This window comes from Gossypium arboreum, chromosome 1, assembly GCF_025698485.1.
Source record: "Gossypium arboreum isolate Shixiya-1 chromosome 1, ASM2569848v2, whole genome shotgun sequence".
NCBI classification, from domain to species: Eukaryota; Viridiplantae; Streptophyta; class Magnoliopsida; order Malvales; family Malvaceae; genus Gossypium; species Gossypium arboreum.
Genome location: NC_069070.1, coordinates 9237943 through 9310031, shown reverse-complemented (window position 1 = coordinate 9310031; position 72089 = coordinate 9237943). Strand labels below are relative to the sequence as shown.

Genomic DNA, 72089 nt, shown 5'->3' with positions numbered 1-72089 from the left:
TTTATTCATCCTCTAATTTGATTTCCATAATTTTTGGTGATTTTTCAAAGTTAGACTACTGCTACTGTCCAAAACTGTTTTAGTGCAAAATGTTAATTACCAAGTTTGTAACACCTTTATTTCCTTTCTCTACAATATTTCTCATCACTTTCTCTTATTTTCCTTCACTAACATATCAAGAATATAAAATCTTATATAGAAAACTCTAGATTAACATCATTTCCATGCTTTTTCAACAATATCAAACTTAAAAATATATTGAAATCTTGATATTCTTACCTTATCCTATTGATTTCAATATTTAAGTTGATTTTCTCTCCTCCAACTTCTATTTCTTAAATCTAACTTGATATTATAAGTCTCCATAGTTTCCTTAATATTTTTCTCTCTTGGTAGCTATGGAAATTCTTTTGATTTCTAAGTGAAAATGGTGGATTTTTGGGAAAGGACCAAATTGTAAAAGAAAGTTTCTTTCTTTCTTTTCTCTTCATATGTTGGAAAGCATGAGAAGATGATGATGATTCTTCATCTTTCATTCCTTATATATACTAAATAAAATAATAATAAAATAATAAAATATCATTTAAAAATCAAATCAAAATATTTATAAACTAATTTTTATTTAATTAATCTAAAATACTTTCAACATTATCATTACCTTCTAGATTTCTCTCTCTTTCTAATTGGCCATTTTTCCCTTCATGATCTTTTAAAATTCCATCTTTGAGTCATCACTTAATTTGGTAAAATTACAATTTAGTCCCTCATAATTCTTCACCTATTCAATTTGGTCCTAATTTATCTGTTTCCCTTAGTTTCTAGATCATTCCACCCTTAAAATATTTGTACTATTGGTCCTTCAACTTTTTTATATTTACACTTTAACCCCTCAAATGAATTTATGTCTCGAATATTCTTGAAATACATGAAAATGATGATACATGATATATAGAAGTATGAAATAATGTTATATGAACATGGAATTTGTTTGATGAATATGTTCATCTATGATTATAGATTTGTACACCTTGAGTGTACTACCAGTGTAATCATCGATACTTTAATTGATTTAATGGGTAAAATTCTAATATGAAACAATATGAGTATAAAATGAATTATTACCCGTATATGCCCGAAATATATATAATGATTTGTAAATGTTATATGGACACATGGTGTGGAAAGTATATGTACATGGAATTTGATTAATGTTAAGTTCGATATGAACTATTCTGGAATAAATATACATGAAATACATGGAAATTATGGTACATGGAATATTGATATAATGAAATGAATGATATATGTTTATGAAGAAACGGTAAGAGAATGATATGTATCATGACATGTACATATATGATTATCTTTAATATTTTGATACAAGGAAATTATGTAAGTTAAGATGAATATTAAACTCAAGTGTGACATGTCGAGAAAATAAGTATATCAATGTTGAATTTATATGAAATATGTGTAAGTACAATAACAAATGTTGTTGTTTGATGCTTAGGCAAGTGCCAAGCTATTGATTGAATGGTAATATGTTTATTTATACGATGCATTGAACCGATTATCGGAAGCTCGAATGAGTTGGAAGCTTGTCGAAGCTATATCACACAATCCCTTGGTTCTATTGGTAATTTTGGATAATCTGATTCTGGTTATAATGGCATGTATAGGTTATTTTGATTAAATATTCGCCTATATGTGTTTTGGTATTTTGGTATGCATAATTTGCTTTATAATGTTGATGTTCTAAAATGTTTGCTTAATTTGATGACAAGTTGGGAAAGAAATGAGGCTAGGGAAAATGACCTATTTCATCCACACGGGCAGAGACACGGGTGTATGTCTCAGCCATGTGTGACACACGGCCAGATGACACGTCCGTGTGATCTCTGCAGTGTTGAAAACTTTTAAATATTTTTGAAAATTTTTTCTGAGTTTCTGGTTTAGTCCTGATAAATATTTAGGGTCTTGATCGCTCACATAAGGGGCATTATGATTAAATTTGATTGATTTCAGGTGTCAATATTATATGAAGTGAAATTTTTGTTAAATGATCTGTAAATCCTAGTAATACTCTGAAACCCTGTTTTGGCGACGGATACGGGTTAGGGGTGTTAATAATATAAGTAAATAGTGGAATTATGTATATTAAGGATGTGGAATAGAGAGGAGGAGGAGGAAAATAAATATATGAATATTTAGCTAGCAAGGGTTTATATTAAAAATGGATAATTTGCATGTTTTAGGCTCAGAGACTAAATTGAATAAAAGTAAAACTTTAGGGGTAATTTTGTAAAAATATCAAAATGACCAAATTGAAGGAAATAAATTGTTTTATTGTCTAAATTAATAAATTGAATGAAATTATTAAATCAAATCAAGATTGAATGAAAATTGGGAAAAAAATGAAAAATTTCCAAAATACCCCTAAATCTTGGTATTTTTTGCAATTTAGTCAGGTAAGTTTGTGCAACTTAATTGAGTATGAAAATATGTTAAATTGTATGTTGTATTGGGTTGAATGTGAAATATTAGTACATTCATATAATATGAATGATATGAATGCAAGAAGTGAACACATTGTCGGAAATAATTGAAAAGGATTAAATTTCGTATGAATATTGGATTTCGATAGATAAAGGTGATTTCCCTGGTGGAATTGCATGTGTTGCATAATGGATTTAGCCCGGATGGGTAATCCATATATAAGTCTCTTGAGCATATGATTCAATTAGAATTTAGTCTGGATTGGTAATTCTAATTGAGCTTTCATGAGCAAATGTTTCAATTAGGATTTAACCTGAACTGATAATCCTAATTGACTAGATTTAGCCTGGGTTGGTAATCTAGATTTAAGCTTGTATTTGCCACTGAAAGGATTTAGCCTGGACTAGTAATCTTGACAAAGCTCTTAGAGCATATGTTACAGACAGGATTTAGCCTGGACTGGTAATCCTGCTGTATGATATGTGGCTCGGAATAAGTGCCCTAATGGATACCTCTGAAAAGGAATTGACGGGTTAATGATTTGTACACTTTGTGTGTACTACTGGAGTATCCATCGAAATTTCAATAATTCAACGGATATAAACTCTCGAAATGAGAAATATGAGTTTAAATGAACTTATATCTCGAATATTCTTGAAATACATGAAAATGATGATACATGATATATAGAAGTATGAAATAATGCTATATGAATATGGAATTTGTTTGATGAATATGTTTATCTATGATTATAGATTTGTACACCTTGAGTGTACTACCCGTGTAATCATCGATATTTTAATTGATTTAATGGGTAAATGTAACAGCTCGATTTTGGGCTTAGTCGGAACGGTGATTTTGAGACCACCAACCCGAAGTCGAAAAAATTATTTTATTATTATTTTAGAGTTATAGCATGTTTATATTAGTGCATGAAAAATTTGGTGAAGTAATTTTAGTGTTTGTGGGCTTAATTGTGAAAAATGACTAAATCGCATAAAGTGAAAAGTCTTAATTTGATAGCTAAGGGGGTTAAATTGCCATGTATCATAGATTGGGGGTCTTTAAAGGGCAAATAGACCCTTATATTATAGCTTGGCCGGCCATGAGACAAAGAATTAAGGTAGTCAAATGTTAGGTAAAAAAATGGTGGCTTATTTGACCAAAAAGAAATAAAATAAAAGAAAGATGATATCATCCATTTTCACCATTTCTTCTCCATTGAAAATTCAGCCATTGTAGGTGTTTTAAAGCTTGAAATTTTGAGCGACTTGTAACCCTCTCAAGTAAGTGATTTTGATGGTCTTTCTTGATGATTTTTGTATTTTTAGAACCCTTATAGCATGAGCTTTCAAATGAGGGGACTATTTTGCAAAATGGTTGAAAGTATAGGGTTTCACCATAAGAGTGTTCATATTTTTTTCTGAAATTTTATGGAAGAAAATGAATCATGGTTGTGAAATAAACAATTTTTGTGCTAGAATCTCTCATAAAAACCCTAATAGGACCATTTTGTAAAGTTTGTAAAATAGATAGTAATGTTGTGAAATATTAGAAATTTGGGGTTTTAATAAGAGAGATAAATGGTCGATTAGGCTTGACTAATAAGGAAACTTGATAAAAATCGATTTCTGGGCCTAGGGGTAAAACGGTCATTTTGTGAAAGTCTAGGAACAAAATAGTCAATTTGCCAAAAATGTGAATTGTTGCTTGAGTAAATTATTTAGTGATTAAATGGATGAATTTTTATTATTTTAGATCAAGAAATACAACATCCGAACCTAGACCGGGGGAAAGCCAAGTAAGTAGACTAAAACCGACTAGTCGCCTACATTTTGTGATCCGAGGTAAGTTGTATGTTAATAATGCAACTATATATTTATGATGTGTAATTGAGTTAATATACATAAATTTTCTTGATTTTGAATATGAGAATACATGCCGAGAAATTTATGTAGTAAAGACTTTAGTTGAACATTTGGAATAGACTTGGATATTTGTACCGTGATAAAGGGTGATATGTGTGATAGTGTAAGAAATATCTGGGACATGCATCAATCACAGTATAAGAGCCAGTGTAAGACATGTCTGGGACATGCATTAGCCTCGAGATATTTAAGCCAGTGTGAGACATGTCTGGGACATGCATCGGCATTGAGACGAAAGCTAGTGTAAGACATGTCTGGGACATGCATCGGCCTCGCGATATACAAGCTAGTGTAAGGCCTATCTGGGACATGGCGTTAGCTTGTTTTATGTTAATATAAGACCTGTCTGGGACATGACATCGACACCGATAGATGAGAGCCAGCGTAAGACCATGTTTGAGACATGGCGTCGGCATTTTAACCTATGTTAGGGCTATTGAGTATCCGGTAGAATTCTAAATGGTTCAACGAAAGATTTATGATTTATATCGATATGAGAAAAGTTATGATCATGTGATGAGTGGTACAGGTACCTATTTGAAATGTATGAGATGTGGGCTCAATATATGAAATATGAAATGTAATGGTTGACAATGAGTAAGTTGTACCTTCGTCTATTTATGGTATTCATGAATAAGCTATGAAAAGTTATGAGTATATTTTTTTATAATGATTAGTTGATGTTTATTTTCATGCAACTTACTAAGCTTTATGCTTACCCTATTTTCCTTTCCATTTTCTTATAGTGTCGCCAAAGTAGCTCGAGGATCCTTACCTACGTCGGAGAAGCCAGTCACACTATCATCTGAAGCACTTGGCATAGTTAGATCTTTTATTTTTTATTATGGCATGTATAGGACCCTTTGATTTTGTTTTAGTGTCATATTGTTTTGGGTCAAATGTGTTGGCTTGCTTTAATATTTGACTCATTTTGTACAAGGCCATGAAAAATTGCTAATATTGAAAGTTATTATATGAATGGAAAGTAGTCTTTCATGAATGCGAAATTTTTGGTATGGTTGAATACATGAATTGTATATAGACTTTAGCTATGATTGTTATTATGTTGTGTTTCAGGGTGGTAAACGACTTGGTAGATAGCCCTATATTGTCCACACGGGTAGACACACGGGCGTATGCCTAGGCCATGTGTGACACACAGTTAGCCCTATGTGTGTGTTGTCTAGCCGTGTGTCCCCTGCACGTAAAAATTTTAAGTCAGTATGCATGGTAGTAACACACGGGCAGAGACACGACTGTGTGTCTCAGCCGTATGGAGGACACGGCCTCTGGCCACAGGCGTGTGCCTCGACTGTATGCCTTAAATTGGATGCTGGCGTCAGAAACAGAATGCCAAGATTTTTAGACACGAGCTAGGACATAGGCGTGTCGTGGCCGTGTGAGGGACACGAGCCATAGACACGGGCGTGTGTCAGGCAGTGTGAAAAACCCCTATAGGTTCGAATTTAGAATTTAATTCACACGGGCATGGGACACGAGTGTGTCCCTAGATGCTTAGGCTGTGTGTGTCATACGGGCCATCAACACAACCATGTTATAATGACCACACGGGCGTGTTGCCCTTCCACACGAGCGTGTGCCCTGTTACAAGAGTTATTTTTATTTAGTCAGTTTAAGGACCCGAGTTGGTTCCAGATGGTTTCCAATGAAGGTTTGAGGTTTCGTAGGCCCACATTAAGGAGTTTAAACAAAGTTCGAAAGAGCTTTAAATTTGATTAAGTCTTGGTGACTTGGAAATGATTGTATGCATGTAATTAAGTATGATAATGCCTCGTGCCCAGCCCCGGCCTCGGACTTGGGTAAGGGGTGTTACAGTAAAATTCTGATATGAAATAATATGAATACGAAATGAATTATTATCGTATATGCCCGAAATATATATAATGATTTGTACATGGTATATGGACACATGCTGTGGAAAGTATATGTACATGGAATTTGATTTATGTTAAGTTCGATATGAACCATTACCGGAATAAATATATGTGAAATACATGGAAATTATGGTACATGAAATATTGATATAATGAAATGAATGATATATATTATTACAAAAAAACGGTAGGAGAATGATATGTATTATGACATGGTGAGAGAATGATATGTATCATGACATGTACATATATGATTATTTTTGATATGTTGATATAAGGAAATTATGTAAGTTGAGAGGAATATTAAATTCAAGTGTGACATGTTGAGAAAATAAGTATATCAATGTTGAATTTATATGAAATATGTGTAAGTACACTAACAAGTGTTGTTGTTTGATGCTTAGGCAAGTGCCAAGCTATTGATTGAATGGTAATATGTTTATTTATATGATGCATTGAATCGATTATCGGAAGCTCGAATGGGTTGGAAGCTTGTCGGAGTTATATCACACTATCCATCTGTTCTATTGGTAATTTTGGATAATTTGATTCTGGTTATAATGGCATGTATAAGTTATTTTGATTAAATATTAGCCTATATGAGTTTTGATATTTTGGTATATGCCCAATTTGCCTTATGATGTTGATATTCTAAAATGTTTGGTTAGTTTGATGACAAGTTGGGTAAGGAATAAGGCTAGGAAAAATGGTCTATTTCGTCCACACAGGCAGAGACATAAGCGTATGTCTTAGCCGTGTGTGACACACGTCCAAATGACATGGCTGTGGATCCACTACAACTTCTAATTTATGCAAAACAGAATGCCCACACGGCCTAAGACACGGGCATTTCTCTCACACGACCTGGCCATACAGCAGAATAATCCCTGCAGTGTTAAAATTTTTTTAAAAAAATTAATATTTCCAAAAAAATTTCTGAGTTTTTGGTTTAGTCCCGATAAATATTTCGGGCCCTGATGGCTCATATAAGGGATATTATGATTAAATTTGATTATTTTCAGGTATGAATATTAAATGAAGTGAAATTTTTGTTAAATGATCTGTAAATTCTAGTAATGCTCCGATGTAACACCCCTCACCCATATTCGACTCCGAAATCGGGTACAGGGTATTACCTGACTTAAACATAATCAAACATGCAAAATCAGGCCATAAAATTTCACTCCAATTTAAGCTCATTCACACATAGGCTTACAAGGCCCAAAACATATATCGGGAAAGATTCGGGGTTAAACTACAAACTTCCGGAACATTTATAACACTTAAAAAATTTTTCACTTTTTAGAGGGCCACACGCTCATGTGATTAGGCCGTGTTCTCACACATACCCGTGTGGCTTGGGACACGCCCGTTTCCCTTGCCCGTGGAGCTCTCTGTTTGTGACGTCATGCACAAAATGTAGTCACACCCGTGTGGGCAATTAAAATTCATAAATTTCCATAAAATAGGTGCAGACTTCACACGGTCTGGGCACACGCCCATGTCCTATGGCCGTGTCTCTCACATGGCCGAGACAAACGGTCGTGTCTCAGCCTGTGTGTTTACTACTAGGCATTCTATTTGCATGAACTAGGGTGCAGGGGACACACAGCCTGAGCACATGCCCAAGGGGGTAGACCGTGTGTCATACACGGCCTAGACACACGCCCGTGTGCCTAACCGTGTGGACAAATTTTAGGCTATTTTTCAAGCCATTTGTCACCTTTATGCACTCACATACTTAAACCCACTTTATGGCGTGCAACATGGCACTTTTGGATACTCAAGCATTTACATTCATGGTTAAATTATGTCTATAATGGCATTTAACACATACTCAAATTGATATATTTCTTTAAAGCTTTTCACATCAATTTCATATTCAATCAACATTATTAATCCATTTTCAAATTATTCATGAATTTTATCGATATGGTCACCCTATTGGTTACAACTATCCATCAGGCACTTATGCTATTCATCACACTTATCATCCACAACCACATCAAAGCATAAACACACTTGTATGCATGCATACTTAATTAGGGATACAACCCAATAGTCAATATGGGCCATCTCTCATGGCCATATACAAAATAATTGCAACACCATCATAAGCCAACACATTTGGCTAACCAATATGACACATAACAAAATAACCAAGTTTTTTATACATGCCATACTCAAAATAATGAGACTAACTATACCCAAAAGATCCAATTGATAGTGTGAGCGAACCTCCGACGTCCTTTGATCCCCGAACTAGCCTGGCAATACTATAAGAAAATGGAAAAAGAGAGGGAGTAAGCATAAAGCTTAGTAAGCCTGCATGTAATTAATAAACAATAAAAATATGCATTTTCATACACATACATAACATAATTTAAATCATCTCATCCTCAATAATCATTGTAGTCATATTCTATCTCATTCGATTTACATAATGTTCAATAGAACTCAAGATCATAATCCCTTCATTTCCACCTTACCAAAGTTTTATCATTTCGTAATCTCAATAACTACAAGCTTGGTGTACATACTTGTACCCTTTCAACAGAATCACACCTTAACTTGCCTTTAACGAGTCCTTGGACTATTCGTTGAACCACTTTGAATACTAAGGGATACTCAAGAAATCATGTACACATGGTAAGGTGCCAATGCCATATCCGAGATATGGTCTTACATGGGATCACATATATCGAAGCCGATAGCCCAGCTATGGTCTTACACGATGTCTCATATCGATGCCAATGCCATGTCCTAGACATGGTCTTACATGGGATCACATAACGATGCCAAAGCCATGTCCCAGACATGGTCTTACATGGGATCTCACATCGATGCCGATGCCATATCCTAGATAAGGTCTTATACGGGATCTCATCAAACCAATGTCATGATATTTATACCCTAAGTATTTCTGAGGTTCAACCAGCTTTCATCACCTCAAATCTTTCAGACAACATCAATTATACTCACAAAGACAAACATACAATTCATGCAACATTAAGTGTTAAATACATAATAAAATGTTGTATCAATTACAAACAAACTTACCTCGGTACAAAAATGTAGCTACTTATTTGATTTAGTCCACAACCTTGTTCTTCCTTCGGTTTAGGTGTGGACTTTGTTTTTCTTAATCTATTATAGAAAATTTCACTTATTTAATTATCACATTATTCAAATCAATCCGTAAATCATATTTTGGTAAAATTACAATTTTGCCCCTAAACTTTCACATATTTACACTTTTGTCCCTAAGCTCGTAAAATGAAACGTGTCTAATTTCTTTATCACCTAAGCCTAGATGATTCATATTCCCTTTATAATAGCCCACATTTTTCATAAAACCACATTTTTAACACCTATTTTTACAAGTTTTACAAACAAGTCCTTTTTGGTGTTTTCATGAAAAAATCACTTAGAAAAAGATGTTCATCTAGCACCAATCCTTCATATTCTTCCATTAATCATCAAAATACATGCATGAAACACATGGTAAAATTTTTAACATAAACCCTAGTTCAAATAAAGGGTAGAAATGGTTAAATAATGCTTCAAAGATCTCAAAAATGCAAAGAACATTAAAAACGGGGCTAGGATTGACCTACTTTCAAGCTTGAAAACTTGAAAAACCCTAGCTATGGAGAGATTGAGAATTTCGGCTATGGCCTGGAGAAGATGAACAAATTTTTCTTGATTTTTCCCTTTTTATTCTTTTATTAACCAAATGACCAAAATGCCTTTTTCACTAAACTTTCAAATTTTATCCATGCATGCACATTTTTGTCCATAAAAATAGAAATTGGAAAAATTGCTATTTAGGGACCTCTAATTAATAATCCAAAGCTATTTCATACTAAAAGCTTCTAGAAACATATATTTTACAACTTATTCAATTTAGTCCCTAAAGTCAAATTGGACTCTTTACACATAAAATTTCTTTATGAAATTTTCACACAAGCATAAATTCATATCATAGACCTCATAATGATCACAAATTAATTATTTATACTTTGGATTTGTGGTCTCAAAACTACTATTCTGACTAGACCCTAATTCGGGATGTTACATCCAAAATCCTGTTCCAGCAACGGATACGGGTTAGAGGTTTTACATTTGCCTTCCTAACTTCTTATTTCTATTTCTAGTTCTTCTCAACCTATACCACTAACCCTACTTAATACTTACTCTATAATCGCTCGTAATAAAAGTGATGTCTTCAAACCTAAGGTCTATCTTGCCAAGGCAACTTGTTTATTAGATTCTGCTCCTCATATTCATTAGGCAATGGCTTATTCTCATTGGCAAGGTGTTGTATATAATGAATTGTAGGCTCTTCCCATTAACAACACTTGGGGTCTTTGTCTTCTTCTTTCAACATGACGATCTATAAGCTGCAAGTGGTTCTTAAAGGTGGAAAGAAACCCGATGGAACTGTGGAACAATATAAAGCACAATTGGCTTCTAAAAGGTTTTCTTAGCATGTTGGGTCTGATTTTACGGATATATTCAATCTAGTGGTTCGAGCAAATATGTAGCACCCCAAACCCGGCCCAGAAGTTATGGCCGGATCCGGCATGCCACATCAAAAACGTTAAAAAAAATTTTCCATTCTAGTCTAGAAAATCGTACTTGATGTTCAAAAGATTAATTCATTAAGGGTTAAAGTGAATGGAAGCATGCACCGGTAAGAAACCGGAAAAGAGGTGGTGAGTCCATCGGATTGCTTAATACCAAGCTCCTTCGGATCCAATCCTGACATGCATACCGCCATTGCCACACCTTAACGTCATGGATATTTCTAGAAACCGATTTGATTAAGTCATTTTAGGAAAAGTGATTAATTTTGGAAAATACTTTCATTCGGAAGCTTTGCTTATTGTCGTGTTATTTTGAAATCAACTGTTGTTTTTGAAAACGCATACTAAAGCTATCCAAATTCAACAGTTAAAATAAGTATTACCTACCTTAGTAATACATATTAAAACCATCAAAAATAAATAAGCGGCCTTATTACATTTAAAACCCAAAACCTCAAACGTAATTAAAAGGATGTCCAGTTCACGAAGAAAATCAAACTTTGAGCGGGTGGCCACTCCGAATTCCCTCACGACTCCAAGCCCACTATGGTTGGGGATTTCTGCGTGGATGAAAATAAAAGGGTGAGTTTGGGAAACTCGGTGTGTAAGGAAACCCCATTCAAAGTCCAAGTCAGCTCAAGCCCATTGGGCCTAAGCCCATTCAGTAATGATGGTCTTGGGCGAGCCCTTTTCAGATTATAATAACCGGGCCTTAGCCCTTTATTCAGATAATGATATGGCCCATAGGCCCATTTCAAAATTACATGCAACATCAATAAACATATGCAAGCCCATTTGGGAGACTACTCAACCCACCAACCACTACACTCCACCCGTACCAGCCATACACTCCATGTGGGGAATAGCTCAACCCACCCATTAACACTCCACATTCTTGACGGCCACTTTGCTCGGTTATCGATAAATTGAGGCAAAGCCTCCAAGATCGTGGACAAGCCACTTTCATACTTCCTCCGTCAATATCCCAGTCCATGCATCGATAATAACAACATGGCATGCAGTAAATAACAACGATCAAACATGCATTTAGGTCAATTTAACCCAGGGGTATTTGGTAATTTATCTACTAGGGGTAAAGCGTAAATTTTTCACTTTTAAAGGTATTTCAGTAATTTATCTATTTTAGGGTTTTTCATGCATATTCTTACTTTTCACGTACTAACAGAATCACGCATCGAGGGTTCTTACCGAATTGGGCAGATTGGCCCATCATTCCAATTTTGGCCCATTAAGCCCAAAAATATTGAGGCACGAAATCATGCACTTTGCGGTCAAACATTGTAACTTACCAAAACATTAATCGATTTACCTCACGAGCATTACTTTTCGCAAATCTACAAAATACCGATTTTCGGCATTTCGACTTTTCGACTTTTGCCGATCTAGACTAAGAAAGAGGTGTTAGTTACACACATTTGCGACGATATATTTGACGAGATCCACACACGAACCGCCTACAATTGGATTACTAACACGTTAATCTAACTATTCAAATCTGAACTACGTATTAATCCCTTACAATATTCGCCAACCACACCTACAGATCATAGTAAGCTTATAAGAAATCAATAAGCAACTCATTAACAAATTTTTGTCAATGTTTACCACATAATCATAATTTCACTGCAAGCTGTCTTCCTGAGCAACAGTCACTAAATCATTTATAACTGGAGCTACGAAACTCCAAATCAAGTGCCGTTAATTTTCCTGAAAATAGACTCATATATCTTTTATCCATAAAATTTTCAGAATTTTTGGTATGGCCAATCAATACCAGATTTTTCTTAAAATTTCCCATGTTTCACTGTTTAACTAATCTGACCACTCTTCAATACGAATCAAATTTCTCATTGTACAGAATTCAAAATATGTTCTTGTTTATTTCATTAGAAACTAGACTCAATAATCTTTAATTGCATAATTTATTCAGCTTCTAATTCATCTCCCACAATTTATGGTGATTTTCCAAAGTCACGTTACTGCTGCTGTCCCAAGCAGATTTATTACCAAATCACTCTTTCACACATACCTTGCATGCATGTTATTTAAACATGTATATCACCAATCAATCATCACATATCTATGATTTTACTTAAGTATAATCTCCATTTCATCATTTTAAAGCACAACATGTTAGCTGATTTTTCCCTTTAACATCTAAGGCACATGCATGCTCATTTGTTTGGCTCAACTTCACCTATCTTCCATTTTTCATCAAAAGAACATGAAACAACAACCATTTCCTTCATTTTAATTCATGACTAAATGCTCACAACACAACTAAAAATCAAAATATACTTCAAGAGTTAAGGTAGAATCAAGAAGAACTCATGAACCTCAAAATAGAAGCAAGGTACCAAGAACTTACCTTCAATTTTCCTCCTCCTAATGACCAAATACTCAAGAGCTTTCTCCTCTCCTTTCTCTTCTCTAACTTTCAGCTATGATGAACAAAGATGAACAAAGATGGACAAAACTTTGTTCTTTTCACCCCTTTTTCTTTTAATAAAACTTCATATTTCATCCATTTAATTCTTTAATACAAAAGACATGAATTTCTTATCATGAAACATTTACCTAAACCATTATCATGAAACATTTACCTAACCCATTATCATGAAATATTTACCTAATCCATTATCATGGAACATTTACCTAACCCATTATCAATTTGTATCAATTTGTACCATAAATTATGGATATCAAGTACTCATATTGTCTACAACAACATGATGGCTAGCCACTTCATGTAAAATGGGAGGTTTGTCATGCAAATCCTCCTATTTTGCACTCCTATTTATTTGGCCACCTCAATTTAGCCTATAGCATTTTCAAACATTTTCACATAAGTCCTATTTCATAATTTCACTCCCTTTTTCTTATGGAACAAAAATTACTAAAATTATCGGGTTCTATCTTAAGCTTGGGCCTTCTAGAGGCCCACAAACATAATTAAACCTATGCCAACATTCACAGAATTCCCAAAAATTGGGGCGTTACAAAATATCATTCAAACCATTATTATTGTTGTTATAATAACTGGATGGTCATTGAGGCAGATAGATGTCGATAATGCATTCCTTAATAGTGCATTGTCTAAGGAAATATACATGGATCAACCATTTGGATTTGAAGTTCAAGGTGTCAATGGGGAACGTCTTGTTTGCAAGTTGAATAAGGTGTTGTATGGGCTTCGACAGGCACCTCGAGTCTAGCTTCACACTCTAAGAAAGTTTCTTGTTAACCAGATTAGTTTCCAACCTTCAAAAGTTGATCCCTCGTTATTTATTTGATATGTATTATGTACTTTGCTTCTTGTCATAGCTTATGTTGATGACATAGCCCTTACCAGTAGTTCGAATATAGAAATCAATAAGGTAATAAAGCAACTCAACAACAAATTCTCGCTCAAAGATCTTGGTGATCTTCATTTCTTTCTTAGTATTGAGGTTCATCAAACATCTCACGGGATGTTTCTTACTCAGAAGAAGCACATTACTGAGTTACTTCACGAAATAGGTATGATTGGAGCCATTCCTACTCCTATGCCCATGGTAGGCACTCCTAAGTTGACTTCCTTGGATTCCAGCCCTTTCGAAGATAATAACTTATATCGCAACATTATTGGGACACTTCAATATGTATGTATTAGACGAGTTGATCTAGCTTATTGTGTCAATAAACTTAGTTAGTATAGAAAGTTGTCAAATGAGTGTAACGGTATCCTAGTGGCACCATATATCATGGTTGGTATTTTACAAAAAGCTAGTTTGATTTGGTCTGCTATTTTGATGCTGACTGGGCCTCCACCACTGATGATCGTTATTCAACAACAGGATACTATGTGTATCTCGGACCTAATCCTATTGCATGGTGTTCTAAGAAGTAAGCAATTGTGTCTATATCATTGTTAGAAGTTGAGTACCGCAGCTTAACTGTGTTTCTGAGGTGCTATGGGTAAAACAGTTATTGTCTAAAATTGGTTTGTCAGTAAATCAATTGCTAGTTGTGTGGTGTGATAATACCTTCACAGTTTCGATGGTTGCTAATCCTACACACCATGCTAAGGTCAAGCACATGAAGATCGATCTTTATTTTGTCCGTGAAAAAATTCTTGATGGTGTTTTGCAAGTCAATTTTGTTCCCTCATCAAATCAAGTGTTTGATGTTCTTACAAAGCCAATCACACCAAAGCAATTTGTTAATGCGTCTGCAAATCAACAAAGGGCAGAAAACCAGGAGAATATTAGAGTATTGAGCTGCTCAGCTTAGTTGTTAACCAACAAACTAGTTAAGTCTGTTAGAGTTGTTACTTTTCAGTTATATTGCTGGCAGCCTCTACTAATGCATGTATATAAGCTGTACAAGTTTCTGATCAATGCAGGTTTTTAGATCATTATTCTTCAGCATATCACTTCGTATTTTGTTAGTTTTTCTACCTGTTAATCAACTTTAATAGTTCATAGCTATAGTTTCACTTTCACAAACACCAACATTTTTATAATGTTGGGAAAAAAAAAAAAAATACAGATTCATGGTTGTGAAAAGTTTACTAAAAAGAAGGATATTTGTAAGAAAGGTTCAAATTTGGAAAGGGAACTGCTATGTTTTATGTTAAATTCCTCAAATATCAGTGAACAAAATGGAAGAAGACTTAAAAATAATTTCCATACCATACATAAAATATGGGATCATTTCTAATTCGTTAATGATTAGGAGATGAATGGCTTAAGGAATTGACAACTCGTAGTTTTATTTTTTTATTTTTTATTTTGCTCTTTGAAGGTGTCGACAAGTTTGTTTGGAAGCATAATTTCACAGGTGAAACAAGATTTGGCATCTCCTTTTGAAAACAAGGCTTATTTCATTGCAAACATTTCACCCACAACGTGCAGCTCCATCTCACAGTTAGCTGGTAGCTATTAGGAAAATTGTTCTCACAGGACTCCATTAATCATCTGATGCAATTTAGGATTGGATAATCCATCAATTCTCTGTCCTAATTTCGGAGTGAAACAAGAAACCTCGAGGAGAATAAAAGGGGGAGAGAGAGGTGAAAATGGAGAGGGGAGATTGGAGAGAGAGTGGGGATAAAAATGGAGGAATTTGAAAGTAACTAGAAATGGGGAAGAGAGAGGGGAGGGTGAAAGAGAGATTATTAAAATATTAATTCATTTAATATTTAATTGAGTTGTAGCCTAATATAATTGGTTAGGAATTCTTTTTAAAGGTATTGAACTAAAAATGATAGAATCAAAATCTAATTACCACTCACTTTTCACCAAAATGAATTTAAATACATAATAAAAAAATTATAATTTACAAAATTATAAAAACATTTTATTTTTCAATTTTACCATTTACATCACTCTCTGATTCTCTTTTCATCGTTCAAAAGGGCTTAACATATAATTAGTTAAAATATATTTCCTTTTAGTATTTTTTACGTTTGGTTTGTGATTGCTCAGAACTTGAACTAGAAATATGGTGCAAGATATTAAAATTAAAAGAAATAAAATGTAAACTTCAAAAGTTGTTCATTATTTTTTATTAAATCTTAAAATAATAAAATAAAATAAATTCCATGTAATAACATAATAGTGTTTATCACTTTAATTGTAATTTGAGTTAAAATCGTTCTATTTATTTTTATTATATAAAATTTTATTTTATTATTATAATTCATATAAAAATAAATAAATTATCCGTCTTTAAAATTCAAATAAAATAAAATTTTAATTTTAATTTTAATTTTGTTTTATTTAAAATTTTTAATCTCATTGTTTACGAAAAATATTATCAATTAGATTAACACATTTAAATAAAAATAAAAATATATATATTGTTAACAGTTCAAGTAAAAAAACCTTAAAATCTAAAACCGACACATATTTTGACCAATAAAATTAAACCACGATCTCTTACATTTTCAGAGAAGTGTTGAGGGAGAAAAAATCTTTTGAAACTTCAAATGTCTACGTGGCTCTCTTTAGATCCACCACGACTACGCTTACATTATCGGTACTATGCCTCGCCAACGCCAGCTTCGTCAGCAATAACGACGCGTCACTGCATGCCTTGTCCGAGATCTCTCCCCCTTCCCCTCCTTTCGTTGAACCTACTACCACCTCCCCTTCCATCCCTTTCACCAAACATGGCGGCGCGTGTACGTCGACCTTTCCCCTCAAACACATACGCGCCACCCTGCATGCAGTATCATTCGACACTACATCCCATAAACCGTCACTCGCTATTATCAAACATTCGTCGTCTACCGTCCGATCAGTTACTGTAACCTCCGGTTCACAGCTCACGTAAGGTTTCAAGTAGGTATCACCTATGGATCTGGACATTGCGAGGACTCCGAGGACTCGAGGGCCATCCCAGTAAATGACCCGACCGCCGGCTTCTTGAATCCGGTCTAGCTCATCCGGTCGATCCGGCTGTTGCATGTTTGACAAGAAATAAATAAATTGTATCGATATGTATAATTTCAAATTTTAGGTCTCAAGCGAATCCCAACCGTCGGATTCGGATATCTCATCGTTTTCACATGATATGCATGAATATAATACGCGATTAATAATAAAAGATGATTGGGAGAAAATCATGATAAAATAAAATGAACATTTTCTCGGAAGCCAAACAGACTATAACCGATCATAGTATTTCTTCCTCTGAACGAAAGAAAATTAGCTACGAAGTGTTAAATTACCTTGTGGTCAGACGATAACGGAACTGGCTTGCCTTTACGACATAAAACGGCTCTAGAATCACCGCAGTTTGCAACGACGATTTTATCGGACGTAACGATAGAGACGACTGCGGTGGAGCCAACAGCGTCGCACTCCGGAGACTGTAACTCGCATCGGCAATTAGCTCCGACGACGCTCTCGTTCCACTTGATGACTTCGCTATCCATGCGCTTGAAGCTACGCTCCATCGCACTTTTCCATTGTTGCTCGCATTCCAGCTCTTCTTTGACCAGCTCATGTAACCGCTCTCTGCACCTCGTCGCCACCTAACAAATAATAACCACCAAAACCGTCAAAAACAAGGTTCAGTTTCTTCATAAAAGGAATAGAAATAACCGATAATTATTCTATTTTCAAAATTTTAGGACTCCTACATGAGAGCAACCGTGGCCATCGTAGACGCCAAAATAGTGGAAGCCAAAGTCGGCAGAATCCTGTCCTTGGCGGTGAAACGAAGGGCGAATAGCGACGGCGTCTTCCATGTCTCTCCGCCTTCCACAAACCGAAGCGGCGCCAAATTTAGGATACATCTCTGAATCGATGACAGGCATCAAAAGCGAGGGAGTTCCCCTCGTTTTCGATTTGAATTTTTTATGTATTACTGTCTGTTTTTCCCCTTCGTCGGATATAGAATTACCTTCTCTGTTTTCACGGTCTAGAGAAAATGAGGCCGCGTATACCTGAAACTTGTGGCGTTTTCGGCCGTTCTCAGCCTCCGACGGAGTCACGTCCACGAATTTGATCCGTCTGATCTTCATCCTACGTCTCGAGGTTGTTGCACGTGAACTCGGTTTACAACCTGTTGATGATGCTTCACCTTCGTTCATCACTCCGCGATAGATCTCCGCCATCAACGACTAAAACCACTCGATTATTACCATAAAAAATTTCCGGTAATAAGTGAAGCTCTTGAACTTGTGATTAAAGCTACAATATTTTCTTTTAGTAACGCTTTCTTTTAAAGGAAAAAAAATTCAATGCGAAATCGAATTCGAAAGTGAAATGAAAAAGAATGTTCGCGCGCTCTAGAGATGGAAGGCTTTTAAATATGAAGGCTCTTTAGTCTTTTCTGGATGACTACGGGCAGATTGCCCGTCACTGATACGGGCAGACCAAACAGCAGGTAGCAGCACTCTATTTGTAACAAGTGGTTAGTAAATGCGTTGTATAATTTCCCTTTTTGGATTAATATGCAATGTAAGGTTTTATTTTTTTTTAGATATAATGTATTTTTATATTTTATATTTTCTATTTCCATTTTATAATTTATGTATTTTTATATAATATATAATGCACTTTTCTATTAATTCTTGTTGAATCTTGTACATACAAACAAATATACATCACATATAATTTTATATTTATACTTATTTTTTTAAAAATATTTTTTGAATTTTAATAATATTCTCAAGAGAAATTAACGTGATTAATTTAATTGAAATAATTAATAATATTAACTATTTAAATTTACTAATGATGTTATAAAATAGATGAATCAATTGATATCGAAAATTTAAAGTAAATAGATTAAATCTCAAGTTCTAGTATAGTTTAAGGACTAAAATTGAAATTTTACAATCGTCTTATAACATAAAAAAAAAAAAAAAAGAAAAAGAAAAAGAAAAGATCACAAATTTAAAAGAAATGAGAAGCCATTAGCCACTCTACGAGACTCAAGTCGTTTAAATTATATATAATCATGTAATATTTTAAACAAAAAATTAATCATATTATCTATTTTTTGTTCAATAATCATATTAACTATTTGGAAATTTAATAACATTATAAAAATATAAAGACTAAATTATGTTAGAAATTTAAGTACAAAGATTAGATATTAAAGGTTGGTATCACAGGGGACCAAAACTAGAATTTAATCATTTTTAAAAAATGTAAAGAAAAATTACGTGGACGCAGACTCACGTGTCAACAATGGCTTTTATATACAGGTATATAGATTTAAATTTAATTATAAATTTTCAATAATTTTAATTTTGGTAAAAGTTTTAGGAAAGCCTCCGTATTTAGGGTTGGATTGCATTTTGACCCTTCTACTGAAAAATAGGAAAATTAGCTCTTTTACGTTTGAAACGTGCAAATTAGCCCATTCATTAAATTTTATCTGTTAAATAGTGTAATAAAATATTAATTTAAATGGTTAATTATTAATTTGGTCCCTAAGTTACAATTAAAATAGCATTTTCATTGTAAAATTTTTCCTTAATAATAATTCTAAAAATATATTAAATATAAATATAAATTATGAAAAATATTAAAATTATGTTAAAACAAAATCAAACCCAAATTTATTAAAGCCAAAACTTACATTCAAATAAGCTCTTTTTTGATGAACCATGATGTTTTTATTTTTTATTTTTGAAAAATTTAGCTTTCTTTGAATAATGGGGAAATATTTCCATTTTTAATAAAATTCTCAATTTAATGAAAACCATCTAACGCAATGAGACACAAACCTTACTCGTCAAAGATGTTATCTAATGCAATTCTAAAAATACCCATTTTAATAAAATCACGGTTTTATTACCATTGAAATATAATCAAACAAAAAAAAAAACAATACATTTATGGTAAACAAAATCTTTTAATTTTTCATCTCTTATACTACGAAAAAGAAGATGAAAACAATGAGCTCATTTTGCTACTTCTCCACCTCTGAAGACGTGATGATAACTTTGGGGTTTTATTTTAAACTATAATTCCACTTTTTATCTTTTATTTATTTTCATAAATTTAAAATATTATTTTCTAAAATTTCGAAAATTATAGAGTTATTGTTCAGAACTCAAAAATTTATATTCAAAATTCAAAACCTAGAAGTTGTTAAATCCAGTAACTTAAAGATTAAAGGTTCTTAGGGTATTAATGTAACACCCCTCGCCCGTATCCTTCATCGGAACAGGGTTTGAGGTGTTACCCGACTTAAACTCAATCAATCACACAAAAACCATGTGAAAAATTTCAATCAATTTAAAACTTTTCTTTTCACATGCAATCTATCCCATATATGAGCTGACGAGGTCCAAAACATTAAAACCCTATACATGCCATAGACTCAAAATACTAGGATTTACTTACACCGATAACGTGAGCTCGACAGTGTGATAATATCTCTGGCGAACTCCAACCCGAGCAGGTAACTGAAGTCAACAATCTATAAAACAGAGAAATGTAACAACGGAGTAAGCTTTCATAAGCTTAGTAAGTCTTAAGCAATGCAAACAAATAAACGCAATTATACTTCGATTATTTAATTTCTTAAGAGGCCAAATTCTAGGGATATTGCCATCTGGCCGGATATACACAAGCACATAATGCACGTTCAGCATTCTTATCACACTTAATTTGAATTCATATAACATATTTAAATCAAATACCCTCACAGACTTTCACACCCTGACCAGGTGTATCATGATCATAGGTATAGTTTTAACATTTATTCACGTACGTATCACATTACTCACTTATGATTCACTTCAAATCAAACTCACATATGAGTACATACTGCGTACCTGGCCCACTTTACGTATTAAATGTATTCATTTGACAATCTAGCACGAGGTACCTTAGTCATAGGCTTTTCTCAAATCACCGGCATTTCGCCTACTAGGCTCGAGGCCCGATATCATTTCACCGATATTATAGTCTGCTAAGCTCAAAAGCCCGAATAATCAAATTAACAAGTTCCATATAACATATTCATATCAATTGAGTACTAACATCATTCGAACGTATATAATTATACATCTCAAATACTTTTCTTTCATCTCATTTTCACACTTAACATTTGATAGCTTATGCATAACATTTCACTCACATTCATTTCAAACTTATCATTCGATTATAATGGCATATTGCATATTTACCAACATGTTATACTTGCCATTAGGCCATATAAGCATGATACAATACACTATCATTTCATCTTTAACATTCGGCTAAACCCTTATCTTACAAGGAACACCGAATTCACATAACATATCATTTCACCGGCATTATGCATGCTAGGCACGAAGGCCCGAATACACATCACCGGCACGAAGCCTGCTAGGCACGAAGGCCCGAAAACACATCACCGGCACGAAGCCTACTAGGCACGAAGGCCCGAATACACATCACCGGCACGAAGCCTGCTAGGCACGAAGCCTACTAGGCACGAAGCCTGCTAGGCACGAAGGCCTGAATATACATCACCAGCACCAAGCCTGCGAGATTTAACCCGTATATTTTACCAGCATGAAGCCTGCGGGTTTTTAAGCCCGGATATTTTACCAGCACGAAGCCTGCAGGTCTTTAAGCCCGGATACACATCAAATATCATGAATCTTTAATCATATATTAACACATCTTATTCAACATATCACATTTCCATTTCACCATTCAAACTTAACCCAAAGTGACCATTCGACTATAAGCCATATGCATAAATTATTTATCGCGCAACTTAGTTCAAGTAGAACCAAAAGGTCACGATTCATCTAATATATACATATTGCTCACTGATTCGCACACAACCTTTCAAATTAGCAATTATAAGATGGTTCCGCACATAGCCCATCCTTATCGATAATTTACGATGGTTTTACCCTTACTCACATATATGTCATAGGCATTTTTACCTATGCTTCTCAATTCACATTCATGATTCAATTCCAATCGATTTAACATGCCTAAGTACATATCGCATACCTCAATAATTTACTTTACGGAACGAATCCACATATCGTATTAGGCCATAGTCTTATAGCACCACACTTTTAATGGTTTACCTCATCGAAGTTCACATTTAATCACTTTAGTGCCAAGCCATATTCGGCTACCACAAAGGACTAATAATAATAATTTTATACACATCATGGTTTCCTTTAAGTATTTAATAATCACAAATCGTGATATCTCCACCAGTACATATACGGCATAGTTTATTCATTGTAACACTCATTTAGTGCATCAAATTTCCAAATCCAATTCAACTTAAGCATAATAGCCATAAACGGCTTATAGCCTTAAATCATTACATATTCGGCACATTAACTAAAAAAATTTACATTCCTTTTACCATATTAATTTAACTCTTGGGCATATAAAAAGAAATCAAGCTTAAACACTTAAGAACTTACCTCGAATGTTGTCGAACGATTACAATGGCTATTCGATTACTTTCTCTTTTCTCTTATCCGAATTTGCCCCTCTATGCTCTTGAGCTTAAAATTTAAAGATTTTAAATTAGTCATTATTCGACTATTCAAGCATCACTTTCAAAATATAATATATATATATATATTCAACTTTCACACCTACTGATCATAGTAAGCTTATAAGAAATCAATAAGCAACTCATTAACAAATTTTTGTTTATGTTTACCACATAATCATAATTTCACTGCAAGCTGTCTTCCTGAGCAACAGTCACTAAATCATTTATAAATGGAGCTACGAAACTCCAAATCAAGTGCCATTAATTTTCTCTGAAAATAGACCCATATATCTTTTACCCATAAAATTTTCAGGATTTTTGGTTTGGCCAATCAATACCAGATTTTTCTTAAAGTTTTCCTTATTTCACTGCTTGACTAATCTAATCACTCTTCACTACGAATCAAATTTCTCATTGTACAGAATTCAAAATATGTTCTCGTTTATTTCATTTGAAACTAGACTCATTAAGGAGTCTAAGCATATAAGCTTCATCTTATAACCATTTTTTTACAATTTATAATGATTTTATAAAAACAGAACAGAGGATCTAGAAGTCATTCTTACCCTGTCCTACATCACTTCAAATATCTCATCATCGGCAATTCTTTTGCTTACACGGTTTCTTTTATAAGAAACTAGACTCATTAAGCTTTAATTACATAATTTATTCAGCTTCTAACTTATCTCCCACAATTTATGGTGATTTTCCAAAATCACGTTACTGCTGCTGTCCCAAGCAGATTTATTACCAATTCACTCTTTCACACATACCTTGCATGCATGTTATTTAAGCATGCATATCACAAATCAATCATCAATTACCTATAACTTCACTTAAGCATAATCTTCCTTTCATCATTTTAAAGCACAACATTACTCAATATTATCCAAGTTCACATTCGGCCATAATACACACAACATGTTAGCCGATTTTCCCCCCTTAGCATCTAAGGCACATGCATGCTCATTTGCTTGGCTCAACTTTATCTATTCTCCATTTTTTTATCAAAAGAACATGAAACAACAACCATTTCTCTCATTTCCATTCATGACCGAATGCTCACAACACAACCAAAAATAAAAAATATGCTTCATGGGTTAAGGTAGAAACAAGAAAAACCCATGAACATCAAAATAGAAGCAAATCACCATGAACTCACATTGGATTTTCTTCCCCAAGTGACTGAACATTCAAGAGCTCTTTTCCTCTCCTTTCTCTTCTATTTTCAGCTACCATGAACAAGGATGGACAAACTTTTCCCTTCCATCATTTTGTTATTTTTAGTCTTTATTTTATGACATAAAATGACACATATCAATTAGTACCATAACTTCATGTCTTAAATTATTATTATCTAATGCACATGTTGCTTCCCACCAACATCATGGCCGGCCACTACACATAAAATGGGGAGTTTGACATGCAAATCCTCCCATTTTACACTACAAATTATTTGCCCACTACAATTTGGCCTATAGCATTTTCAGAAATTTTCACATAGGTCCTATTTCATAATTTTACTCTCAAATGACAAAATCAAAGTATGAAATTTTCACACATGCACTTTCACATATAATAAACACAGAGTATAACATTTAATTATTTATGTGACTCGGTTTTGTGATCCCTAAACTACTTTCCGACTAGGGTCAAATTAGGGCTGTCACAATTAAACAATAAGATATTTAAATGAGAAAGTTTGTAACAGCTAAGGGATGCGAAAATGAGTAATTAAAATTTTATAACGGTGATTATATACTATCAAGAGATACGAAAGGATAAGAGATGGGAAAATGAATATTTACTAGAGTAGAAGGAAGTAAACATTAGATAATTTTTATGTACCTTTTAGTTGAAAGCACGGGTGATGAAGATGAAACTGAACGTTACAAAAGGATCAAAAATTTGAAAGCGAGTAATCAAAACTTTTAGTAAAATTTTTTTTCTTCAATCAATATTTTATTTTATTTATGGGTTCAATCAAGCATGGAATTTTTTTTATTTTTTATTTTTTTTTAGGTTTTATAGTATAGGAAGAAAGACTTGTAAAAGACCATAGTTTTTGGGTTTCAACTTGAAGGTTTGATTAAAAAAATTTAAATTTTTTTATAACTTTTAGATTTTTGTACATATATATTCTGTATTTTTGAAATATTTTATTTATAATTTTTTAAAAATAATTTAATCTTTTAAAATTACTAAATAACATTTTAGTTATAGTTTAGACCTACGTCGTTATTTAATAGATAAGAAAGCATTAATTTACACATTTTAACAGGTTACCTAATACTGTTACCTTTAGTTTTAATATTAAACAAGTAATATATTGAAAACCAACCGACGAAGCAAACCAAGTAAAAACAATCAAAATGTCGCAGTCCTACACAATTCTAAACCATACCCATAGAAAGTCTAATTATAACGTTTCTCAATTTTATATATTTATATATTCTTTTATAAATTTCTATATATATTTTTAATTTTAATTTTTTAAATTAAGATAATTCTCAAAGTGTCACGTTATTTTTTAACAATGTTAAAAAGATAAAATTATCGACTTAATCCAAATTAGAGACTAAATATTGTTTTATCCAAATTAAAATATATTTAAAACACCAATATATGAACCGAAATTCATAACTCTTTATTAGATGTTTTCATAGTTCACTCGAGTTAGGTTTAGATCAGATTTTTATAAGTTAGTACAAATTTTCGGTGAGGAAAATCTCAAACACATGAACATAATTTGAATAGAAGAAGAAATAGGATAAGGTTCCAAAGCGTGTATCAAATCACTATCTTTAAGGTTATATTCGCCCCACCTATATTCGATGTGCAAACGAGTTCCAAGCAAATTAACATCGAGGAGACAATGAAGCCAATGACTATTTGCATTTTGAACTGACGAGAATAGCCCACCACACACTGAGCAATGTATGACAAGAAACTCAATTTCTATAAAGAATTTCTGCAGATAATACTTTATAAATTAATCTAATAATATTAGAAAATGAAGGAAGGAAAGAAAGAATATTAGAATTTGTTGGTATGATTTCCAAATGAAATCTCATTCTTATTTATAAAAATTTTCATGTCTCTTCAGAGAGACATTTTTCACCAATAGGTGTCTTTTTGAATAATAATGTCTTTAAAATAAACGAATAATTATTCATTTAATTATAACTATTAAAATAATATTATTTAAATAGTTATAATTCTTTTTAAAAATTAAATAATATAATCTTTTGATTAATTACACCTATTCATTTATAGTTATTAAAACACTATAAATATTTGAAAATATTCCAACATTATATAGTATTATTATATTTCACATAATTGTTCAAGTTCAATCCTCATCAATATAATATTCAAATTTTATTTAAGTTTATTCGTATTTATAAAATAAATATATAAATTCTTTCATGCTTTAAAAATATATAACCATTTTATTTAATATTTAGTAATTATATAAATTTTATTTTTATTTAATATATATTTTTATATATTATATATATATATATTCAACTTTAATGATATTATTTAACAAAATTTAAAATAATCTAGATTTACGGACGAAATTTTAATTTAGTTAACATCAAGATTATAATAAATACAATAAGATATAAGTTTGAGCATGCTGAAATATATTATTTTTTATTTAAAAACTAAATTAGAGAAATTATAGATAATTATAAATATTTTATAAAAATAAAAATAATTTTTTATCTAAATTTTTTTCACACTGAATATTTTTATCGAAAGAAAAGGGATGAATAGCTGGATATTTAGAAATGTAATACCAAAATGGGAGAGTGACGTGGTGCTCACTTCCCACTAAATAAAAGTCATATCTAGCACTGACCTCATATCTCTTTACTTTGAAATCCACCACGTGTCTTCTCTAACTATGTGTCCTCCGCATACGTGCTCTAATTCAGGGGAACTTCCTTCCCTCACACGCATGTGCTCTTCCCTAAAAGCGGCTTCTTTTATTTATTTTTAGTTGCTTTTATTTATTTATTTATTTATTTATTAAGTATTTATTGGAATTAATTCAGTAATTAATTTTTCGTATTTTATAAATATATTAACTCAAATTAATTAAATTTTAAAAATTTGAATAGTAAAGAATTAAAATTACAATTTAAGAAATATACAAAATTTAAATTCTTTTACCCTTTCCGCCACCTGTCTCGTATTTCTTGTAGGAAAATTGATTTCATAATTCGGATGAGATAAGGATTTCTCTTTTCTTTAAATTTCAGCAAAATGGAACGTGTCGCAATCACATTTAATCCGGACAGAGATTTTTTCTTCAATTAAAAAATATGACATGTTTTTATAATTTGAAAAATTTTTAATATCAGTATTTTATAATTCATATTCGCTTTTACTGTTTATATTTAGAATTCATAATGTCATTTTCAAAATTCAAATTTATGCCTCCCATTTAAAATGTAATGTGTTTCACTATTTCACTCAACATTTGCTTATAATATTATATATCAATTTAAATATCACTATACAATGTTTTCCTTTTAATGTTTCTCATTGGAAGATGCTTTAAATTGAATATCAAAGTGTAAAAATAGAAACATATATATGGTGATTCAAATAACAAATATAATTATACCCAAATAAAATTTAATCTAAGAGGTACAATTAGTACATGATGGGCGACAAATACTATTCCTAATAGGAGGTGGTGTTACCCATCTCGTTTAGTCCTAGTAAGACTACATATTTTTTTATTAAAATATTATTATTTGGTCATTTCTTGTTCAATAAAGACTCTTGTGATATTCTCTATAAATAGAGACCATAAGCTAAGTCAAACATACATCACTAAGTGTTGTTACTTTGTCAAATTTTAGTGAGATGTTTTTCGATTCTTAAATTAGAGCTTACAATCTAAGCAAGTCGATGGTTTGAGAATAACAGAGAAAATCATGTTAGTAGAACACTACAACAAAATAGCTTATTTCTAAATATAGGTATAAATTTAGTAAAAAAAAAATTTGTTATAAACAACACAACTACTTAATTTTAAAAAGAATTTTAATTTTTTATTATATAACAAAATTGATTTCTAAACCGAATTTTACCAACATATTCTCAATAGGTGGATCCACTAGATTGATTGTTCTACATGTTCTTTGAAAACATGTATATACCCTTATACTCATGTTCGTTGATGTCAAATTTAATGGTTACTCTTTACATTTAATGACTCTTATACTCATGTTCATTGATGTCAAATTTAATGGTTATTCTTTACATTTAATAACTACTCTTTCCATTTGGAGATGATACCAATGGATTAAGTGATGAATGAAGACCTATTAATGATGCTTGTCCTAATCTATAATATATTGTCTACGTTTAACGGTCCATTTTCTTTCTGGATTCCATTTTTCAAATTTCCATTTTGAAGTGTATGTTTATTAACTCTTGTGGGATCGGTTGCCACATGCCAAACTAGTGCAATATCCGGTCATTATATTGCCACTCGATAGTATGGCACCACATAATCGAGATGTATGCCACCTGGGGTACGATCTTCGATACTAAGTCTTAAATCTCCTCTCTCTGATATGAATGTCGAAATCAATTTCAGATTGAGTTTTAGAAAATGGGAATCGATTTTAAAAATGAAAACGGAAGTCGCCATCAATCTTTTTAGGTTTGATTGGATCACCTTTAAAACATTTTGTTTTAAAATCATTAGTTTTGGTCCACGAAGTAAAAGAACGGGTTCGGGAGTCGGTTACGTACGAGGAAGGATTAGCACCCTCGTAACGCCCAAAAATTGGTACCTAATTGATTATCAAATGTCTTTAATGTCGAAAGAAAAAAAAATTTAAGATGTAGTCCTCTTTAAAATATTTTAACTTTGAAAATTGGGATTCACTAGCGTCAAAGTATTAACATTAAGTTATCCCTTTTTGAAATTCCTATCTCAAGCAAAGAAACGCTATATCCAATAAGTTAGGACATATTGCTTTGAAATTCCAAGATCTTGGCTTGCATTTAGAAAACCTTTAAAAACTTAGAAGGGTGCTTAATTATTCGAATTCAACGAGAAAATGGCAACCCAATAAGTTAGGCACTACTTTCTCGAAATTTCCAAACACCAAGCATCGCCTTATTTGCAAAAAAAAAATCTTATCTCGAGGTAATAAGATGTCATATCCAATTGAGTTAGGACACAACACCTCAAATATCGAGAGTAAGTATTTTATTTAACACTCGTATTATGATTTAAAAGAATATGCCGTTATTTAGGTTAAACGTGAGAGAAAAAAAATCGAAATCCGAAGAAATTAGGGAACGATTGTCTCGGATTACCAAATACGAAATATTTACTTTAGTAAAAGAATCACTATCGGGTTGGATAAAACCTAAATTTGTAATGAAACGAGATAATAAAGAATGCATAACAAATAAAAATTGATAACCATAACAGGATAAACATAAACACAAATATGAATACTAACGATAAATACGAAGGTAAGATAAATGAGTCGAATAAATAATAAGAAAGGGAAATAATGAATAAGCTAAATATTTGAAATTATTTAAAAAAACTATAAATAGAATAGATGATGAAATAATAATAAAAGTAATGATATGTAAATAAAATAAATATGCTAAAAATATACAGTTATCAAATTAGTTAATATAAAATAATAACGTATAAGTAAATACAAAAATAAAGAAAAATATAATAACAATAATAGAAAAATACAACAATAATAATAGTAAAAGATATAATAACATAATAATTAATAGTAACAATATGACGATAATAGTAAAAATAATATATTAAATAATAGTAATAAAAGTAGTGCTAATAATAATAATAATCTATTAAGTTATAATGAAAATAATGATAATGATGATATATTAGATAATAATAGTAAAATAATAAGTAACAATAATAAATTATAATAATAGTGATGAGAATAACAAGTGATGATAATAACAATAATAATAGTAGTAATAATATATTAATAATACATAATAGAGGTAGTAAAAAAAATAGTAGTTATAGTAATAATAATATAAACAATAGCATATATACGTATGAAAAATAATGATAGTAAAATATAATAATAGTAATAATAATAATGGAATGAAGGTAATAATAATATTAAAATAAAGTAAACAAAAATAATACTATATATCAATATATATATACATATAATGCAAATACACACTACCATATATATAATAATAATAATAATAATAATAATAATAATATAGAAATACAAAGAGCAAATAAAATATTAAATTTAAAAAACAATACTATATATAAAAGTATATACATACATATATGTACATAAAATATACACTAATATAATAATAATAATAATAATAATAATAATAATATTAAAATGCGAAAGTAAATATGATATAATAGTAATATTAAAATGACGTAATAAAAATAATATTTATATATAGAAATGTACATACGTACATATATAATAAACATGCATTAATTAATAGTAAAACAATAGAAGTGCTAATAATACTAGTATTGGAATGAAATAAGAGATAAATGCAAACATAATAATATAAATAAGGTAAACAGAAACAAATAAAAAAAATAATAGGAAGGACATAATCGAATTTGAGAGCAATATTTTGGGGCAAATCCATAATAAATAAAAGAAGAGGGGATTAATTCGCACACGCAAATAACCGGGAAGGACTAAAACGGACAATAGCCCTTTGACCCAAAACGCACAGCTTTGATTCTATCCCTTATTTCTTACTACGATTGGAGTGAATATAATGAATCCCTTTGAACCTTTTTGATTGCTATTGATATACTGATTTTTTGTTCTTGAATCTTAAAAAAAAGAAAAATCCCCTCTTGAATCTCAAAAAAAATCTCTTCTTGAATCTCAGAAAATTTCTTCTCTCCAAAATACAATAAACTCCTCTCTCCCCTTCCCCCTTTTTTACATTGAGATTGTGGCTTTTTAGAAGCTTTTACCACTTGTTCTTCTTCTTTTTTTTAATTTATTTGCCTTTTCCATTGTAGGCAAGTGGAGCAAAATGGGGGTAGGTGGCTAATTTTGGTGGTGGAGTAGATGAGATTAGGTTTTTTCTTTTTCTGATTTTTTTTTTTTTTGGGGTTGGGTTAGTGTTTTGGGCTAAGTTTTGGGTTTGTATTGGGTTTTAATTGGGTAGTTGAGTTATGTTTATTTGGGTTTGGTTTTATTGGGCCCCGGGCAAAATTTGGGCCATCTGGTGCCCCTCTTTGCTTGTTGTTGTGTAACAAGAACGAGCAAAGACTATAAAGGACCAATTTTGCCCGGCTCGCCGAAGTCTTGAGTTCTTGATCTGCTTCTTCGATCTGTTCCCCATAAACAGGGATGCCAAATCATTGCCTTCAACTTGTTCCTTATAAACACAGGATGCCATGCTGAAATCTTCGATCCGCTTCACCGTAAGCACAGGAATGTCAGATCTATTTCTTCGATTTGTTCCCTGACAATACAGAGATGCCAAATCATCTTAGTTTTGCTTTAACGTAAGCACGTGAAAGCCAAATCAACTATGATTCGATTTGCTCCTTGTAAGCATAAGGATGCCAAACCATCTTGGATCCGCTTCAGCGTAAACATCCGAAGGTGAGATCTGCTATGTGTCTGCTCTCCATCAAAATGAAGATGCCAAACTTCGATTCGTTCTCTGATGATACAGAGATGACAAATCATCTTAGATTTGCTTTCTCGTAATCACGTGAAAGCCAAATCAACCATGTCTTCGATTTGTTCCTTGTAAACACAAGGATGCCAAACCATCTTGGATTTGCTTCAGTGAAATCGTCTGAAGGCGAGATCTACTATGTGTCTGCTCTCCATTAAAGTGAAGATGCCAAACTTCGATTCGTTCTCTGACAATACAGAGACGACAAATCATCTTAGATTTGCTTCATCGTAATTACGTGAAAGCCAAATCAACCATGTCTTCGATTTGTTCCTTGTAAACACAAGGATGCCAAACCATCTTGGATCTGCTTCAGTGAAATCGTCTGAAGGCGAGATCTGCTATGTGTCTGCTCTCCATCAAAGTGAAGATGCCAAACTTTGATTCGTTCTCTGACAATACAGAGACGACAAATCATCTTAGATTTGTTTCATCGTAATCACGTGAAAGCCAAATCAGCTATGTCTTCAATTTGCTCCTTGTAAAGACAAGGATGCCAAACCATCTTGGATCTGCTTCAGCGAAATCATTTGAAGGTGAGATCTGCTATGTGTCTGCTCTTCATCAAAGTGAAGATGCCAAACTTTGATTCTTTCTCTGACGATACAGAGATGACAAATCATCTTAGATTTGCTTCATCGTAATCACGTGAAAGCCAAATCAGCTATGTCTTCGATTTACTCCTTGTAAACACAAGGATGCCAAACCATCTTGGATCCGCTTCAGCATAAACATCTGAAGGCGAGATCTGCTATGTGTGGCCTATTACCCTACTGCTTAAGGGATTAAGGCGCGTCATCCTGTAGAATGATTATGCCTGATAATTAGGATGCCACGATCTAAATGAGTCGGATGTTCCTAATTAAACATGTTATGATGCAAAATTTTATGAATATGACCCTAATCCTAGACGTCACCACTCATTCCTTCATTTATCTTTTCAAAGCATTATTCTTGCTCAACTCAGTAGGCTGCACCCTTCCTCCAATGCTACGATCCACCGAGGATGTCTGTAAAACAATCTTTTCTTAAAATTGAATCATTGATTTTGTTCAGTTTCCTTTTAGACTGGATGAAAAAAATTCCTCGAGTTCCTTCATCCTTTACTTGCGTGAATTTCTCGAACAATTGTCCTGTTTTAGTTTCTTGTATTGTCTAGAAATTTTAGAGTAATACGCAAAACTTCGTTTGTAAACATATTTAGTTCATCTATCATTATTTCAATGCAACATGGAAGATGAATAAATCTTTAAGAATAATTGGATTTGAATGAATTAAGAAGAAATAATACAAAGGAAATTAATCCGAAGGCCTATCTTTAGGAAGGAATAGAATCTAAAGATGGAAAATAAGATAGAAGTTAGATCCTCCAGATATCACCGCTTGAGTGCCTATACACCAGCTCCATGAAGTCTTTCTTGAGTTCAAAATGTGTTTAAAAGATCCCTAGTACTCTGTTGATGCCCCAGTTTGTAGCATTCTTTGCTTTTTGTAACAAGATCACTGTGTACTCTTCAAAATTTGGGCTGCCCTTACAGGTTTTCAACTCAAAAACCTTTTGGTCACAAGGTGCCTTTTGCGGGTTTTCACCTTGGCCTCTCCGTTTTTGATTTTTTTTTTCAAGGCGCCCTTTGCGAGTTTTCACCTTAGATTCTCTTTTCTTTAGACAAAGTATTTTTAACCGAGTCCGAGTTCACTGGATTAGGTAAACTTTTCCCATCCATTTCGCTAAGATCAATGCACCACGGAGAAAGCTTTTTCACGACATACGGTCCTTCCCAATTCGGCATCCATTTTCCTCTAAAATCCTTTTGAATAAGAAGGATCTTTTTCAGTACAAGGTCTCCCTCATAGAATTCTCTTGGTCGAATTTTCTTGTCATAAGCTCGCATCATTCGCTTCTGATACATCTGACCATGTCGAATGGCTTTTAGCCTTTTTTTTTCAATCAAGTTCAACTGGTCATACCGGGATTGAACCCACTCAGCTTCATCTAACTTTACTTCTGTCAAGATTCGAAGAGAAGGTATTTCTACTTCAATAGGTAATACTGCTTCCATCCCATAGACTAACGAGAATGGAGTTGCCCCAGTAGAGGTTCTAACAGATGTTCGGTAGGCTAAGAGTGCAAATGGCAACTTCTCATGCCAATCTCTATATGTCTCAGTCATCTTCCCCACTATTTTCTTAATATTCTTGTTGGCGGCCTCCACTGCCCAATTCATTTTTGGACGATAAGGGGAAGAATTGTGATGCTTGATCTTGAACTGGTCGCAAACCTCTGCTATCGTTTTGTTGTTTAGGTTCAATACATTGTCAGATATGATCTTCTCAGGCATTCCATACCGACAAATGATCTCCTTCTTCAAGAATCGACTTACAGCTGACTTAGTAACATTCGCATAAGAAGCAGCCTCTACCCATTTTGTGAAGTAGTCAATTACTACAAAGATAAACCGATGTCCATTCGAAGCTCTCGGTGATATTGGTCAAATAACATCCATGCCCCACATGGAAAAAAGCCATGGAGAAATCATAACATGCAAAGGTGAAGGTGGTACATGAATTTTATCCCCACAAATCTGGCACTTATGGCATTTCTTGGTGTAACTGATGCAATCCCCTTCCATAGTGGCCCAATAATAGCCAAACCTCATAATTTGCCTTGCCATCATGAACCCATTTGCATGCGTTCCGCATACACCTTCGTGAACTTCTTCTAGAATTAACTTAGCTTCCACAGCATCGACACATCTCAAAAGTACTTGGTCTTTTCGTCTTTTGTACAGGATATCTCCGTCTAAAACATAGTCGCAAGCTAACCTTCTCAAGGTTCGTTTGTCATTTTCACTGGCCTGTTCAGGGTATTTACGATCTCTCACGTATCGCAATATATCTTGGTACCAGGGGTTATTGTCATTTCCCTCCTTCTCAATGTTACAACAATGAGCTGGAGCCTCGTAAACACTCATTTGAATTGGCTTCATTTCTTCTTCTTTATTTGCCTTGATCATTGAGGCCAAGGTTGCTAAAGCATTTATCATCTAATTTTTGTCTCGTGGGAGATAATTGAAGGTGATGCTATCAAATTCCTCAAGTAACCCCAAAACTACCTTTCGATAACTAATCAATTTAGGGTCCCTTGTCTCCCATTCACCTCTAAGCTGATAAACAACCAACGCCGAATCCCCATATACTTCTAGAGTTTTTATACCTCGCTCTATAGCTGCTTGAAGTCCCATGATACATGCTTCATATTCAGCCATATTGTTTGTGCAATCAAAGTCCAACTTGCACATAAAAGGATAATGATCGCCATTCGGAGATACCAAGACTGCCCCAATTCCATTTCCGACTGCATTAGAAGCCCTATCAAAATTGAGCCTCCAAGAAGAATTTTCAGTCATTGCTATACACATCAACTCTTCATTTGGAAAATCGAAGTTTAGTGGCTCATAATCCTCTAGAGCCCTACTAGCCAAGAAGTCCGCTACCGCACTTCCTTTTATAGCCTTCTGACTTATGTAGATTATATCAAATTCTAAAAGCAAGATTTGCCATCTCGCCATTCTTCCATTCAGAGCCGTTGACTCCATCATGTATTTTAACGGATCAAGTTTTGAGATGAGCCAAGTGGTATGGTATAGCATGTACTGTCTTAATCTCCGAGTTGTCCAAATCAGCGCACAACACAACTTTTCAATTGGTGAATATTTCATCTCATAGTCAGTGAACTTTTTACTGAGATAATAAATTGCCTTCTCTTTTTTCCCTGACTCATCATGCTGGCCAAGCACACATCCCATAGAATTACTGAACACTGATAAGTACAAGATTAATGGTTTATCTGGTCAAGGAGACAATACCGAGTATTCAACAAATCGCTTGACCTTTTCAAAAGCACTCGCATTCCCTATCCCAAATACCTTGATTGTGCTTTTCGAGGAGGCGAAGATAGGATCACATTTCTCGGTTAGTTGTGAAATGAACCGAGCAATGTAATTCAACCTTCCTAGGAATCCTCGAACTTCTTTCTGAGTACGTGGTGAGGGTAATTCTCGTATGGCTTTGACCTTGTCTGAGTCGACTTCAATTCCTTTTTCACTGACTACGAAGCCTAACAACTTTTCGGATTTGGCTCCAAAGGTACACTTTGCTGGATTGAGCTTCAGCTGAAATTTTCTCAACCTTACAAACAATCTTCTCAAGACCTCAATATGCTCTTTTTCCGTACGTGACTTGGCAATCATATCATCAACGTATACCTCGATATCCTTATGCGTCATGTCGTGGAACAAGTTCACCATGGCCCTTTGGTACATTGCCCCTGCGTTTTTTAGTCCAAATGGCATTACTTTGTAGCAAAAGGTCCCCCACAAGGTTATAAAGGTGGTTTTATTCATATCCTCTGGATGCATCTTTATCTGGTTGTATCTTGAGAAACCATCCATAAAGGAGAATAATGAATATCCCGCTGTGTTATCTACTAAAGTGTCAATGTGGGGTAAAGGAAAATTATCTTTTGGGCTTGCTTTGTTCAAGTCTATGTAATCAACACACATTCGTACTTTCCCATCCTTCTTGGGGACAGGCACAATGTTAGTTATCCATTCAGAGTACTTCACTTCTTGCAAGAATCCTGCATCAAACTGCTTCTTGACTTTATCCTTTATCTTCAAAACGATATCTGGCCTCATTCTTCGCAACTTCTGTTGGACTGGCTTACAATCTTGTCTTATCGGAAGACGATGTACCACAATGTCAGTACTCAATCCAGGCATATCCTGATATGACCAAGCGAAGATATCCTTGAACTCTCGAAGCAACTCAATTAGACCATGCCTTGTGTCCACGCCAATTAGGGTTCCGATTTTCAACTCCTTCCCTTCCTCTAGGGCTATATTCTCTATTGCCTCTTTCTCATGTGGCATGATTTGTTTCTCCTCCTGCTTAACCATTCTTAACAGATCGAGAGATACGTCACAATCCTGAACATCTTTAAAATCCTGAGGTTCCTCTAAACACATGTCTTGCTCGCCAGAGAAATTAAGAGCTGTAGTATCAGCGCTCATATCATTGATATATAGGGACCTGTGGAGGTATGAAAGAATATACAAAGAATGAATGAATCGAAGAATGATTGTTTATGTGCTATGAATAAAAGAATAAGAATTGTTAGAATTTGGAGGAATATTGGTCGATAAAAATAGAACGATACTCGTTTAAATTGATAAAAGGTTATGTTTTATTTAAATAATTATAGATGAACATAAGCCTATTTCACGAATATAATCTTATTACTCCTAGGCCCTAGAGTAACAGACATGTTTTGAGAATTACTCTGAAAAATTCCTAAAGACTACAGGAAGGTCTTCCGCAGTCCAATTATTCAAAGAGCTCCCCGGTTTGTAAGGGCGAATGCCCTCGAGGCTTCCTTGCTCCGATCCTTCATTGTGCACAGCATTAACCTGATGACTTTTCTTTCTCAACAATCCTCCTGATTTGAAGGATTTGGATATAGGTGGGAATGTCATCGGTCCCCACTCCACTTCTCTTCCATTCAAACGCGCCTTTCTTCTTGCTTGGCACTTCTCTATTTCCTGCCTCTTGTGCTTGTAGTTTGGCGTGAAGCCCAAGCCAAAGCGGTCTTTCTTCTCAATCAGTTTTGGGATTTGAACCTCTCCTTGCAACTGTCTTCCTAGCCCTTTTCCCGGCAATGCTCCTTTCCCCATCATTATTTGTAAGGCCATCCTCGTGGCTCCAGACATTTTGGGTACCGGCACTTTGCTTCCCTCCAAAATAAAGGTGGCATTGATAACCTCTAAAGAGCGGAAAGAATATTCAATAGCCTCTTCATTTGCCTCAACATAAGGGGCCTTGCTGGTAACTGCCGCTATAATGTCCTCTTCCGCATTGATGGTTATTAAGCGACCATCCATTACTAACTTTAATTTTTGGTGCAATGAAGAGGGCACTGCTCTTGCCGAGTGTATCCATGGTCTCCCCAATAAACAATTATAGGAGGGCTTGATATCCATCACTAGGAAATCAACTTCATACGTATTCGGCCCAATCTCCAAAGGGATGTCGATTCGCCCCATTACTTTTCTTTCAGTTCCATCAAAGGCTCTTATCATATTATGACACGTTTTCATATGCGAACTGTCAATGGGCAATCTGTTCAAGGTGGATAGCGGCAGGACGTTCAAAGCAGACCCATTATCCACGAGTACACTTGGAAGTGTGTATTCTTTGCACCGAGTAGTGATGTGTAGGGCTTTGGTTGACCCTATGCCCCAGGTGGAATTTCATCATCGTTAAAATAAATGAAATTGTCAGCATTGATGTTGTTTACTAACCGGTCTAGCTTGTTAACGGATATGTCATGGGTAACATATTCGTTAAGTACCTTTAACAACGCATCTCGATGCACCTCAGAGCTCAAGAGTAGGGCTAACATCGATATATCGCCACTTTGCTTGCAAGAATCGCTTCAACCACGCTATACTCGCTATGTTTCAAGAATTTTAGAAACTCCTTAGCCTCTTCCTCCTTTACCGGCTCATTGATGAGTATTTCAGTTTTCTTTTCCCTTTCAGCCTTGACATCTTTCGTCTCTGCGGGTTCTATTCTGATATTCCCCCCGTCATAACGTTTCCCACTTCGTGTATGAGAACCTTCATTTTGCGTGCCCCTGGACGCGTTAGCTATACTCTCCCCCTCGGTATTGTTATATTGCGATCCATAGCCCATGGCACCCTCCTGTCATCCTTATAAGGGAAAGGATTGAGTTTATGGATGACTATTTTGGGCCTAGTTTGTGACCCCTCCTCATTATTCCCTGGCAAGGAGATAATAATTCTCGGTTGGCTGGTTCTTTGTCGTTCATTCTCCAGTACACATATTTGTCCTTCATAAGAACTACCCTCAGAAACCTTCAACTCTTTGTTAACTATAAGGCCTTGTACCATGACCTTGAACTCTTCACAATTTTGAATCACATGACCTACTTCCCCATGGAACTCACAATGGTTCTCTATTCCTTCTCCTTCTTTTCTAGAGGTTAGTATACCTCTCTTTACCATCTCCTCCCATATTACCTTCATAGGTATCTTCACCTCAGCAATGTCTTCCTTGATTTTTCTTTTCTTTGTTTCATCAATGGCATTCATTCCTTAATTGCCATGATTTGGTAACGGATTTTCGGCATTAGGGGTACTGTCGAATTTCACAACCCCCATCTTGATAAGCCTCTCCACGGCCTTCTTAAATCCTGTGCAGTTTTCGATCGAATGCCCCGGTATTCCCGCATGATATTCGCACTTAGCATTTGCATCATACCATCTGGGGTATGGTGGCTGTAGTGGTTTCAAGTGAAATGGAGCAATGGCATGTGCATTATACAAGCTTTGATAAAGCTCACGATACGTCACAGGGATAGGCGTAAATTGCATTCTTTCCGAATTCTGCCTTATGCCCGATTCCTGTCTTTGGGTATTTTGTTGTTCGACCATAGCCGCTTTGGGTTGACTCCATCGTGATTGCCCTCGAGTTGAGACTATTCACCTCATTATCCTTTCTCCTTGGGGCTGATCTTTTAGCCACTTCCCCCTCGATTTTACCGCCTCTCACGGCATTCTCAATCATCTCACCCGCCATAACTATATCCGTGAAACTTTTTGTGGTACTTCCAATCATATGTGTGATGAATGGCGCCTTCAAAGTATTAATAAATAACACGGTGGTTTCCTTTTCTAACAATGGTGGTTGTACTTGCATTGCCACCTCCCTCCATCGTTGTGCATATTGCTTAAAACTTTCATTAGGTTTTTTCTCCATGTTTTGAAGTGTGATCCTATTTGGCGTCATATCAGTCACATGGTTATATTGTTGCATGAAAGCCTGTGCAAGATCTCTCCATGAACTGATTCTTGCACGGCTCAACTGATTGTACCACCTAGCCGCCGTTCCCACTAAGCTGTCTTGAAAACAATGGATCAATAGTTGATCGTTGTTCACATAACCAGTCATTCTTCTACAAAACATTGTTATGTGTGCCTCTGGGCAAGTAGTCCCATTGTATTTTTCAAACTCTGGCATTTTAAATTTATGAGGAAGCACCAAATCTGGAACCAAACTTAAGTCTTTGGCATCAATCCCATGATGATTGCCAGCGCCTTCTAAAACCCTAAACTTCTCCTCTAACCACCTGCAACGATCTTCCAATTGTTTTAAGGATTTAGTGGCCATTCTTTCCTTCTCCATTAAATCCAGATCAGGAGTAATAGGGTTGATCGAGCTATCACCCAAATTATTTCCCAACCCAGATGGGAAATTTATGGGGATTCTAGTATCCACTGGCTCATATTGAGGCCTTACTATGACAGATGGCCTTTTAGGAGGTGCCTCGGTTTGTAGGGGCACATGAGGCGGAGTAAAACCCGGAGGAGGACCTTCATTATCCTCTTCAGTGATCGCCATGGGAGCTTTTCCTTTATCAGTGGCTCTCAGCAGCTGAGCCATTTCAACCATCATGTTTCTCCGAGCCTCTAGCATCCGCTCCCTTATTTCATTCTCAGATTTTGGCCAACTGCTCTTGCATTTGATCTTGCATATCTTTTGTAATTGCTCAAACCTTTGATCCATGTTCTTAGTTTTAGTACGAAAGTGCCGTAAGGATGTGTGATTTTATTTTCTTTTCTACTTCTCTTTTCTACCTCTCCGAAAGTAAACTTTAACTAATCGTGGTCTTTCTATAACTTTGAATGCAAATGATGTGATGAAATGTTATGAGATGCAAATGCATGAATGCAAAAGAATATCGATTCGGTTCAACTTCATTTAGAAAATTTTATTTAGAAAAAGAATATCTTTACATATAAGAGGATTACAAATACGATTTCGCCCTAAGGCCCAAAGCTTTAACTCTATCTAATAAAAGGGCTAACTTTCGTCCTACATCCGACGATGATGAATACATCAGACTCAATACGTCAGCTCGAATTGCCAAGTCTTGCACATACCCAGCAACCTCTCGAATCTGAGTTATGGCTTCACTAATGACATGATTCCTTTTTTTGACCTGTTCTTTAGCCTGATATAGCTCTCCCCTCAGATAATCCTCTTGCGCCTTGAGCTGCTCAACCCGGAGTTCACCGTCATGCAATGCCACCTCCAAATCTTCGACCTTGTTTCTTAGCTCCTTTAACTCGACCGTAGAATTATGGTTTTGGTGCCAACGCAGGGATTTTCCAAGTTCTATTACCTTGGTCTTCAATCCTTTATTCTCTTCCTCTAATGCCAAATTTTGCCCCCGCATTTCTTGGGATTTCCTCTCCCAGTACTCGGCTCTATCCTTTTCTTCTTGAACCTCCTTCTGCTATTGATTGGAAGATCCTCCTACTCTCGCCCTCCTCAAGGCTACTTGTGCTCTTTTGTAATACTCCCTTAGATCATCTCGATCTTCCTCAATCTTCCTCTTTTCTTTCCTCTCTTTCTCGACTTTCATCTTTTGAACATCAACGTCCAAACTCAAGTACATCTTTTCTTCTTCGAGCTTTGCTATCCTCTTCTCGAACTCCAAGCTTTGTCTCTCGAACTCTTGTTTCATAATTTCTAACTTTGAAGGCCTTACTTACAAATATTCCTCCATTGGTCGAGCTCCTTCCATACTTGGCTTAGGGATATTATCATTAACTCTTCTACCTCTCCAATCTATGTATTCCGGTGTCGTAGTGGGGCTAATAGCTTTTCCTTTCAATCGACAAGTCTTCTTCCAAGCACTAGAAACTTCACTAACCCTCCTCTTGTAATCGACTCCTCTATATACAAACTCACTTTGAGCCAACCCCTGAGTTGCTGGTATGAACTGTCTCAATCCATGCTGCCTCAGTACGAGCAAAGGGACATAGCCAATGGCACCCCAAATCCCCAATAAGGGTACCCAATCAAAACTACCGCATCGGTAAAGAACCTCACCAGGCATCATCCACGGAGCCCTTCACTCGACATCTTTTGACTGAAGGTTCTGAAGTAACGCTATCCAATTCTCTTTTGGAACATCAACTCTCCTGGTTGAAGCTACTATATCTTTCAACGGTGAATAATCCTCAACGTAAACCCGACAAACCACCCTATCTATCAACCGGAAATGACTGTAGAACCAAGCCAAAAGCAACTGAGCACACCCTATAAACCTGCCAGCACCAGCCCTCCTACATGCACCTAAAGACCTAAATGTTTCCGCCAAAATTGCAGGGATAGAAGTGACCTTTTTACTGAGTCGATGAAAAAGATCTGTGGTTGCCTCATCCACATATCCCAAAGCCTTAGGGAAGACCATCAATCCATATAAGCTTAGGGCAAAAACATCTATCTTCTTTATCTCATCGGGGTGTGTCAGAATCAAATCTTTCAAAGCATTCCATGAAATGCACTTGCACTCACCCTTTTCTTTAATTCTGGCCGTGGCCCACTGCTCGCTCATCCCCGTAATAATCATCAATTTCTTCCAAAAGGTAGGGACACAAGGAGCTCGGGAATAGATCCTATCATTCTAAAACCGGGGATAACGAAGTAAAGCAGTGTACTCTTCTACAGTAGGTACCATGTCTACTTCCTCAAAAGTGAAGCAACTGTACGCCGGATTCCAAAACTGAGCAAGGGCTCTGAATAAGTGCTCGTCTATCTGCACATCAAGCAAGTAAAGTAAGTCTCCATAGTTACCGTAGAATAATTGCTTAGTCTCTTTGCCCCATCGATCCCAAATTTCCTTAAGCTCTTGGAGATTATTCTGTGACACTTATACGAGTATAATCTGTAGCTCGACACATATCCTATAGCTATACTGTCTCCTTTTCTAGTTGAGTTTGCTCGGACCATCTGTGGGACGTTAACGTTGCCTTCCACTTTATCAAGAAGTCCGTTCTCCATAATAAAACTTCCTAACTTAGAAACCGACCATGAACCGATATCTTTGTAAATGCAAAATGACATGCAAGCAAAAGAAAAGAGATAGTCAAGATCACATGATATCAATAAATTTCAATGATAACTTATAAGGGTGATGTCTAAGTTGGGCTTATACGGTCCTTCGACATGGGGTTGGTTCTAAAGTTTGAGGTACCGAACCAGCAGATTCCTCGATCCTCACCCATTATAGGCTCATTTGAATCGAGTTCGTTTAGGGAATACATTTCCTATGGCTACACGGAGATGAAAATCTCACAAAACCATAGGTACGGATGTATCCCAAAGTGATCCACTATCGCACGGAGGCGAAAACCTCACGGCGTAGCTTCTCACTCCCACTTAAGGGTGTGACCACAACGGTCATGCAAAATGCAATGCGATCAAAGTATAGCATGTAATAATACAAACACATGTAATGCAAAGAGGATTAAATTTTAAAATTTTTAATTTCTGACATTAAGACAAAAGATAATCAATTACATGGCCTGACTCTCTTATTACAGTCCCCAGTGGAGTTGCCAAGCTGTCGAAACCAATTTCAGATCGAGTTTTGGAAAATGGGAATCGATTTTAAAAATGAAAACGGGAGTCGCCACTAATCTTTTTAGGTGTGATTGGATCACCTTTAAAACATTTTGTTTTAAAATCATTAGTTTTGGTCCACGAAGTAAAAGAACGGGTTCGGGAGTCGGTTACGTACGAGGAAGGATTAGCACCCTCGTAACGCCCAAAAATTGGTACCTAATTGATTATCAAATGTCTTTAATGTCGAAAGAAAAAAAAATTTAAGATGTAGTCCTCTTTAAAATATTTTAACTTTGAAAATTGGGATTCACTAGCGTCAAAGTATTAACATTAAGTTATCCTTTTTGAAATTCCTATCTCAAGCAAAGAAAACGCTATATCCAATAAGTTAGGACATATTGCTTTGAAATTCCAAGATCTTGGCTTGCATTTAGAAAACCTTTAAAAACTTAGAAGGGTGCTTAATTATTCAATTCAACGAGAAAATGGCAACCCAATAAGTTAGGGCACTACTTTCTTGAAATTTCCAAACACCAAGCATCACCTTATTTGCAAAAAAAAAATCTTATCTCGAGGTAATAAGATGTCATATCCAATGAGTTAGGACACAACACCTCAAATATCGAGAGTAAGTATTTTATTTAACACTCGTATTATGATTTAAAAGAATATGCCGTTATTTAGGTTAAACGTGAGAGAAAAAAATCGAAATCCAAGAAGTTAGGGAACGATTGTCTCGGATTACCAAATACTGAAATATTTACTTTAGTAAAAGAATCACTATCGGGTTGGATAAAACCTAAATTCGTAATGAAACGAGATAATAAAGAATGCATAACAAATAAAAATTGATAACCATAACAGATAAACATAAACACAAATATGAATACTAACGATAAATACGAAGGTAAGATAAATGAGTCGAATAAATAATAAGAAAGGAAATAATGAATAAGCTAAATATTTGAAATTATTTAAAAAAACTATAAATAGAATAGATGATGAAATAATAATAAAAGTAATGATATGTAAATAAAATAAATATGCTAAAAATATACAGTTATCAAATTAGTTAATATAAAATAATAACGTATAAGTAAATACAAAAATAAAGAAAATATAATAACAATAATAGAAAAATACAACAATAATAATAGTAAAAGATATAATAACATAATAATTAATAGTAACAATATGACGATAATAGTAAAAATAATATATTAAATAATAGTAATAAAAGTAGTGCTAATAATAATAATAATCTATTAAGTTATAATGAAAATAATGATAATGATGATATATTAGATAATAATAGTAAAATAATAAGTAACAATAATAAATTATAATAATAGTGATGAGAATAACAAGTGATGATAATAACAAGAATAATAGTAGTAATAATATATTAATAATACATAATAGAGGTAGTAAAAAAAATAGTAGTTATAGTAATAATAATATAAACAATAGCATATATAATTATGAAAAATAATGATAGTAAAATATAATAATAGTAATAATAATAATGGAATGAAGGTAATAATAATATTAAAATAAAGTAAACAAAAATAATACTATATATCAATATATATATACATATAATGCAAATACACACTACCATATTATAATAATAATAATAATAATAATAATAATAATAATAATATAGAAATACAAAGAGCAAATAAAAATATTAAATTTAAAAACAATACTATATATAAAAGTATATACATACATATATGTACATAAAATATACACTAATATAATAATAATAATAATAATAATAATAATAATATTAAAATGCGAAAGTAAATATGATATAATAGTAATATTAAAATGACGTAATAAAATAATACTTATATATAGAAATGTACATACGTACATATATAATAAACATGCATTAATTAATAGTAAAAACAATAGAAGTGCTAATAATACTAGTATTGGAATGAAATAAGAGATAAATGCAAACATAATAATATAAATAAGGTAAACAGAAACAAATAAAAAAAATAATAGGAAGGACATAATCGAATTTGAGAGCAATATTTTGGGGCAAATCCGTAATAAATAAAAGAAGAGGGGATTAATTCGCACACGCAAATAACCGGAAGGACTAAAACGGACAATAGCCCTTTGACCCAAAACGCGCAGCTTTGATTCTATCCCTTATTTCTTACTACGATTGGAGTGAATATAATGAATCCCTTTGAACCTTTTTGATTGCTATTGATATACTGATTTTTTGTTCTTGAATCTTAAAAAAAAGAAAAATCCCCTCTTGAATCTAAAAAAAAATCTCTTCTTGAATCTCAGAAAATTTCTTCTCTCCAAAATACAATAAATTCCTCTCTCCCTTTCCCCCTTTTTTACATTGAGATTGTGGCTTTTTATAAGCTTTTACCACTTGTTCTTCTTTTTTTTTTTTTAATTTATTTGCCTTTTCCATTGTAGGCAAGTGGAGCAAAATGGAGATGGGTGGCTAATTATGGTGGTGGAGTAGATGAGATTAGGTTTTTTCTTTTTCTGATTTTTTTTTTTGGGGTTGGGTTAGTGTTTTTGGCTAAGTTTTGGGTTTGTATTGGGTTTTAATTGAGTAGTTGAGTTATGTTTATTTGAGTTTGGTTTTATTAGGCCCCGGGCAAAATTTAGGCCATACAATGAAATCAGTAGAAAATACAAATAATTATATTAAATACAAAGAGTTAAGCACTTACCTCTTCATTTGCGTACTTATTTGTACCAATATAGATATGTGTAAACTCTCGATAATAAAAGGTTACGATACAAATTAGTTTATAATATATATATTTATAAAGTGCATTATAAATATTGATAACTTGAGTCTTGAAATACGCTCTAAATATTAAATAAAAATATCTTTTTACCTTTTCCCAAAGGAAAGAGGATGGATGGAATGGGATCAATGCTATAAATGGCATCTGCATCTTCACTCACTTTCACGAGGGTACAACGACCGTTTAACTCGATGGCATCTCAATTAGTCACCCTTGTAAGTGCTCAATACAAGACTTCCGATAATATAAATACTAATTCAATATAGAAAAATTTACATATAGTCACGTTAGAAGAGTTTATTACACATTTTAATAAATAAAATGAAAATTAATATTTTCAAAATTGGACCAGTAGTTGAATCAATCAAATCATTGAATCTCAATTAGATCGATTCAATTAGTTTAACTACCAATCCGATTAGTTCATTGTTTAATAATATAACTATTAAAAAAAACTTAAAATAACACTTCATGTTATATAATCCCTATTGACCGAATATGGACTCAAGATCGGATTCACGAATCATCCAACCATCACACTAATCCAGCACCTAATGTCTCGTCAGAATGTCCGAAGTAAATATTGTGCTCTGCGTGTCTCATCGATATAACTAAAGTAAAATGTGATTCGTACCTCATTGGATGTCCGCAGAAAATATGCGCTCCACGCCTCATCGGTAAATACCGAGGTATAAACCTGTACACAAATCTAATTCTATAGCATAATAACTATATCTGACTCCACCCGAAACTAGGATAACCAAACGTTCCAATTATACATCGGTTTTACTATCATCATATCCAATTGATTCACGACGTTTCATCTTACCTTACTTAAAATATAAACGGATTCTTGAGACTACTAGAATACTTGCCTCATATGAGCCAATCCGTATAATAATCATGAATGTATATGTGTATATTGGTTCGAATCATAAACGAACAAACCGTAATTTTTCGTCGACATCGATAATAAGCATAGAATCCGCATATTTTTATTCTTTTATTGTTGTTTTATTTTGTTAACGTTTCATGATTAATTCTTAAAAATGAAAGTCATCATGGTTCGTGAGCTTCTACTCTCCTACTGACTTGATCTCACAACGACTTGAGATGATTCAAACTCACCAACTATTCGAATTAATATCTTGTTCTCCCTACAACCCCATTATGTAAAATGACAAAACTTATCCAAGCCTAAAAAAAAAAAAAAATTAATCAAACAAAGGGCCATAGGTGTTCACCAAACAAAGTGAGAGAGTAGGTGTAGTACAATACAAAAGGAAAATTAATCTCTAGGCTGATTTATTCTCCTAAGCCTATAAAAAGAATGAAAACTCCGCACCTGAATTGAAGTTCAAAGTAGAGATCTGCACATGGCCTGCTCAACCAAGTCATCTAGTTGAAAAAAACAAAAATGAAAATTCATCTAAGCCCCAAAAGCTGATTCTGAAATCTCACATTAACACATAAGAAAAGACCAAGTCCTTGCTTGGTAGGAAGGACAAAACTTATCAATCTAATGGTTAATATTAATAATTAGTTCCCTACCATGAACCTTAACCATTAAATTAATAAGTTTCTCATCCTTCCTACCAAGCAAATCCTTAATATAATGTTTATCTAAATAAACAAACTATTTGAACTTAAGACCTGCTTAATCTTCAACCACAGGCATAAGTCAAACTCATGTCAAAAACCAAATATGTCAACTGCAAATATCAATCAAAGGCAGAATCATGCCTTCACAATTCACACCCACAAGACTAAAATTGAGAAAATAAATTCCCAGTTGTGGGACGACAGTTATTACCAGAAATCTAGCAGCAAGGTCAGCATAAAGTTGTACTCAAGAGAATAGCTCAAGAAATCCTCATTTATCCAATCAAGTTGCCAGCGGTAAACACAAACTACATTAAGCCATAATAAATATAAAGACACTGCACTTGAAAAATAAGTCCAATCAAACTTTAAAAATACAAATATCTGCTCAACAATAACAAAGATGAAATAACATTTTAGTGTCCTAAACACAATAGCTTCAGCCAGTGATGCCCTTCTTTGCTTTGAGTGATTCAAGTGCCCTTTTCCTTAGCTCAATTTCAAGCTTCTTCTGCTTAGTCTCTGCCTCTTCATCAAAACTTGGATGAGACTTTCCACCTCACCATCATCATCTTGCCCTTTCATTTTCAGCTTCTCCGCACGCCACTCTTCTCTTTTGCGACTTCACTCCTCACAACATCTACGCTTCTCCTCCTTTCTTAGTCTTTTTTCTTCCTTCCTCATCTTAGCTTCTTTCCTATCCTCAATTTCAGAATCATAACTAGAATCGTCATCTGACGTAACTTCACGCCTTTTATGCTTTCTCTTCTCCTTATGCTTAGTTCTGTGCTTATCACTTCCTTCAGAACCTGAATCCAAACCATGGTTATTATGATCAAGCTTTTCAAGTGCCATTGGCGACATTTCCACTTTTTGTTGTTTATCAATATAGTTCAATTTTGATGAGAATGGCTCCTCTCATCGGATCTCTTTCCTGCTCCCAGGTGAGATGCACTTTGCTTTTCACCTTGAAACAAAAAATTGTTTTATCAACATAACCCAAATTCGAAAACTTCAACGCAATATGAAAAACTAGAAATCCAACTAAATTATTAAAAACTAATAAAAATTTTAAAAAATTCGACCGAATGAACCAAGATGAACCTAATTTAAGTCTTGATGGCTGAGGTTTGGTCCTTATTGTCACTTGTTCTCCTGCCCTTTTTCTACTCATTATATCCTCGCCATCCTTTTTTAACTAGTTATTACTTATTTTGCTTTTTGTCTTTTTTAATAGTAAACTCGTCATCTTTTTTGTAAGGAATTTGAGTAAATTAAAGGTCATTCATAAAGAAAAGGGTAATTTCCACCGTTAGTCACTAAATTATAGAAAAATTTTTGTTTTGGTCATTAACTAAAAAATTTATAATTTGATCACTAAATTATTCAAAATTTTTTATTTAAGTGAGGTTATTAAAATTGATGTTATACGGCTTTTTCTGTTCGTATTACCTACACCAATCGAAAGTTCACTTTTCCCTTCTCTTCTATAGTTTATTTTTTTCATGAAATAACTTTAGACATCATAAATTTACGAACCAAAATTTAAATAACTTTTTTCTCTAATCTCTAACAGTGACTGTTAGATCGGCTTAGATATAAGATATGTTCTTCTATTTGTCAATGGGTACTAATCTACCGTATCAATTGTCGAATCATCACTTGAAACTAGTTGGCAGAATTTTAAAAAAAAATTTAACAACTCAGTGACTTTAATAAAAATTTTTGAATAGTTTACTGACTTAAATAAAAACTTTTGAATAATTTAGTGATTAATTTATAACTTTTTTTAATTACGTAACCAAAACAAATACTTTACTTATAGTTTAGTCACTAATGGTCCATTTGACTTTCATTTTAAGGCAAACGTTGAAGGGAAGTTCAATTATTGGACGGAGGATCAAATCCACTCATATGGAAAATTAAATAAAAATCAAATAATGAAACGTAAAAAAAAAAAAAAACTAAAACTAAAACTAAAACAGGAAGAAGATAAAAGCGGGAAAATTTCCTGCCAACCGTCAGATTTTTCTTTTTTTTTTTTTTTCTCTTTCAATGGCTTGCAGTGCCACTACTCAGCCTCTGTTGAACTTTGAACTCTCACACTCACATCAACCAAAGAGACCTTACTCTCTCCCTTTATGTTCCTTCATTAAAAAGCCAAGACTTTCTCCAAAGCCCTTTTTCTCTCAATCCAAAGATTACACCAAGATCAACATTTTTTCAAGCCCATCGCTGTTTTCTAGGCAGAAACCCGGATCCCATGTAAGATATCGACAATTAAGATGTATTTTCAACTCTGGTTGTTTCGAAATCATGGAATTTATTATTATTATTATTATTTATTTAGGTTGCTGCCCAGAGTGGTTATTCTTCAGGAGAAGAAGCAGAGTCACTTTTACCTGACTCAGCTTACCAAGAGCCTTTTTCTTGGTCTTCAGTGATTTTTCCGTACGTTTTTATCTTGTCTTCTGCTCTTTCCTGTGTTTCTTTGACCTTTTCCTTGACTGGGTAGTTTTCTATTTCCCCTTTATTTTTTGGGTTTCAATTGCCTGTATTTTATTTTATTATTTGTTTATGATCGAAATTTTAAAGAGAGAACAATGAAGTGTAGACCATATTACCATGAAGTCTCCTCAAAGGTTCTAAATTAGTGTTCATTTAGTGACACGACTTAATTTTGATTATTGCAATCAGATTTTTGTTTCCAGCTCTGGGAGGGTTATTATTTGGCTATGACATTGGTGCCACCTCTGGTGCTACAATCTCTTTGCAGGTGCTTCAACAGATTAACGGTTTTTCTTGTAGCCTTATCCAATTAACTTGCCATTTAATGCCTGGTTAGCATTAACTATACTGGAAAATATTATTATTGTATTTAATGTCTTATGTTGATAATGTCAGTCACCTGAGCTTAGTGGAACTACTTGGTTCAATCTCTCAGCTATTCAGCTGGGTCTAGTGGTATGATTTCTTGGTGATACTTGGAAAATTGATGCATCATTTGAGGACATTTGCAGTTCTTTTTCTTTCTGTAATATGTGATATCTTGAGTGCAGGTCAGTGGCTCGCTTTATGGGGCCCTTCTCGGTTCCCTCCTTGTCTATCCAATTGCAGATTCCCTAGGTACATCATTCAACTTCTTCATCATACTTGGAGATTATACATATGAATCTGTCTTAACAAATAATTTCTATTTCTGCATGTAGGAAGGAGGAGGGAACTCCTCATTGCTGCTTTACTATATGTGCTTGGTGGTGTGCTGACTGCTTTTGCTCCAGGCCTTAGTGTTCTCTTAGTAGGACGGCTACTGTATGGCCTGGGTATTGGATTAGTGAGCTTCGCAAAACCAATTGCCGATATTTCTTGTAGATTTATTATGACGCGCTTATTTGTAACAACTTGCTTGGATGCTATTTGACAGGCCATGCATGGGGCTCCGCTCTACATAGCAGAAACTTGCCCGTCTCAGATACGTGGTACACTAATATCTCTAAAGGAACTATTTATAGTTCTGGGAATTTTGGTAAGGTTTTTAAGATGCGGTATTACTATGCACATTATTTCTTTGTAAATAAGCTGAGCTGAAGTATAGATTCATCTGTAGTTGGGGTATTTTGTGGGAAGCTTCCAAATCAATGCTGTTGGGGGATGGCGATACATGTATGGGTGTAGTGCCCCAGTCGCATTATTGATGGGACTAGGAATGTGGAGTCTCCCACCATCACCACGTTGGTTAATTCTCAGAGCGGTTCAAGGTAAAGGGTCTTTACAAGAACTCAAAGAGAAGGCCATCCTTGCCCTAAGCAAACTTCGGGGTCAGGCTCCGGGTGATGCAGCATCTGAGAAACAAATAGAAGATACCCTAATCTCAGTGAAGTCTGCCTATATGGAACAGGAATCTGAAGGAAATATCTTGGAGGTATTTCAGGGGCCAAGTTTGAAAGCCTTCATAATTGGTGGAGGTTTAGTCCTTTTTCAACAGGTATCTCTTCCTCCTTACTGAACTTACTGTTTATTCATTTGTTAGTAAACAATTCTGTTTCTTTTTGCTAATATAATGATAAAAGGAGAGAATACTAAGAATGCAGAATTTTATGTTTTAAGGATTTATTTACAACCTGATTATGACAGATAACTGGCCAACCAAGTGTTTTGTATTATGCTGGTCCAATTCTACAGGTAATTGATAATTGAATTTTTTTTCCCACTTTTTTCTTGTGTTTTTGAAATGAATCATGTCATGTAATGTAAATTAGGCGAACTGTATAATAGCATCTGTAAAATTGTTTCTGCAGAGTGCTGGATTCTCTGCAGCTGCTGATGCTACCCGCCTTTCTGTTGTTGTAGGTTTGTTCAAGGTAATTCTTCATAGTTGTTGATATTTAACCTCTAAATCATGGTTTATTATGTTATCTTCTTTCCAATGCTGATTAAGTACTGTTTGGTGTATATCTTCCTGTAGTTACTGATGACTTGGATAGCTGTTGCAAAAGTTGATGATCTTGGTAGAAGGCCTTTGCTGATTGGAGGTGTTGGTGGGATTGTATGTAACCTATACCCCTCGGTTCTGTTTTAACTGTTTCAGCTGTTGGATGCCCTAGTTTTTATGCAAGTTCTTATTTTCCTTTATGAACTCGTTGCACTGCAGGCTCTTTCCTTGTTTCTGCTCTGTGCTTATTACAAATTTCTTGGAGAATTCCCTTATGTTGCTGTAGCTGCTCTACTTCTCTATGTCGGTTGCTATCAGGCCAGTAAATTTTTTGTTTACTTGTTGATAGTGTTTCTGGGAGACCTTCTAGGACAAGAGATCTTACTTTTGTTTTCATTTACTCCTAAAGTCTTATATATATTAAATGAACCATACATCTTCAACACATCGAAATCGGGAAAAAAACCCCAATAGTCAATCAGAGAGAGAGTACCATGGAATTTTTTTTTGAAAAAAAAAATCAGATTGAGAAGTGAGCTAATATTTGTTCATATGCTTTCCTTGTTGTTGAGATTGAGTTAATCTGACAAGTTTACCCCATAAATGGTGCTGCAGATATCTTTTGGGCCTATCAGTTGGCTGATGGTGTCTGAAATTTTCCCTCTGAGAACAAGAGGGAAAGGGATTAGTCTTGCAGTTCTCACTAACTTTGGTTCAAATGCTATAGTCACCTTTGCATTCTCACCATTGAAGGTATCAGTTCAATACTCAAACAGTCTACTTCTTTCAAAGTTGCTTTTCTTTTAATATCATTTTTCATGCTTTGAATTCCACTTCACTGTTTGTGATTCTGCAGGAGCTGCTAGGGGCAGAAAATCTTTTCCTTCTTTTTGGTGGTATTGCTCTGATATCACTTTTGTTTGTGGCCCTCTACGTCCCGGAGACTAAAGGTTTGAGTTTGGAAGAGATTGAATCCAAGATCTTGAAGTGAAAAGCTCCATGATCCCTACCGTTGGTCAACATATCAGTGAAGACGGTACGCTCTATTGTGGGATTTGTAAGACTACCCTTTAAGATACTTGTACACTCTAGTCACCACTCTCAACGTACATATAGATACTGTTTCGGTTGGTCCAAAGCTTATATAAATAAATTCAACTTGGCTTTTCCCTGCATTGCACCATTATTATGAGTGAGGTTTTGCTTCTTTACATAGCTACCAAACATCCTAATACCTACAGAAAGAAATAAAGAAAGAATAACCAACTCTTTGAAACGATATTGTAACAAGCGTTGAGTTTAACGTCTCTGAGTTGCTGTTTATAGCATTTTTTTTCTTTCCAGGAAACATGGTTGAAAATAGTGAAGTGGTTTATGAGTTGGAACCATTTTGAGGAGTTGACAAAAGGTGGTTGGTTTTCAGTTTTCACTTCGGGCATCTTGTAAAGTTTGGGGTATACCCTAGACTTCATATATTTGCTATATCGATTAGACCTCAACCGATAAGAAAAAAACCCCTCATTTGAACAAGAAGGTATTTTGTTTGTCTCATTGATTGGCGTAGCGAAGCATTTTATTTTGGGTTGGAGTTCATTTGCCTTGTAAACTAAAGGGAGTACTATATTTTACAAAATTTCATTTGCCTTATAGATTAAAGGGTCGAAGGAGCATTTTATTTTTCAAATGTTTCGACTATCTTATGACAAGTTTCGTAACCTCTCACTAAGATATTTTGAAACCTCTTTCAATGTCTTATATGAGAAAGCCTCCAAATAATCTTGAAATGCTTGTAGCCAAAATTTAATTTGGGCATGAAAAATTAAATCAATTAAGATTTAATATTTTTAATAGCTAATTTTTATATAAATTTAATAATCTAAATAAAATAACTAGATAGATTTCTTTCTTAAAAAAAAATGAAAATTGATTAATGGATGTTGATATTGGGTATCAACAAGGGGAGGATATGATTGTAACGGGCCAAATTTGCCCGGGCCCAACAAACAAGATCAGCTAAATAAAACCGAATATTAATAGTTCAAATGTCCATTACACTAGGCCCAAAAATAAAAACATAACCCAAATTCAAAACCCAAATACAAGCCTAAAATTTAAACCCAAAATTACAAGGCCCGAATGGCCCAAAAAACTTAAACACTCTCAGCCTACCTAGGAAACCCTAGCCCTAGGCACGCCGCAGCCCCCAGCCTCTAGCGCCACCACCACCGCACGCCACGTCAACCTCCGTACATCTACAGCTGGCGTCCGTACTTGTAAAGAAGACAAAAACACAACAGCGCAGCAAACCAAAAAAAAAAAAACAAGCAAAACATTGTATTTTCATTCGGCTATAAAAGCCATGAAATCATCAGTGTATTTTTTTTTAATTTTTACACACGAATACTACAAAAATTACAGATTAAAAAAAGGTGATCTTTTTATGTTTTTAATTCTCTATTTTTCTTTATATACATAAAATATAAGAAAAGGGGATAAAAAGGTTACCTAAGGTGTTTAGTATTCCTCCGTCATCGGAGGCCCTTTTTTGGTGCCAAAAACTTAAGACCTACCAAGGTTCGACGCAATGGTTTCGAGGGATGTCGAAAGTCCTTTATTGTTTTTTTTTTAATTTTTGAAACAAGGGGGTCGAGGGCCAAAAAAGAGTTTTTTTTTTGTGATTTCTGGCCATTGGGCACGGCAGAGCCCGTCGCAGGTGACCGGTGGCTGCCGTGGGTCTCGCCGGACTTGATGGTCAGATTCTGGAGGGCCTTGAGAGAGAAGAGTAGCTTTTTTTTTGGTTTTTTTTGGAGAAATAAGCAGAAATGATTTTTTTAAAAGAAAAAACTGACTTTTATAAGTGCCTGAAACTGAGTCGTTTTAGGCCATGCATTTAGGCGTTGAAACGGCACCATTTCATTTGACACAAGCGCGACCCGACTCAATACCTGAGAATCTGCAGGTTTTTTTTTAAAAAGGGTTATTTACCCTTTTGATCCTTCCGTTTTTGCGACACCTTACACATTGGTCTTTATTTGTTTTTTTCCTTTTCAATCATACTGCACAATTTTATTTTTGTTACATTTTGGCCCAAATTGAAACGCTGCGCATGGGGACTGGGAATAATTCCCTATGTAGTCCCTACACTCCTGCACGATTTTTAATTAAGCCCTTTAACTTGCCCCTTTAGTCTTTTATTTTTAAAATGTATCTCTAAAATCCTTCTAAGTTACATTTTGATCCTTTAGGTTTATTTTATTATAATTTAGGCCTTTAAGTTCATTTTAATTCCAATTTGGTCTTCATTTATTTAATTTCGACCATTTATGGCTTTTCTTTATTTTTTCATTTATTATTTTACCTATTGTTTATCTATTTATTTATTGTTCCTTACTTTTAAATATTTCAAATTAATTTATTATGCATTTTATATTTCATTTTTTACTTGCTTTTTTATTATTATTATTATTATTATTATTATTATTATTATTATTATTATTATTATTATTACTATTATTTATTTATATAATTTATTAAAATTATATCCTCAATTTCATTTTACTTTGATTTGATTCTATATTTTCGAAATTTTACAAATTATTTTTCCCTTGTATTTATTTGTGTATTTGTTTCTTCATCTCCATTATTTGAGTGGCATTGTTCTTTAGCATTGTTGCTATTATCATTGCCATTATCTATTTATTTATCTCTTGATGGTTCTTGTTAATGTTAAAATGGTGTACATTATACGATTCTCATGCGTTGTTTTATTAGTGTATTCATTATTGCCTTTTACTAATACGACATTTCATTCGTGTTTCGTTTTAAGCATTACATTAATCTTTATCCAAATGTGTAAAAAGGGAATTTTCAATAATGAGGCAATGTTTTGAATTTTGGAGATTCGAGAAGATCGTACCCTAACTTACGGGGTTTCAGTTTTTCTCGTTGAACTTAAATAGCCGAACATCCTTTTAAATTTCAAAATACATGAATTTTAAATAAAAGTAAAAGCAATATTCCGTGTTTAGAAATTCGAGAAAGTCGTGCCCTAACTTACGGGGTTTCGATTTTTCTCGTTGGATCTAAACAACCGAATATCCTTTTAAAAATCAAAGTACAAATTTTAAAATAAAACAATTTAAAGGCAAGCTTATTTCCGAGGGTTCAAATGCCGTATCCTACGGGATGTGACATTTTGTTATCTCGAGATGAGAGAACCTTTAATGCTCGTTTCATCTCCGTATAGCCATAGGGAAATGTATTCCCTTGAACCAAACTCGGTCCGTATGAGCCTATAATGGGTGAGGATCGAGGAATCTGGCGGTTCGGGTACCTTTTCTTTAGAATTGAACCTCATATAATGAGTCCTAAGAGCCCACCCTAGGTAAAGCCGCACCGAACCATTAGTGGTTACCCGAATAGGCGCTTTATTATTTCATGTTTACTTTATGTACTGACTTATTTTGTTTCGCTTTGACTGTGATTGCATTGCACTTTCATCATAGAAAAGAAGTGTTGATTCATGTTCAATTGCTAAATAGAAAGCTTGTAATGGAAAATAGATTTCTTGATAAAGTGAAATACAATACGGCCTTCCGAATATGGTCCGAGTAAACACAATGAGAGAAGGGTGATAATCTGTGGAGGAATACACAACTTTGCTTCGTTACCCGATGATTCAAACCAACTAAGATTATTTGAGAGCAATCAACGTCTCGACTTTCTTAAAGAAGCTAACGAGCATCGCGGGGATAAGTGAGCAATGGGTCGCAGCCCAGATCAAACAAAACAGAGATAATAGAGACATCTTTTGGAAGATTCGCAAGATTCAATCTTAACATTCGGATATGAAAAAAAGGATTGATATCGTCGCTAGGAGTATGAGGGCAAGGCCGTATATGTATCTGTTTTATGTAAAGATATTTGTCTTCTAGTAAAGTTGTTCTAACAGAATTGAATCAGAATCAACGCTTCTTTTTTGCATTCATTTTATACATTAGTATTGCATTGCATCATATGTAATAAAACTCACAAAAGACCCTAAAATCATGGCAGTTACCCTGGAACATCGTTACAGTACACGAGGAAAAACTGAAGCAATGGACCAAAGGTTGAAGAGATTAGAGCAAATGCAAATACAAATACAAGAGCAATTGGCCAAAATTTAACAAGATATGAGGGATCAGATGCTATAATTCCAAAAAAATATGATGAGTCAGTTAACCCAGTTGCTGGCTAGAGGGTTAGAAAAAGAAAAAAGCCCCATGGTCAATGCCGTGGGCAATAACGAGGACCCTACTTATCCTTCAAGCTTCACCCAAACAAACACCCAAGCATAACCAAACGCGTATCCATAAAGGGTGTCCGTTGACATTAGACCTCAATACCAGACTAGTACCTCGACCCCGGTAAACTTCCCTACAGGTTTAGGTTCTAACCCGGGGGGTAATCGAACCAATCCTGTTGTCTTTGATCTGGATGATATAGCGGAAACAGAAAAGGCGAGAGTGGAAATCCCAAAGCAATTTGAAGATCGTTGCAAACGAAAAAGGAGAAAGTGGAGCCCCTAAATTAAAACTTTAAAGGCCCCGAGGAAGAGGGAAAATGAGGTGAATAATGCAAGTAGGTATAACAAGGGCTATTCAAAGCCGATCACCGTAAGCCAGCCAAGGACGACAACTATTATGCATCAGATCCCCCCAAAGCAAGAACCCAATCCAAGTCCAAATTCAGAAAAACTCCGGTTCACGCCCATACCAATCACATATAGGGAGTTGTACCAAAGTTTGTTTGATACACATATAGTATCCCCTTTCTACCTAAAACTTATGTAGCCCCTATACCCCAAATAGTATGACGCAAATGCCCAATGCGAGTACCACGCAGGGATCACAGGACACTAGATCGAGAACTGCACTGCTTTCAAAAAGATAATCGAAAGACTCATCAAAATGGGTATTGTGAAATTTGATGATCTCTGGTGCAGAAAATTCGTTACCCAACTATTCAGACAAAGGGGTAAACGTAATAATTAAGAGTGTAGGGAAGAGGATCAAGACAGATGTAGCAGAAGTAAAAACCCCGCTGAGGGAGGTTTGGAAGAAAATGGTAGAATGAGGATTAATCACATAGGATTTAGGAGAGAAACTCGTAGAAGCAACGAACTATTGTGAGTTCCATAATGAAAAGGGTCACAAGATTCAAAAGTGTAATGAATTCAGAGCCTTGGTGCAAGGCCTGATGAATAATAATGAACTAGAATTCTTTGAATATACTGAATACCCAGAAGGAATGTTCGAAAATTGGAGCATCAATGTTATATCCGAAGAAGGAATTGGAAGAGAAAATTTATTAGACATTTGCCCTTATGAGCCTGAAAGTGTTCTGAATAATTGGACTGCGGAAGAGATTCCTGTAGTTTTTAGAACTGATTCAGAGTAATGTTCAAAACATGTTTGTTGCTTTAAGCCTAGAAGCAATAAGAATCCTTTTATGAAATAAGCTCATGTCCAACATCTTTATTTCAATAAAATACATTTTTGCTGTCACTTTGAGCAAATATTCTTTTATTCTTTCCATTTCATTCATAATCATCCTATATAGATAATTATTCTTAAATTCTTTTGTTCTTTAGACTTCCTTTCAAATATTCTTTTATTCTTCATTCATGATCATACCATATAAATAATTATTCTTAAATTCTTTTATTCTTTGGATATTCCTTCGTGCCTACAACAGGTCTCCAGATATCAATGACATGAGCGACGCTGCTACTGACCCAGAAGCTCCGTTTGAGCGAGACATGTGTCTAGAGGGATCTCAGGACTTTGAAGATGACAAATATTATAACCTATCTCCTGATTTGTTAAGGATGGTAAGAGAAGATGAAAAATAGATCCTACCTTACAAAGAGTCAGTGGACATTGTGATTCTAGGAGAAGAGAAAGAGGTGAAAATCAGAGTTTGTATTACCACAAAGATAAAGTGAGACGTCATTGTGTTGTCCCAAAAATTTCAAGATGTTTCGCATGATCGTATCAAGATATACCTGGGCTACTAAGACGTGTAGATACTGTTAAGCCTAAAAAAAATCTTAGAAGAGGTCTATAAGGATGTCTAAAGAACACATGCTAATGGTTTTACAATGGCCAGGTAAACCATGAGGTTTGGGAACTGCTGGTCCACTATGGAAGAGGATTGCATCCATTATACCAAGAAATGCCATAAGTACCGAATTCATGGAGACAAGAATCATATGCCTCCTTCATCTCTTCATATTATGACTTCTCCATAGACTTTCTCTATGCGGGGATTAGATGTTATTGGGCCGATCTCGTCAAAAGCTTCTAGCAGGCATCGATTCATCTTTGGGGTCGTCGATTACTTCACTAAATGGGTAGGAGCTGCTTCATATGCCAATGTCACAAAATCGGCAGTAAGCAAGTTCTTAAAGAAAGAAATTATATGTTGATATTGAATGCCGGAAAATGTCATATCTGACAACATGTTGAATTTGAACAACAGCATGATAGCGGAGGTTTGCAGTCAATTCAAGATCAAACAGCACAACTCATCTCTATTTAGCCCAAAAATGAATGGTGCAGTTAAGGCAGCCAATAAGAAAATTAAGAAGATCGTGAGGAAAATGACTGAAACTTATAAAGATTAGCATGAGAAGTTATCATTTACCCTCTATGCTTATTAAACGACTATCAGGACCTTCATTGGGGCAACACCTTTCTCATTGGTATGGAATAGAAGTGGTTTTGCCCATTGAAGTTGAGATTCCTTCTTTCCGAGTTTTGGTTGAGCTGAAGTTGGATGAAGCAGAATAAATCCAATCCCTATATAATCAGTTAAACTTAATTGAAGAAAAAAGGTTGAAAGTCATCCGTCATGGTCAGATGTACCAAAAACGAATGATGAAAGCTTAGAACAAAAAGGTTCACCCCAGAAACTCCATGAGGGAGACTTAGTATTGAAAAAGATCTTTCCCATATAAAAATGACTTTAGAGAAAAGTGGATGCCAAACTGAGAGGGACCTTATGTGGTAAAGAAGGCCTTCTCTGGAGGAGGTCGATATTGATGGCAAGAACCTGCCTAATCCTGTGAATTTCAATTCAATTAAGAAATACTTCACCTTAAAAAAATAAAAAAAAAAGAAAAAAGAAAAAGAAAAAAATAAAAAGAAAAAGAAAAATGAAAAGAAAAGAAAAAACAAAAAAAAGAAAAGAAAAGAAAAAAAAAGAAAAGAAAAAGGAGAGGCTAAGGCGAAAACTGTAACACCCCAAACCCGGCCCAGATGTTATGACCGGATCCGACATGCCACATCGAAGCGTTCAAAAAATTTTATATTGTTGATCCAGAAAAACTTACTTAGTGTTTTAAAAGATAATTTCATTATAGGTTAAAGTGAATAGAAGCTGTGCACCAAGTAGGAAATCGGAAAAGAGGTGGTGAGTCTATCGGACTGCTTAAGTACCAAGCTCCCTTCGGATCCAATCCTAGACATGCATACCGCCATTGCCACACCTTAACATCATGGATATTTCTAGGAAACCGATTTGATTAAGTCATTTTTAGGAAAAGTGATTAATTTTGGAAAATAGTTTCATTGCGGAAGCTTTGCTTGTTGTCGTGTTATTTTGAAATCAATTGTTGTTTTTGAAAACGCATACAAGCTATCCAATTTCAACAGTTAAAATAAGTAATACCTATCTTAGTAATACATATTAAAACCATCAAAAATAATTAAGCGGCCTTATTACATTTAAAACCCAAAACCTCAAACGTAATTAAAAGGATGTCCAGTTCACTAGAAGAAAATCAAACTTTGAGCGGGTGGCCACTCCAATTCCCTCACGACTCCAAGCCCACTATGGTTGGGGATTTCTGCGTGGATGAAAATAAAAGGGTGAGTTTGGGGAAACTCATGTGTAAGGAAAACCCATTCAAAGCCCAAGTCGGCTCAAGCCTATTGGGCCTAAGCCCATTCAGTAATAAAGTGGTCTTGGACCGAGCCCTTTCAGATTACAATAAACTGGGCCTTAGCCCCTTATTCAGATAACAGTATGGCCCATAGGCCCATTTCAAAATACATGCAACATCAATAACATATGCAAGCCCATTTGAGGAGACTACTCAACCCACCAACCACTACATTCCACCCGTACCAGCCCTACACTCCATGTGGGGAATAGCTCAACCCACCCAGCCCAACACTCTACAGCTTCTTTGCTCAGTTAACGAAGAATTGAGGCAAAGCCTTCAGTACGTGGACAAGCCACTTTCAGTACTTCCTCCGTCAAAATCCCAATCCTATGTATCAGATAATAACAACATGGCATGCAGTAAATAACAACAGTCAAACATGCATTTGGTCAATTTAACCCTAGGGGTATTTCGGTAATTTATCTACTAGGGGTAAAGCGTAAATTTTCCACTTTTAAAGGTATTTCAGTAATTTATCTATTTTAGGGTTTTTCATGCATATTCCTACTTTTCATGTACTAATGAATTACGTCGAGGGTTCTTACGAATTGGGCAGATTGGCCCATCATTCCAATTTTGGCCCATTAAGCCCAAAAATATCGAGGCACGTAAATCATGCACTTTGCGGTCAAATTTTGTAGCTTACCAAAACATTAATCGATTTACCTCACGAGCATTCGCACACTCGCAAATCTACAAAATACCGGTTTTCGACATTTCAGCTTTTCGACTTTTGCCGATCCAGACTAAGAAAGAGGGTGTTAGTTACACACTTGTTTGCGACGATATCTTGTGAGATCCACACACGAACCGCCTACAATTGGATTACTAACACGTTAATCTAACTATTCAAATACAAACTACGTATTAACCCCTTACAATATTCGGCCAACCACACCTACAGATCATAGTAAGCTTATAAGAAATCAATAAGCAACTCATTAACAAATTTTTGTCAATGTTTACCACATAATCATAATTTCACTGCAAGCTGTCTTCCTGAGCAGTAGTCACTAAATCATTTATAACTAGAGCTACGAAACTCCAAATCAAGTGCCGTTAATTTTCCCTGAAAATAGACTCATATATCTTATATCCATAAAATTTTCAGAATTTTTGGTTTGGCCAATCAATACCATATTTTTCTCAAAGTTTTGCATGTTTCACTGTTTGACTAATCTGACCACTCTTCATTACGAATCAAATTTCTCATTGTACAGAATTCAAAATATGTTCTCGTTTATTTCATTTGAAACTAGAATCAACAAGATTTAATTACATAATTTATTCAGCTTCTAATTCATCTTCCACAATTTATGGTGATTTTCCAAAGTCACGTTACTGCTGCTGTCCCAAGCAGATTTATTACCAAATCACTCTTTCACACATAACTTGCATGCATGTTATTTAAACATGTATATCACCAATCAATCATTACATATCTATGATTTTACTTAAGTATAATCTCCATTTCATCATTTTAAAGCACAACATGTTAGCCGATTTTTCCCTTTAGCATCTAAGGCACATGCATGTTCATTTGTTTGGCTCAACTTCACCTATCTTCCATTTTTCATCAAAAGAACATGAAACAACAACCATTTCCTTCATTTTAATTCATGACCAAATGCTCACAACACAACCAAAAACCAAAATATGCTTCAAGAGTTAAGGTAGAATCAAGAAGAACTCATGAACATCAAGATAGAAGCAAACTACCATGAACTTACCTTCAATTTTCTTCCCCAAGTGACCAAACATTCAAGAGCTTTCTCCTCTCCTTTCTCTTCTCTAACTTTCGGCTATGATGAACAAAGATGGACAAAACTTTGTTCTTTTCACCCCTTTTTCTTTTAATCAAATTTCATATTTCATATTTCATCCATTTAATTCTTTAATACAAAAGACATGAAATGCCCATCATGGAACATTTACCTAACCCATTATCATGGAATATTTACCTAATCCATTATCATGGAATATTTACCTAACCCATTATCAATTTGTACCATGAATTATGGATATCAAGTGCTCATATTGTCTACAACAACATGATGGCTGGCCACTTCATGTAAAATGAGAGGTTTGTCATGCAAATCCTCCTATTTTGCACTCCTATTTATTTGGCCACTTCAATTTAGCCTATAGCATTTTCAAACATTTTCACATAGGTCCTATTTCATAATTTCACCTCCTTTTTCTTATGGAACAAAAATTAACTAAAATTGCTAGGTTCTATCTTAAGCTTGGGCCTTCTAGAGGCCCACTAACATAATTAAACCTATGCCAACATTCACAGAATTCCCGAAAATTGAGGCGTTACAAAAACCCGCAAAGGGCGTCTTAAGACTAAAAGAGTTTTGAGTTGAAAACCCAAAAGGAGCAGCTCAAATTTTGACCAAAGAATGGGCATTCAGTCAATAGGTAAATTGATTAAAAAAAAAGAAGAAAAATTGGAAAGGCCAAGGTGAAAACTAGTAAAAGGCACCTTGAGACCAAAAGGGATTTGAGTTGAAAACCCGAAAAAGGGCAACTCAAATTTTGATCGAAGATGGGGCATGTGGTAGTCTTGTCCTCTCAGAATTAACAAGGAGGAGGAACTTTACATTTTAGGGCATCAAAAAAGTACTCTAGGTCTCCTAGACACATCTCAAACTCAAAATGGTCCTCAAGAAGTTTGTGTAGAGAAGCTCATGCTGCGATATTTGGGGCATCTGTTTTCATCTTACTCATTTTGAATTTTAGTATAGTTTGCTATCTTTGATTAATTTATTCGTTTCGAGCTATGCTCTCAATCAATTTCTTTCTTATTGTATTTGCCATCTTTGATTAACTTAGTCGTCTTAAGCTATGCTTTCAATCAATTTCTTTTTTATCCATCATTATGATCTTTTTCAAGCATTTTGCATTGAAATAACGATTAATGGATTAACAATACTTTCACAAAAGGAGTTTTGCATATTACTCTGGAAGCTTCTAAATAGTACAAAAACCTGAAACAAGACTATTATTTAGAACTCACCAAGTCTAAGGTTTGGAAATATTTGAGAAAGAATAGTCTAAAGTGCGACTATTTCTTCGAATTTTCTGTCAAAGATATTAGCTGAAGAAGAAGATAGGATATTGCGTCAGTGGTAGAATCTTGATGAATAATAAGCAATGGCAACCTAAACATTAAGAAGGGATCATTCTCATGACATTCTGTGTTCATGCAAATATCATTCATACACATCTAGTTAGGATCATTTGATTCATTCTGATCATGATATCCTAATCATTTGGCATAAGCATAGGCCTATGAAATCGATCCTACAGGTCATGTCCCCCAGAAGACGGTGTAGCAAGATCGGTGAATCCCCAAATCTCATCTACTTAAAGTAGCAGTGGAGCAAATTGAAGCCACTAGCCTTATCTTCCTGAAGTTGCAGCGGAGCAGACTGAAGACAGTGAATCTTATTTCCTTGACGTTGCAGTGGAACAGATTAAAGCTACAAATTATGGTAGATCTTATCTTCCTGAAGTTGTAGTGGAGCAGATTGAAGCCACCAGCCTTATCTCCCTAATGTTGCAGCGGAGCAGACTGAAGACAGCGAATCTTATTTCCTTGACGTTGCAGTAGAACAGATTAAAGCTACAAATTGTGGCGGATCTTATCTTCTTGAAGTTGCAGTGGAGCAGATTAAAGCCACCAGCTTTATCTCCTTGAAGTTGTAGTGGAGCAAACTAAAGACAGCGAATCTTATTTCCATGACATTGCAGTGGAATAGATTAAAGCTACAAATTATGGCGAATCTTATCTTTCTAAAGTTGCAGTGGAGTAGATTGAAGCCACCAGCCTTATCTCTCTGGAGTTACAGCGGAGCAGACTGAAGATAGCGAATCTCATTTCCCTGAAGTTGCGGTGGAGCAGATTAAAGCTACAAGTTACGAATCTTATCTCTCTGAAGTAGCAGTAGAGCAGGTCAAAGTCATAAACCTTATCTCCTTGAAGTTGCAGTAGAGTAGATTGAAACCACAAATCTCACATCTCTAAAGTCACAGTAGAGTAGATTAAAGCGCCAATTCCTATACCCCTGAAGTTGCAGTGGATTAGAATCACCAAAGAAGTCGAGATCCTGCAAGACCAGACAAATTTGACTGGTTTTAAAGTCTTTGCTCCATTCTCGTTACAAGAAAATGAGCAAAGAAGGACAGCTGTAACAGGCCAAATTTGCCCGGGCCAACAAACAAGATCAAATAAATAAAACCAAATATTAATAGTCTAAATGTCCATTACACCAGGCCCAAAAATAAAAACATAACCCAAATTCAAAACCCAAATACAAGCCTGAAATTTAAACCCAAAATTACAAGGCCCGAATGGCCCAAAAAACTTAAACACTTTCAGACAACCTAGGAAACCCTAGCCCTAGGCGCACCGCAGCCCCCAGCCTCCAGCGCCACCACCATCGCACGCCACATCGGCCTCCGTACATCCACAGTTAGCATCTGTACCCGCAAAGAAGACAAAAACACAACAGCACAGCAAATAACAAAAAACAAAGCAAAACATTGTACTTTCATTCGGCTATAAAAGCCATGAAATTATCAATGTATTTTTTTTTATTTTTACACCCGAATACAGACACTAAATCAAATACAAAAAAAAGAGTTGAATATAAAAATTACAGATTAAAAAAAGGTGATCTTTTTATGTTTTTAATTCTCTATTTTTCTTTATATACATAAAATATAAGAAAGAGGATAAGAAGGTTACCTGGGGTGTTTAGTATCCCTCCGTCATCGGAGGCCCTTTTCTAGCGTCGGAAACCTAAGACCTACCAATGTTCAGCCCAATGGTTTCGAAGGATGTCAAAAGTTCTTTTTTTTGTTTTGTTTTTTTTTTATTTCATTTTATTTTTGAAAACAAGGAGGGTCGAGGGCCAAAAAAGAGTTTTTTTTTTGCAATTTTCGGCCACCGGGCATGGCGGAGCCCGTCATTGGCTATCAGTGGCTGCCTTGGATCTCGCTGGGCTTGATTGTTGGATTCTCGAGGGCCTTGAGAAAGAAGAGTAGCTTTTTTTTGGAGAAATAAGCAGAAATGATTTTTTTAAAGAAAAAACTGACTTTTATAAATGCTTGAAATAGCGTCGTTTTAGGCCATGCATTTAGGCTCTGAAATGACACCGTTTCATCTGACACGCGCGCGACCCGACCGAATACTTGAGAATCCGCATGTTTTTGTTTAAAAAGGGTTATTTACCCTTTTGATCCTTTTGCTTTTGCGATGCCTTAAAATTTGGTCTTAATTTGTTTTTTTCCTTTTCAATCTTATTGCACAATTTTATTTTTGTTACATTTTGGCCCATATTGAAACGTTGCGCATGGGGACTGAGAATAATTCCCTATGTAGTCCCTACACTCCTGCGCGTGTTTTCGTTAAACCCTTTAACTTGCCCCTTTAGTCTTTTATTTTTAAAATGTATCTCTAAAATCCTTCTAAGTTACATTTTGATCCTTTAGGTTTATTTTATTATAATTTAGGCCTTTAAGTTCATTTTAATTCCAATTTGGTCTTCATTTACTTAATTTCAACCATTTATGGATTTTCTTTATTTTTCATTTATTATTTTACCTATTATTTATCTATTTACTCATTGTTCCTTACTTTTAGATATTTCAAATTGATTTATTTCCTTTTATTATGCATTTTATATTTCATTTTTTACTTGCTTTTATTATTATTATTTATATAATTGATTACAAATTATATCCTCAATTTCATTTTACTTTGATTTGATTCTATATTTTCGATATTTTACAAATTATTTTTCCCTTGTATTTATTTGTGTATTTGTTTATTCATCTCCATTATTTGAGTGGCATTGTTCTTTAGCATTATTGCCATTATCTATTTATTTATCTCTTGATGGTTCTTGTTAATGTTAAAATGGTGTACATTATACGATTCTCATGCATTGTTTTATTAGTGTATTCATTATTTCCTTTTACTAATACGACATTTCATTCGTGTTTCGTTTTAAGCATTACATTAATCTTTATCCAAATGCGTAAAAAGAGAATTTTCAATAATGAGGCAATGTTTTGAATTTTGGAGATTCGAGAAGATCATACCCTAACTTACGGGGTTTCGATTTTTCTCGTTGAACCTAAATAGCCGAACATCCTTTTAAATTTCAAAATACATGAATTTTAAATAAAAGTAAAAGCAATATTCCGTGTTTAGAAATTCAAGAAGGTCGTGCCCTAACTTACGGGGTTTCGATTTTTCTCGTTGGATCTAAACAACCGAATATCCTTTTAAAAATCAAAGTACAAATTTTAAAATAAAATGATTTAAAGGCAAGCTTATTTCCGAGGGTTCAAATGTTGTGTCCTAACTTACGGGATGTGACATTTTGTTATCTCGAGACAAGAGGACCTTTAATGCTCGTTTCAATTCATTCAAGCATTTTTTTAAATATTAATATAAGAAATAATCGTATTTTAAATTCTTTTCGAGTTTTCAACTTTCGACATTAAGACGTTAATTAATCAATTAGGTACCAATTTTGGGCGTTACGAGGGTGCTAACCCTTCCTCCTGCGTAATCGACTCCTGAACCCGCCTTCTCAAATTTTGTCGACCAAAATTGTTGTTTTAGTAAATCAAAATGTTTTATTAAAACGATCAATCACAAGGCGACCTGATTACACCTTATAAAAAAAGATCTGTGGCGACTCCCATTGTTCGTTTTCATTTTCAAACACCAAGTCGACCCCTTTTACAAAAAAAAAAAGGTTTTGACAATGACAATGGAGACAAAGATGCCAGTTCACTTGAGCTAGGCCCAGAGTCGAAATATGAGAGAAGAAGAGGGTTGATGACTTAGTATGTTGTTAGGGTTATCGAAAAGAAAGGAGAGATCCCTTTCTCATTATGCCCTGGGCTATTTGTAAGGGAAAGTATCCCTTATTCGATAGAGTCTAGTTGCTGACAAACTCAGAATGTGATAAACATATGGTTAGCCAATTGGCATTGTTGCTCTGTATGATTAACAGCCCCTTGCTGAGGAGGTATGAGGTTGGTAGGCCTTATTGGTCCCTATGTGACCCTTTATTGGAGAAAAGGGTGTTCTTGTTAAAAGCGAGTGGCTCGACACTGGATAGTTTGGAGGAAGATGAGCCGTCTAAGCAGTCGGTCACTTGATGTCCAGTTGGATGATGCGACGTGAGGGGCCATCCACAGATGCTTCTCAAATATCTTCTCGTGGTGTCACGTGTCCAAACTGGGTACAATAGATAAGAGTAAGGAGAATATTTTCAATTAATTTTTATCATGTAAAGACTGTACATTTAAATTTTGATTTTGTTAAGAATAAGGCAAAATGTTTATAAATTAAAAATAAAATGTAGAATTAAAATTTTCATAATTCAAATTTATATTTATCAAAAAATTAATTATATTTTGTATAATATATCAAATAGATTTTATAACTTAAATTTAGTGTTTAAAGTTTAAATACTTAATTTTTATATTTAATTTTTTAGTTTATCAAATGAGATTTTAATCATTTTGATATTATTTAATAAATCAAATTGTAGCATTTTGCCGTACAATTGAAGTGACATTGCGAGTACCAATTAAATCACATTCAATCAATCATAAATAAAGAATCATATGGTTGGAAAAAATACAAATTAAATATTAAAAAATCTAATTAAAATAGATCATCTAATCCCTAGGAAAAAATTACGAGTAAACTACATTACTAGTCACCTAATTTTGATTTTTTGTTTCTTTTTTAACCCCAACTATAAAAGTTATAAAATGATCATTTATCTATTAGTATTTTTTTTGCTCACCCAATTATCTTAGATTTTTGGTGTTCCTAATTTTATGTTAGCTAACTTGGTGACCAAAAGAGAAAAAAAATTCATAATTAAATGACTGTTAATATAGTTTACCCAAAAAATAATTATAAAGCTCAAATTAATCACTTATGTTCAAAACCTTGAAGATGAGTTCCATCGAGATGAAACCCAAATTATAGTCTAATATCCAACACAAAAGGTTTCACCCTTTCCATGCTCGTATTAAACAATAATTATATTAAACAATAATTATAAATAAGAGGGTAAATATAATGAAGCAAAATAGCTCTAGGTGATAAAGATGCAGAGAGTACAAAGGAATTCCAGTACCAGGGTTCAACCTGGATATTTGTACCTAATATTCGAAAAACTGCTTGATGCATAGGCAGTGGTTGTATGTCTGCTACGCTGCCCTACCTCATCTGCTTAGTGGTTAATTCATTATATTTGTTCTATTAAGTGGCTGACTAATGACTAAGCATACCAAGTGTTTAAATCCCTAATGGGTTTGATCTTTCTTTAAACTCCAACTTGTTAGTTTTGGGTTGTAACCTAAAGTTTATAAGCTAGTATGAGACTTCCAAATTTTGTCCTGCCTTGAATTTATATACTCAAAAAAATCTTTAAGACAACTAAAATGAATTATAAATTTTTTAAATTAAAATGCAATTAATTTTATATTTTTTTAAAGAAATTAAACCACAGTCCACTTTTAAGGCTAACTCTAGCTTAACCTATTTATAATATATATAGAAAAGAGAGTTGTGTATGATAAAAATTATAGTTTTAGAAAAAAGTGTCTATGTACTTTATTTAAATAAAAGGTTGTATATGAAATATGCTATATAAATGGAATACATAAATTTAATTAAATTTGAGTAATTTGATTGTATTTTGAGTTGTGTTTGAATTTACAAAATAATATTTGATTAAATTTATTATTATTCAACTTGAATTACACTCGATTAAATTCGACTTTGAAAGGTGATTTGTACTTTGACAAAAGGGTGAATGTACTTGAGAGGTCCCTTTATTGTAAGAAGTTGATCATATTAGTCCTGTACTATTAAATGAATTAATTTAGTTATTGTACTATTAAAATGAATAAAAAAGTTAAATTGGAATAGAGTTAACATTTATTGTTTAAAAAATCATTTATTGATTAACAAATTTATTATTTTTAAAATTTTTATGGTTTTATAAGTGAAATCTTTCGTTTGAAATTGAATTGTAATCGAAAGAAATAGTTTTCAAAATATTTCTTTATCTAATAAATATTAAACTGTTACAATTTAAACTTATTTGATTTTTTTAATAATATAAAAATAAATAAATTAACTTAATAATAAAGAGATTAATTTAATCTAATCCAAGATGTTCCAAATACATTCACCTTGCCAAAAGTCACATTGACATTATTCAGTGTGCCACATTATTCATCTTTAAAATGTTTTAATTAAGTATGGGTTTGAATACGAGTATGGTGTGGTGCGATGTGCTTGGTTTACTTTTTATCCCATGCTACAATATTTAATTTCACCACCATCGCTATTTTTACACTAACTGCAAGTAAACGCACCGCCTATCCAAACTCAGCCTAAGTATGAATCTTATAGAATTAAGATCTTTCGATTTGTTTAATAGTTAATTTAGGTGTTTTTTTTTAATTACAAGTGTCCTCTATTTTAGTTCGGAGACTAATTTTATTTATTTAGGGTGATATTCAGGTAAAATCCTTCCAATAATAATAACTCTAAGGGTCCGGAAAATATTTTCCTGGTTTTACCGTGTTTGGATGCTTGAAAACATTTTCCAAAGGGAAAATATTTTACTGGACACGGGTAAAATCCCCTTCAATTTGGGGAAAACGTCTTACTGATTTCAATTGTGTAAGAAATTTTCCATCTCTTCTTCATCCAGGTAAGGCTTTGTTTTTCATCCGTTCGCCTTCTTTTCTTCCATTCTTCAAATTTTTCCATGTCTTCTTCTTCTTTCGTTCTTCAAATCTCTTCCTTTTTCCTTAATTAAATAGCATTTCGTTTCGCTTTCGGCAAAATTTACACAAGCTCTTGTTTCGTTTCTGTCTTCCCTCTTTCTCGGGATCTCATTCTTCCTTGCAAGGTATGGCATCTTCTTATTCTACTTTTTCATTTTGTTTTGGTGATGGGTTTTGTGATGTGGAGTTGTGGTTTTGGTGATCCTCTTTTTCGTATGGATTCTGATTCCTTGGATTGATAAAAGTTAGTCGCCACAATGAGTACGGACATGACTCACTTCATAGGCTTCAACTATTCTTAGAAAGTAGTTCATGAATTCGTATTCACTTTCTTCAATAACAGCACCAATGAGTAAAGATCAAAAGAAATTTAAAAAGTTCTAGTCATATGTCATGCCATAGATCTTTGATTATATGATAGATAAACAACACAAAATGTGCTTTTAGTTCATTTTCCTAGCATCGAGAATAAATTGGTGCAGGAATTTTAGACAGATGACTTGTGATAATATTGTTTTAGAACATACTCTAATTCTTCCTAGACAGAATGCATACCAGTTTAGGCTAAAATGGCGAAAGCAAGCTTCAAGATTACTTGAGAAAGTTGCGGCACCATTTTGTATGCTTCTCTACTTCTTCCTTGTATTCATGCAAAGATTGTTAGATTGCATGAAAAAAAAAATCCCATAGTTTACCATATAGCATTAAGCCATACCATCAAATAAATTTACCATATAGCATACTCCCCATTCTTATTGGTGCATTTTATTTGTTTTAATTCATACATACAATTAACGTGTGGTTTTGGTGATTCTCTTTTTCATATGGATTCTGATTCCCTTGGATTGAGATTGACGTGTGGTTGTTGTCCCTCTTTTGGTTCTTTTTATTCTTGTTGTTTCTGCTTTTTTTGCCATACTAACAAACCGTGGTCATTCTCTTGGTAGTCGGCAGTGACTTTGGCTTATACTTTCGGTTGTTGGTGGGATTATCATTTTTCATTCGATGGGTTTTGACTGGTGTTCTCATGTGTTGTTTTAGGTTAGTTGTGTCATATACTTTGTGAACCTATAGAACCAGAAGCTTCACTACTAGTTCTAGCACAAATACTCTTAGGATCCGAACATCTTAATTTTGCCAACACAAGAAGTATAAGAATTAGGCTCCACCAACTGGAAATGTTAAAAGCAAATTTGGATTCTTCTTATAAAACTGATTTGAAAATCTGATGTGCAAATATCATGATTCGAAATTAGAAGAGAGTTGTAATGCTAAGTGTTCTTGCTTGACTCATTAA

The 72089-nt window shown here is 34.2% G+C and overlaps 2 protein-coding genes and 1 long non-coding RNA gene across 3 annotated transcripts; 1 reads left to right on the top strand and 2 right to left on the bottom strand.

Annotated features, from left to right (window-relative positions):
• Positions 1-16745: 16745 nt before the first annotated feature.
• LOC108482096 (probable protein phosphatase 2C 24) lies at positions 16746-18798 on the bottom strand. Its single transcript, XM_017785199.2, has 3 exons — positions 18059-18798; positions 17645-17950; positions 16746-17372 (listed from the first exon to the last, which is right to left on the bottom strand). Exons 1-3 carry the CDS (start codon positions 18533-18535, stop codon positions 16905-16907), a joined length of 1251 nt encoding a protein of 416 aa, XP_017640688.2. The 5' UTR covers positions 18536-18798; the 3' UTR covers positions 16746-16904.
• A 28962-nt stretch (positions 18799-47760) lies between these two features.
• On the bottom strand, positions 47761-48747 carry LOC128292686 (uncharacterized). The gene is made up of 2 exons (XR_008282634.1): positions 48624-48747; positions 47761-48486 (listed from the first exon to the last, which is right to left on the bottom strand). It is a non-coding gene; the product is annotated as an uncharacterized LOC128292686 (long non-coding RNA).
• Positions 48748-49439: 692 nt separating this feature from the next.
• Positions 49440-53635, top strand: LOC108480419 (D-xylose-proton symporter-like 3, chloroplastic). The gene is made up of 15 exons (XM_017783414.2): positions 49440-49784; positions 49870-49970; positions 50217-50295; positions 50424-50483; positions 50579-50645; positions 50729-50853; positions 50944-51045; positions 51127-51504; positions 51654-51701; positions 51818-51880; positions 51985-52065; positions 52171-52269; positions 52567-52704; positions 52808-52987; positions 53296-53635. Exons 1-14 carry the CDS (start codon positions 49575-49577, stop codon positions 52940-52942), a joined length of 1686 nt encoding a protein of 561 aa, XP_017638903.1. The 5' UTR covers positions 49440-49574; the 3' UTR covers positions 52943-52987; positions 53296-53635.
• The last annotated feature ends 18454 nt before the right edge of the window (positions 53636-72089 follow it).

Bases quoted from the DNA above. Each gene is read 5' to 3' on its own strand.
- LOC108482096 (XM_017785199.2), bottom strand. From the start codon at position 18,535: ATGGCGGAGATCTATCGCGGAGTGATGAACGAAGGTGAAGCATCATCA. The intron at 17,951-18,058 runs GTAGGAGTCCTA...ATTATTTGTTAG, and splicing joins ATGGCCACGGTTGCTCTCAT to GTGGCGACGAGGTGCAGAGA. The intron at 17,373-17,644 runs GTAATTTAACAC...AACATGCAACAG, and splicing joins CGTTATCGTCTGACCACAAG to CCGGATCGACCGGATGAGCT.
- LOC108480419 (XM_017783414.2), top strand. From the start codon at position 49,575: ATGGCTTGCAGTGCCACTACTCAGCCTCTGTTGAACTTTGAACTCTCA. The intron at 50,296-50,423 runs GTGCTTCAACAG...TGATAATGTCAG, and splicing joins GTGCTACAATCTCTTTGCAG to TCACCTGAGCTTAGTGGAAC. The intron at 50,854-50,943 runs GTGAGCTTCGCA...GCTATTTGACAG, and splicing joins ATGGCCTGGGTATTGGATTA to GCCATGCATGGGGCTCCGCT.